This window comes from Polypterus senegalus, chromosome 2, assembly GCF_016835505.1.
Source record: "Polypterus senegalus isolate Bchr_013 chromosome 2, ASM1683550v1, whole genome shotgun sequence".
Lineage (NCBI taxonomy): Eukaryota > Metazoa > Chordata > Cladistia > Polypteriformes > Polypteridae > Polypterus > Polypterus senegalus.
Genome location: NC_053155.1, coordinates 211409706 through 211481794, shown reverse-complemented (window position 1 = coordinate 211481794; position 72089 = coordinate 211409706).

Sequence of the window (72089 nt, the reverse complement as noted above, 5' to 3'; positions counted from 1 at the left end):
GCTTATTATTATTCTTTCTGTGTTACAGAACTTGTTTTCCAATTTATTATTCATTGTTACTTTTGTTTCCATTATTGTGCTATGTACGAGATGTGACTATTAAATAACGAGACTAATGCTGTAACTTAATTTTAATGAAGAAAATGTACGTTTCATCTCCTTTCCTCTTATATCATCCCCTCCAACATCGACACACCACTACATTGGACTGGTCTTACACTAGTCAAAGCAGTGCTGTAGGTTACCTTCTGTCAGTTGTCTTAAAAGTTCTGTCATTTTCTTTTTCACCTCAGTAACTACCTTGAAATGGGTTTCTCAACTGCAGACTTGACGATGGTGTTTTCCAGTGCATTGACTGTCATTTTGCCTCAGAATCATACTGGAAGACTCAAGTCTCATCCCAAATAAAAACTTCTTTTAAAAGGTTTGGGTTCACTTCAGTCAGTCACTCAGTCTGTCATTGTCCAACCTGCTATATCACAGGGTCACGCGGGTTTGCTGGAGCCAATCCCAGCCAGCACAGGGCACAAGGCAAGAACAAACCCAGGGCAGGGCGCCAGCCCACTGCAGGGCACACACACACACACACACACCCACACACCAAGCACACACTAAGGACAATTTAGGATCGCCAATGCACCTAACCTGCAAACTCCATGCAGGGATAACCCGGGAAGCGAATCCAGGTCTCCTTACTGCGACGCATCATCACTACCACTGCGCCAGCATGCCGCCCAGTTTCGCTTCAATTTACCCCTAATGGTCAACACAAATTTGCTTATGATTTTCATTTTGGTCGAGGATCAGAAGCCTCAGGACAACTTTGGCACAAATTTTCATCATGTTCCGACTGTTGCTCAGAATTTGCTTGATAATCTCTTTTTCTATATGGACTGTTTCTGCAATCATTCTGATGCTGAGCCGTCAATGATTTGGAACAATTTCTTCAACCTTTTCTGATGTGCATGGGCCTCCAGGATGTTCATCGTTTTAGACATACCTTCAACCTCCACAAAATCTTTTATGCCACTTAAACACACATGCACATGACATGAATTCTTCCTTATAAATCCCTGTTGGCATCCAAAAGGATTCAGTAGCCACTTTCAAATTGATACATTATTCGATTTTCAAATTGATCGTCTTTCTGACGTACAGGAAAAACACGTTAATTTGAAACAATATGAGGTAGCATACTAATAACACAGCATGCTTATGCTTGTACAACGTCAGTGTCTCCAACCCAGTTCTGGCCTGTGCAATGTGGTTTGATCCGCAGAAGACCCATCTTGGTATTTATTTGCCACACCTTGTAAGTCCATGAGAAACGTTGTATATAGATAAATAGAAGGTATATAGATATTTTGAAGCTCATAGTTAGACCTTGTTTTATTATAACAAAACAATATTATTTTACAGTTCTAAAATGTGTTACCACACCTTTGTATTTGAGAACAATACCACCACTGAACTCTAGATATGTTGGATCACCACAACTGCAGACTTGCACAGTCCTAGGATTTTTGAATTGTAGTCTTCTCTGTACTCTCTGACAGCACCTGCAGAAGATAACAGCCAGAGCTGTTCCAATAGGGGTTTCCTGGCAAAGCATTTTTAAAATTTGAAAGCATTTTATTGAATGCAGAGTAATTCTTTAATATAAGATGAATATAAAATTATGTTTTGTGTCGTGATTGGTTTATTTGTTGCTGTGGTTATTTTGTTGCTATTGTAGCTTTGAGGAAACAGCTTGAACAAGTCACCAGTCCTAGTATGGCCCACTCATGCTTACACTGGACTAGTTAGAAATGCCAGTTAACCACAACTGACAGAATGATGAATTGGGTCGAATCTAGGATACACCTATTAAAAATTTTCTTTAAAAATGAAACTCGGGAACAACAGAGCAATGATCCAAAGCACATTAATAAAGCAGCACTGCAGTGGCTTAAAAAAAACCAAACCTGACAGGACCTCAAAATTTCTGCCAACCACTGCTCTCCAACTATTACAGCTACAGCCATTTGCAAAGAGGACTTGAGAAAAAATGTTCCAGAACAACATTTAAAGATAATAGAGACCGACTGGCTGTTAAAACTTCTAAAGGTGGCTCATCTAAGTGCTGACCCTGGGAGTGACACATCAGTTTGTTAATTTACATTATGGTATTGTTTACTATCGGCTTTTTTTGGAAGTGGCTCTGTAAAGAGCAATATGTAAGTCACAAATAAAACCTAATTCAAGCTGTGAGAGCCTTAAATAGCAGAAAAGTGTGATGGACTGAATATTTATTCAAAGAACTGTAAGTGCTTTGTGTGTCTCATTAGATAGTTCCTGCAGCAGAAAGAAGAAATGTGCCTGCCTTTGGGAAGACAAAGCCTGCAGAACAGCACAGAGGACACCCAGCTGGAGTTTAGATAAATCGTCTGTAGTGAGTGATGACTACTTTCAGATTTAAATGCTTCAAGTAACAGTTTTCTTGTTTTAATTAATAATATTTCTGTTTTGCATATGGTATTTACTAAGGATACAGTTCTTCATTTTCAAGATATTGTGTCACAATTTAAGCTGAGGGAGGCTTGGGGCACTGAACTCCATTGCTGAGGCAGCTGCTCTGACCTGCGGAAATAAGGTCATTGTTGCCTGTCATGGTGGTAATCCCCAAACCCAGTGGTGGACACCAGCAGTAAAGGTAAGCGTCAGACTAAAGAAGGAGTCCTTTCGAGCTTGGTTAGCTTGTAGGACTCCAGAGGCAGATGGCAGGTACTGGCGGGCCATGAGTAGTGCAGCAATGGCAGTGTCAGAGGCAAAAAAATCAGATATGTGAATAGTCTGGTGAGGCCATGCAAAATGACTTTTGATTGCCCTCATAGTGATTCTGCAAACTGTCAGGGGACTCATGAGGGAGAAGCAGTGCTTCATCCATGCTGTTTATAGCAAAGAGTGTTGCTGACCTCACATGGGGAAATAGTCAGGTGGTGGAACGGATCACATCAAAGACCTCCTAAATCCCATCGACACACCTTTCTATTAGGATATAGAGACAGGGGACTCTGAGAAAGACTCACCCATCACCTGAGCTGAGGTGATTAAAAAACCTTGTTTTATTATATTATACTAGTTAGCCGACACCCGCCGTAGCATACAGCGGTGTAAGAATAGGAACGGAAAACGGTGCATTTCCTTCGTCAACCGTTTGGGTCAAGAAATAACCCACTGATAGGAACAGGCAGTTGCCGGATCCAGGAATACAGATGACGTTGTACAAAAACCCGTCGACAGAGAAAATGCTGTCGTTCATTTTATAATAAAGGCTTAGGAAACAACCGTCGCAGCACAACGAAAATAGCAAGGAGCGAAACAATAGCAAGGAGCGAAACTGATGCCAATGGTCGAGAGAGTACCTTCCTGTAGCAGGCTACGGAAAAGACTCCCAGGCGCAGACATGGCTGAAGTGAAAGGTCACGTGGTCAGGCTAGATATCGGGCAGTGATGTGACACCAATGGGGTCATGAGAGAGGAGCGGGGAACGCGGTAGTCCGAAGGAGGAATAGCATTAAAGAAAAGCGGCGTGGGGGTTTATGGTAGGCTGCAGGCAGCGTGGGGAAGGGTTTGGAAGAAGAAGAATAGGAATCGAGAAATTGCCATGTGGGCTGCGTGTGGGCAGGACCAGGTTTGAAGAGAAAACAGGACAAACCCCAAAAGAAATATATATAAGAGATATATTTATATATATATTTTTAAGTACATTATACATATAAATATTTTATCATCCATCATCTTCCACTTATCTGCGATCGGGTCGTGGGGGCAGCAGCTTAAGCAGAGATGCCCAGACTTCCACTTCTTCTATCTCTTCCTGGGGAATCCCAAAGCGTTCCGAGGCCAGCCAGGAGACATAGTCCCTCCAGCGTGTCCTGGGTCTTCCCCGGTGCCTCCTCCCAGTTAGACGTGCCCGGAACACCTCACCAGGAAGGCGTCCAGGAGGCATCCTAATCAGATGCCCGAGCCACCTCGTCTGACTCTTCTCGATGCGGAGGAGCAGCAACTCTGCTCTGAGCCACTCCCAGATGACTGAGCTTCTCACCCTATCTTTAAGGGAAAGTCCAGACACCCCGCAGAGGAAACTCATTTCAGTCGCTTGTACTCGCAATCTCATTCTTTTGGTCACTACCCACAGCTCATGACCATAGGTGAGGGTAGGAGCGTAGATCGACTGGTAAATTGAGAGCTTTGCCTTACGGCTCAGCTCCTTTTTCACCACGACAGACAGATGCAGAGCCCGCATCACAGTGGACACTGCACCGATCCGCCTGTCAAATTCACGCTCCATTCTTCCCTCACTCGTGAACAAGACCCCAAGATACTTGAATATATTTTATTATATTACACTACATTATTAAATGTTAATTTGCTTTGTTGCAATGCCATATTTGTTTCCTGTGGGCGCCACTGCTTTGCGGCTTCTTTAGCTGCATGGTGTGTTTTGTTGCTTAGTGGCAGAGAGTGTAGTCATCATAGCCACAATATTTAAATCATCATTGCACTTCCATATATATCAAAGATTATGGATAATTTCTCAAAATAAACTTTGGTGTGTATATTTATTTTTGATTTCCCAATATCAGATCTTTTGCTTAGTAAACTTTGACTTTTGCTTTCATTTTGCTTTAGCTCCACATTTCATCCGTCTTGCTGATTTGAGTAAGTTAGTGTTATGAATTTAGTACTACTAAAATGATAAAAAAAAAAAAGGTTTGCAGGCAATTAATTTAATAAAGCCAGGCTACAACTCCAATAGGTCTGGCCCCCAAAAAACAAGCCTCACCTATGGCAGCCTGACCACAAACTCAAAAGACAGGCTTTCCAGTCTGCACAGGCACAAAATTATAATCAAGCTTTAAAGGTTTCACATATACAATGGAGACAATAGTAAAAACCTTCTGGCAAAATTCAACAAGTTTGTTGTATATGTCAAGATTTATCTAATGAAAAAGGATAATGTCAAGTCAAAGCAAAAAAAGAAACTTTAGCAAATAAATGCAAGAATCAGCAAAACAATAATAGCACATTAAGAGCAGAAACCAGAAAATCTAGTCCCAAAAACTCATAAATCAATAGCAAGAATTCAGAAACCAAGATGTAATGATCAAGCTACCCATACAACCAGCAGCTTCTGTTTTTAAACGGCTGGGGCGTCCCAAAACAATAGCAAAGAAATTCATAACATTCATAAAAACAAAACAAAATCAAAAACAGCTAAAACAAAATAGGAATACATATATTTATATAAGAGCAAAAAGTCTAAACAAATGAGAAATAACCTAGAGTCTGGGTAACAACCATTACTGTACCATAACAGTTTTTTATATTCTGATCCATTATTTTTTGCCCTCTTTTTTGACCTGCTGATTTCTATCCTGTGGCAGGACAGACAGACAGACAGACAGAACAAGCTGACTGTCATTGATGTCTATGGCTGCTCAAATGAAGACATTTGCAAATGTTGCTTGAGATGCACCAGTGTCTACAGCCACCTTCATTTGGGACATCTGTAGTCCTGTATCAAGATGGACCAGGGCAAGTGAGTAGACAGGCAAGACTTTTAGTTCTGATGTACAGCAGAAGTGTACTAAACAAAGAATTCAGGTGCCCAAAAGTATAACAGTGCATTTACTAAATCAATTAATAAGTCGTCAAGATTGTGCCTTTAAAACAAAGCAGAGTCCTCCCGTGCACTAATATATAAATAAATACTTCTAAAATCCCAGCAGTTCTTCCTTCTCTTATCAGGACATCCTCAAAAGTCAACAACGTGTAGCCTTCCGCATCCCGGTCTTTCTCCTTGACAGGTACCCACAGACCCTGCAGCTCACCAGGGCACTTTGCCCTACCAACTGACATCACAGCGCTGTGGACCCACCCAAGTTCCCATGGCCTCACTCTGTCATCATCAGCTCCATTGCCACATGAACATCACCACATTCCTCCACACAGCCATTGGTTCTGCTCCCTCTAGATAGCTCAAAAGAGCCAATGCTGCTGGTCTTGTTCTTTCACCTCAGGACACTCGACTCACTTGTTCTCTCCTTTCATTCACCTTTCCTCTTAGGTTTTGACTCTAGTACTGACCCACAATCTCTTTTATCGTGTGGCCGCCATAGCTGAGTCTTGTTAATTACACGCTGCACCTCTTCTTGTAATTGACTTGTGTGTATTTACATGTGAGACACTCGTCCATAGTTAAGCCACCTGGCTGTGCCGAAAACCTGTTAAAATCAATTTTAAATTAAATCATTAAAACATCCCCTAGACCAGGGGTGTCCAACTTTAGTCCTGGTGGGACTCAGTGGCTGCAGGTTTTCATTCTAACCCTTTGTTTTTGCTGCTGATTAACTTGTTTTACCTTAGTTTTAATTGACGTGACTCAGACCCCTTAGTTGTTTCTTTTTCCTTAAAGAGCAGCCAAACAATAATGAGACACAAAACATGACCAGCTAACCTGAAAATAAAGAAAGGTGAAGGTCTCAGTCATGTTGGTCTGCTCAGGTCACCAAAACATCTTGATGATGGTCTTAGAAAAAATAGAAAATCAACAGTCTGCTGTGGCAGAATGAGAGCAGCAACAAGTCCTGATATTCAATAACGGCTTTAATTAACAGCAAGAACTGGCTTTTCATTAACAAACTGGTTGGAGTAAAATGGGCTGGAGTTTGATGTTCCAGTTTAGCTGGTCCTCTGTTGGCTCATTTCACCTCATTTCTGTTTGGCTGCCATTTAATGAAGAAACAAATCAATTCAGAGGCCTCATCTGGAGTACTGTGTGCAGTTTTGGTCTCCAGGCTACAAAAAGGACATAGCAGTGCTAGAAAAGGTCCAGAGAAGAGCGACTAGGCTGATTCCAGGGCTACAGGGTTTGAATTATGAGGAAAGATTAAAAGAGCTGAGCCTTTACAGTTTAAGCAAAAGAAGATTAAGAGGTGACATGATTGAAGTGTTTAAAATTATGAAGGGAATTAGTACAGTGGATCGAGACTTGTATTTTAAAATGAGTTCATCAAGAACACAGGGACACAGTTGGAAACTTGTTAAGGGTAAATTTTGCATAAACATTAGGAAGTTTTTCTTTACACAGAGAACCATAGACACTTGGAATAAGCTACCTAGTAGTGTGGTAGACAGTAAGATGTTAGGGACTTTCAAAACTCGACTCGATGTTATTTTTTGGAAGAAATAAGTGGATAGGACTGGCGAGCTTTGTTGGGCTGAATGGCCTGTTCTCGTCTCATTTTATTCATATGAATTTCTCATTGGGTTTTGAGGAGAAATAGTAGGTTGCTGTTAATTTGTTACTTCGTCTGCACAAAAAGCATTTAAAGATAAGCTTAATTTTTTATGTGAATAAGAAGGGAATAGTAATGTAATATTCCACCACTACAATTACCATTTAACTGTAAAAATGGCTGACCAGGTTTTTTTTGTAATCTTCATCCATCCATTATCCAACCCGCTACATCCTAACTACAGGGTCACAGGGGTCTGCTGGAGCCAATCCCAGCCAACACAGGGCACAAGGCAGGAAACAAACCCTGGGCAGGGCGCCAGCCCACCACAGGGCACAAACACACACCCACACACCATGCAATTTAGAATTTTATATTATTAACTGAGATCAGCATTATTTCACAATTTGGAGAATTTGGGTAGCATTGCTTACAAATTGTCTGACTGGGAGCTTCCACTTCAAAGGGTGTTCACATGAAATTTCCAGCAGGGAACCTCACATTTCCCATCTGTCCGGTAGCACATGAAGGCAGTGTGATCATTCATCAGCCTTTTTGTCTAATTCTTTGTCTTCGTTTGTCTGTTTGCAATAAATGCTTATTTGCTTTGTTTAAATTGTTAACTGTATTTTATTTATGTCACTTATACCTTGAAGCTATTTCTGATGATGTGCTAATATGTAGTATAAACACTAAACGTCTATTTGATTAATGAGGAAACAGTAGTCACCTCCAAAATGACAGCAAGGCTGAAAGGCAGCAACTTTCAAGCCAACAAAGTTCAGTGAAATTTAGAAATTGACGTGTATTTTGCAAAAAATGTAGCTAGTATTTCTTAAGGTATGATGGTGTCACAGCATTTAGTGCTGCTACCTCACAGTTCATGAGATTTTTGTATTGTATCTTTCTTGGACACATTCTGTGTGGAGTTTTCACACTCTCCCTGTGTACACATGGGATTTCTCTGGGCACAGTGTTGTCCTTGCACATCCTAAAGACGTGTCTGTTACATTCATTTGCAACTCTAAATTTAGCCCAGTAAGAGTCAGTGTAGATCCACCTTGGGAGGGACCAGCGTCCTCTCCTCCTGCCGTGTTCTTGATGCTGCCTGGTTCTGCCTCCATGCAGGCCTATAGCGAAAAACGCAGACTGAGAAAAAAGGGTGTGGAGAATTAATGAGATTTCAGTAATTACAGATAAAACATTTTAGATTATAGCCAGCATTTGATAAGGTCTTAACATTTCCTTTCATGCCATGTAGTCACTTGTGAAAGCTGAGGTCACGGCAACAAAATAAAATTAGCTTGTGGTTAATTCTAAGCTGGCCTTGACTCGTTCAGTTTTCTTGTTAGCAGTACATTTTCCAGTGCATCACTCTGTCATATTTTTTCTTGCCATCAGAACTCATTTATACACTTATGACAAACAGTAAAAAATTGATTGAGACTCCTTTACTCTTTAGATAGATAGATAGATAGATAGATAGATAGATAGATAGATAGATAGATAGATAGATAGATAGATAGATAGATAGATAGAACACCTCTATTGTAACTTTCACTGTCCGTCCACCTGGACCCATCTCTTCCTGCCGGGAGGACTGAAAACCAGAAGCTCCGCCATCTTTTCCACTTCTTTCCTGAACTCAGATGTCCCGGTAGTTATTTGCTTGTTTTTGTTCGAATTTGCCTACGATCCCGTTATGCAGGGTTACAGGGTAGGTACCCCAACTCTTTATCGTTGTCCTTTGATTCTTTTGCAACAGCTAAATAGAAAATACATTTTTTTGTCCCAAGAGGGGATTTTAGCTTTCTATAGAAGCTCAAGAAATATTATAATAAACAATAACCACCTTCAAACACACTTGAAGAATTACAAAACAAAAAAAAAAAAAGAAAAACTTCTGACTTGAATAAGAATTAGAGAGCATTTAGAGTAAAGCATATTTAAAACTTAATTAACCTCTGCTGGACTTCTCCCAGTACTCTATTTCATCTTCTGTGCCCACCATCATATTACATCTTTTTTCTTATGCCAGGCATTTTGTGTTCAGACATTACTCATGTTGCTCTTCAATAACAATGGTAATCATTGTGATAGGTTTTACATAAACCTTTCCCATTTTGTTCTCTCCTCTTCATCTTGAGTTGGGGATTCGCATCATAACTCCTTTGAGCAAGCTATTCCACATGGCATTGGAATGAATTCTAATTGTGGACAGGAGGCATTAGTGTTACCACTGACCAGGGCTGTGGAGTCAGTGCGCAAAACCTCTAATTCCGACTCTTCTGTTTGGAATTAGACTAATGCAGTATATACTGTATGCTGTATTGATTAAGAGCACACAACATACAACAATAATTTATTTCTTGTGTAGCCCAAAATTTCACAAGGAGTGCCTCAATGAGCTTTAACAGGCCTTGAATTTTGACGGCTTCAATCCTTGATTCACTAAGAAGACAAGAAAAAATTCCCAAAAAAAGCTTGTAGGGAAAAACATGGAAGAAATATTGGGAAGGCAATTCAGGGAGAGAACCCCTCCCTGGTAGGTTAGGTTGTGTCAAAAATTGGGGTAAATACAGCACACAAAACAGAACACAACAAACCCTTTTCACAGAGCAAGATGGCCAATCTATCATTGCCACCTCAGAAATGCAATACAATAGGACAAACTATAAGGCACTTTATCACTGCCAGTGTGAATTATCAGGCTATTATTTTACTACTGTAACTTGTTAAAGTTTAGGTTTAAAGGCTATAGCAATGTATGTGGCTGTGGCTTACAAACACTGAGAAACACTGGAAAGGTGCTATTTAAATAACATTCATAATTATTATTACAGTATTATTATTATCCATCCATCTATTATCCAACCCACTATATCCTAACTACAGGGTCATGGGGGTCTGCTGGAGCCAATCCCAGCAAACACAGGGCACAAGGCAGGAAACAAACCCCGGGCAGGGTGCCAGCCCACCGCTGGGCACGCACACACACACACAAACACACACACCAGGGACAATTTAGAATCGCCAATGCACCTAACCTGCATGTCTTTGGACTGTGGGAGGAAACCCACGCAGACATGGGGAGAACATGCAAACTCCATACAGAGAGGACCCGGGAAGCGAACCTAGGTCTCCTTACTGTGAGGCAGCAGCACTACCCACTGCACCACCCATTATTATTATTATTAAACATAAGACTAACTTTACAAGCTTAAAAAAATAACCTTTATTTTTATGAAAAGTGTGTGTGTGTGTGCCCTGCAGTGGGCTGGTGCCTTGCCTGGGGTTTGCTTCCTGCCTTACACCCTGTATTGGCTGGGATTGGCTCCAGCAGACCCCCGTGACCCTGTAGATAGGATATAGTGGGTTGGATAATGGATAGATGGATTTATCAAAAGTCTAGGAGAAGAAATAGTCTAATTGAATCAGTATATTTAAATGTAAATTATTACTCCACAGCCCTGCCAGCTTCAGAAAATGGAGACCTACGTTATAATATAACAACCAGTGCCTCAAGTGGGGCTTGACAGCCAACTGGCCAATATCAGACAGACATCCCTGCTGGTTGCAGTGCACCATACAATGTATATGCTTCTGTTATATGCCATTTGGTATGGGATTTGTAAAAACAGTGTAAATGCTTGTGATGCACCATCTATTGGAATGACAGATGCAATACATTTTATTACTGAAACAGTTTGTAATTCACCATCTTTTGGAATGACAGAGACACAGACGGACACACAGACAGACACACAGGCACTTCTCATTTTATTAAGTTGAATATAGAAATTCACTGTACTTATGTGCTTGTCTCAATGTTACTATTACTACTACTACTACTGGGAAAACTCGGCTTCCAATATATTCCTCTCTGTTGTTTCATTCTAAACATTTTGAATTCTTTTTTGACTCATAACTGCAGTTACTAATATTCTATTATATTATTATTATTTAAACAGTCCTAATCTTTAAAGTCTATACTCATGTTTTTAATAATGTCTTTATTTGTCCAAAATGACAATTTTTACATTTTCCATGTTTTGTTTTTAAAGTATACTTATTTTGGCCCCAGATCAAATATCTCTGAAGTTACATTATGTATTATTTATAGCAGCAATGCTTGTGTTTTCCCATTCACTGTTTTCCAGATGTGTCCTAATTTCCTAAAATGTAGCTTTTTGCAGATTATGAGTCTTTGATTTGGTGACCTTTCATCTGTTTTCTCGATTGTAACTATGTTGAGATCCGTGTTGCTTAAAGGATGACTCTGTTCTTTTTTCTCTTACTTTAGTTTTATTTCTAGAAACATATGAGGGCTAAACAGGTCTAATCACATTTTGGACTTGAGACGAACCGGGTAAGGAGGCAGTTGTTTCTCCTGAGCCTCTTTTCATTTTTTTCAAGGAGACTAAAACAGCAGAATTAGGCAAGGCAGAAAACAAACCTAGACTGGTGTCAGTCCACCACACTAATTTACAGTTGGCAGTAGCCTAATCTGCACATGTTTGGGGAAGTTAAAGCAACATGGACGTCCTAAAAAATATACTAACACAGAAAGAGCATGCAATCTCCTTAGAGGAAACAGTCAAGCAAAGGTTTCAGTCGTAGGAGGCAGCTGTGCTAACCACTGCACCACCATGCTATCCATGCTCTTTGCATTACCAGAATTGTCAGGCCTTTCACTGCATTTCAGACATGTTTAGTGTTCATGCAGTATTTACAACACAACTCAAAGTCTCGACTGCACTGCTCTTTGTTGTTGTATTGAACTATTAGTTGCCTCACTGTGCCTTGTTGGACACCCTGTTCATACTAGCTGGTTGGTGCCCCCTTAAAGGATAAGCTTGGTATTTTTGAAGTTAGGGTTATTTTTTACCATCCATGATGTGCTTGCTTTGGCTGAGACTCAAGTTTTATAAAGTGCCTCAATGGCTCGAATTGTAAACTGCTCTGGCCGGCATGTGTTTCTAAAATTTTTTTGTTCATAACTAGTGGGCTTTGCTTGCCAGCCTCTTCATGTTTCTTCGCGTATATGGATTTCACATTCACCAAACAACAAATCTTTTAATTCTCGCAGATATGCCTCTTCATTTGGAAGATACACTACTTTTCCCTGATGGCAACACGAATTACACGATCTACAAGTCTCTAACTTAAAGTTTAAATCCGAACAATATATTCAATCTCTTTTCACTGTTCCATTATTTCACCGAGTAATAATTTCCGTTTGTTTGCACTAATGAGATTTTTATTAGATCATTTTTTGGAGACTTTCGATTTGACATACTTCTGTTATCTCTAACCTGCTCTGCATGTGTATCGTGCCAACGTTTTTGAATTATTTACGACGTCATCTACTCTTTGTCTCAGGGAACGTGAAAGTATCTCTCTGAGAAAGTCACATCTTATCTCTCTCTGAAAAAGTCTTGTCTCGTCCCAAGATTTTTTATATATTAGAGATATAATAATAATAATAATAATAATAATAATAATAATACATTTTATTTATAATATAGAGCCTTTCCTGCGCTCAACCTGCACCCATCATTAGGACAGCATTTTTTCACTTAAGAAACATAAGTAAAGTTAGATCTCTTATATCTTTGAAAGATGCTGAGAAATTAGTTCACGCGTTTGTTTTCAGTCGACTAGATTACTGTAATGCACTCCTTTCAGGACTTCCCAAAAAAGACATAAATCGTTTACAACAAGTGCAGAATGCAGCTGCTAGAATCCTAACTAGGAGAAGAAAATCCAAACACATTTCTCCAGTTTTAATGTCACTACACTGGTTACCTGTGTCATTCAGGATTGACTTTAAAATTCTGCTTATGGTTTATAAAGCCTTAAATAATCTCACCCCATCTTATATATCGGAATGTCTGACACCTTATATTCCAAATCGTAACCTCAGATCCTCAAATGAGTGTCTGCTTATAATTCCAAGAACAAAACTTAAAAGAAGTGGTGAGGCGGCCTTCTGCTGCTATGCACCTAAAATCTAGAATAGCCTGCCAATAGGAATTCGCCAGGCTGATACAGTAGAGCACTTTAAAACACTGCTGAAAACACATTACTTTAACATGGCCTTTCTATAACTTCAATTTAACTTAATCCTGATACTCTGTATGTTCAATTCATCATAATAACTATTCATGGTGGCTCTAAAATCCGTACTGACCCCTACTCTCTTTTCTGTTTCTTTTGTAGAAGGAAAAATTTTTATTAGCATAAGAGAATAGCAAATTAGCATATAGAGCCATAGAAAGTAATTAAAAGCTTCTAAAACATTAGATTAAGCATAAATTAGAATATAAAAGCAAATTATATTAGGTCTAGCAAATGGTTAACTAGAAAATCAGTTATATTGCATTGTTTTACAGGCTTACAGCAAATTTTCCAAAGTAATGAAAAGAATAGCTAAAAGATGCAGTGAAATCAGTTTTGGACAGGATAAGAGTGGAAGACATCTGTGAGTCAAGGCTAGGAAGAGATAACATGGAAAGAAGGCCTCTAAGAGCAGCTGGATTGATGAATCAACAAAAGGCCTTTTTACTACAAACAAGGTCACACTATAATGCATCTTAGCAAATGCAGGCATTAGTAAAAATATTATAAGAATATATTAGCAATTAACTTTAGTGTAGAAATTAAGACAAATTAAGCATGGCAAGCAATGATCAAATGAAAGCACATACTATACTTCTTTTTAATTAAAGCTTAAGCTTCAGGTTACTACAGTAAAAAGTTTGTAAAGTCTAAGAGAGGAAAACCCATATATGGATTTGAAGCCTTGGCCAGTTAGAGAAAATGGGAACAGAATAGAAAGATAACACATTCCATAAGAGGTTCCCATAGAAACTTGAGATTTGGTCGGATGGGAGTAAAAAGGGAGTCAGTGAAGGTAAGCAAACCAGCTCATTAGAGCAAGGTCAGAAAAGATAGGAAATTACATCAGGAAAGTCCAAAGATGGAAAGAGGAAGCCATCCACCCAGTCTAAGACCAATCAGAATAAGCCAACCAGACACCAAGAGGAACAATAGACAGTAAGACCAGGTGTAGAATTAATTAAATAAATGAGCTAAAATGATAAGAAATTGTTATAAAAACCCCGATGGCTGTAATGTTCTTTGCTCAATCTAATTTGGCCGTATTGGGTTGAGTCCTTGTTATTTTTTGTGGTTGATTTATTGCAATAAATCCTTAAAATTCTGTCTGTCTATCTTGAGTTCTAATAGCCTTTATTTTTAGGTAAAAAGCCTTCTGATGATGAATTTTTCGCCACGACACTTTCTCAAAGCTTTATGATGCTCCAACAATGATGGATGGATTAAAAGGCAGAAGTCTACGTGACCATCATCATCAAGCCCTTCCGTGAGAACCCTAAATCCAAAGAGGACTGTTTCATTTATGTTAGGTAGAATGCCTAGAGGGGACTGGGCGGTCTCATGGTCTGGAATGCCTACAGATTTTATTTTTTCTCCAACCGTCTGGAGTTTTTCTTGTTTTTTCTGTCCCCCCTGGCCATTGGACCTTACTTATTCTATGTTAATTAATGTTGACTTATTTTGTTTTCTTATTGTGTCTTTTATTTTTCTATTCTTTATTATGTAAAGCCCTTTGAGCTACTGTTTGTATGAAAATGTGCTATATAAATAAATGTTGTTGTTGTTGTTGTTATCACCTTAATGGACAATGAAAGTATCCATAAACCATAAAAAGACAATTATGGAGCAAAGCAATCTGGCCTTGTAGGCCATGATAGTAAAGTGTCTAATACAAATTCCCTTATTGTGGTTGTTTGTTAATGACAAAATGCTCTGAGATTTTTAGATAAAGGAGACAGAAGTTTCATTGTACGGCTATTATGCTCATTAACCAGAGGGGTGACACATTGCACGATGATTAGCACATGCAAGTAAGAATTTTACCGTACCCAGCATGTCCTGTTGACACACAAAAAGAATTGAAGGTGGGGAAGTGTGGCCACATATTTCTGTGCTGAAGACAGTGATCAGTGTTCAGAAAGAGCGTCAGACAGCAGGAAAGCTGAGGTTATCAAGCGTCACTCTTTAGTTGTTATTTCTCATTTGTTCTTACCATTCTCAGGCTCCTTTTTATTTTATTTCATTTTTTTTGACAGCCTTGTCCCAATCTCTCCTAACCCATTGACAGCTGTGTTTGGTGTTCTTCCAGATGGGCTTAAAGCGGAGAAGGACAAACAAACTGTGACTGCATTGACTACATTATTGGCACGCAGACTTATTTTGCTAAACTGGAAGAATCCTAACTCTCCTTAACTCTTTTTAAGTCAGTGGGTAACTGATGTTTTATACTATTTGAAATTGGAAAAAATCAAATTCTCAGTTAGAGGATCGGTACAGAATTTTTTCAAAACCTGGCAGGATCTAATCAATAATATTTTAGAATAAGCTCTTAAAGCACTGAGGAAGCAATTCTTTCCACATTTCTTTTTCTTCTCCATTCATCTCTATTACCCTTTTAAACTAATCAATTTAGGTATGTTTACAAGCTTTAATTTTTACTCCGTTGGCCATGCTCTCTTTCTTAGGAGTGGGGGTTAAGTTGTTTTCATCCTATTTTTTTTTTTTGTAAAAATTGATTTATTTGTATGGAATGATTACAATCAAATTAATAAAATTAAAAAACAAAAAGGCTTCCTTTTAAAATACAGTGCACCACTGTACATGGCACTCCAGTGACTGATTTGAAAAAGCAATCCCCCGACTCATCATTATTAAAAAAACCAGCCTGCCTGTATTTTTGACAGTAATTTATACATTGGATACACTCTTCTAACTGACTGCACAAGCATAAAGGCATTTTTCCATCCTCCATACGAAGATGACAGAGAATTTGCTGCTCGCAGGGTTAAAGGATCACAAGCTACTGAGTGACTTGAAGAAAGCCAGAAGAATGTCTGTTCCATCTTGCTCGCTTCCTTTCAGCAAAAAGTCTTAAGAGAGGCAAACATTTCCGCATGCTGCTTACTTGGCTCCAAGTTTTCTGCTCTGCCTTCGAGGATCCTGAGAGCCTGCAGTCACAAACCGCAGCCAGCTCAGAGCAAACAAAAAGGCAGGGGCTTTCTGTTGCAGGATTTTCAAAGTAGGTCTGAACTCTCTCTTTTTTTATTTCCTTAGTTTCACACCTCAGGTAATATTTTAATCTTTTCCTTTTTAGACTTCTAACTACTTTGATGCTTTTGAAAAAGTCTTTGAGGAATATCCCCATCAGCTAAAGTGTACAAAATAAAAAGAAAATTAGAAAAGCCCAATGTCTGGCGAATGTACAGTTTGCAATAGTGAAGTCCCTGGAGGTCCGCGGTCACAGCATTAACCTTTACACTACCAGGTCTATGAATAAACTAATGAGTTCAGCCACATTGTAATTGACAGGAATTGATTAAAGGCCTGGGAGTCACAATGGAGAGACACAGTAGATGAGCCCCAGTTCAGGCTGGTTGCTGTTTACGTGGAGTTTGCACTTTCTCCATGCGTCAGTTAGAGTTTTTCTCTTGGCACATGCAGGCTACGTGAACTGGTGACTAGAAATCATGCCGGTATGTGTGGAAGAGTGCCCTGTGATGAACAGACGCCCCATCGAGGCTTTCTTACTGGCATAGGCTCCAACTCCACACAACATTACAGAAAAGGAACAACTAGAGAGAAGAACAAGTCAATAGGGCAGCTTTACCACACTTGGACCCCCCAGTTTAATCACCACAGCAGTCACTCTCCTCATCCCCAAATCTCTGCGTCTGTTCTGGGTTTCCCCTCCGATCTCAAGATGTTGATTGATGACTCTAAACTGGCTTAGTTTGAATGAGTTCGTGTGAAAGTGTGCCCTATGATGAACTGGCATAGTTGCTGGCATGAGTTCTGGCTGCCTTTGACATTGTAATGGTATAGAGGTATTCAAAAAAATGGAAGAACTGATCTTTATAAATTGTTGTGGTGTGAAATTTTGTGTACAAGCTGATAAATATTTTGTATGTCTTTATTTGTAACTTAGACAATGCAATGTAATATTAGTGTTATATCATTGATAAGAACAGCAATGGTTTGATGCTTAACTAAAAGGCCCCTCCCGACCCCCAATTCAGGACAGGTTAGTGTGGAATTTTATGACAGGGTCGGGGGAAGTGCCTAAAACCAGTTTGGCAAGTGCTTCTCTGCAGGACTACAGGAAAGCCAAACTTGGTCTGAAGTATGGCTGTTTGGGATTGGTTTGAATCAGAGGCCATTCTGTAGCGCGACGCCCTATTGGTGAAAAGATTTGGACAAAGAATGTATAAATGTGGTTGCTTTACCCCTCTGTCTCTCTCTCTCTCTTACACACACCATCATAATGAAAGAGCATCTCACACACCATGGACTGGAAAGAAGACCACACTGAGAATCACAGCTTAGCAGTCATATTGAGACAGGCATGCAGCCTGTTCTGAAGAAAGCTGACCAAAAATGATGCCTTAACTAGACATTTTAAGTAACAAGTCTGTGTGCCGCGTGAAACTACACATCACCAATTATTGGGTTGTATGGTTGCCAATATTCAAAAGTTCTTTGCTTATTGTAAATATTTTATGAATATTACCAATAATACATTATTTAAGTTGTAACTTAACTCCTGCTTGTTTTTTACTCTGTGTAATTGCCTGAGGTTATACATGTAGAAGGGAAAGTGGGGAGAAGTTATAAAGTACAGTACCTTATAAACAGTGGAAAGTCTGTGGGATTTGAGGCATTCTGTTAAAGATTTCACAATAAAGAATACATAAAAAGGGGAAAGTAGAGTAATATAGAGCTCTCCAAGACAAAACATATGTTATAGGTGTGAATTTAACAAGTCTCTTCAATATTCAGCACTAGGTTGAGATCTTGGGCACATTAGTGTTTTGTTTAACATAAATCTGGTTTTATATGTTTATTTTGTGGCTTTTACATTAGTATTTGTAGAAAAGAACAAACTTCTGACTTTGTAGACCTCTAGCCAAGTGCGTGTTTAGACAAAGATAACATACAGGTGCTAATGAGTAATGGCATCTTGAGATGATTGAACAAAAATTATTCAATGAAACAGAAATGGGTGAAGTAGGAAGCAAACTGGGCAAAAGAGAATTCAAATACAAGGTAAGTCTGTGACAAATGTGACAGTTTAACTTTGAGATCATCAGGTCTTACACCATGGCAAGATTGAGCTGAGCAACAAGGCACCAAGTTGTCATCTAGTATTAGCAAGGTCTCCCACCAGCAGACATCTCACAGCAGACCAGGCTTTTAAGATGTGCTGTCCAAACTCTTCCAAAGAAGCTCATAAATGGACAAAGCAGAGGACCAGAAATGCAGCCGTTGGCCACTGAAACTAAGTACAGCATATGAGAGATTCATTCCCTCATGACTGAAAGAACTCTGCTTCGATCTCACAGAAACCACTGGAACCCAAATACAACCTTTTACGATCTAGAGAAGTCTTATCAGAAGTGGTCTTCATGGAAGAGGTGCTGCCAAAAAGCCATTGCACAAAAGTGGAAATAAAGCCAGGAGCCTCGCCCACATATTAAAACACAAGTACTGGAGTGCTGAACAATGACAGCAAGTGCTCTAGACTGACAAGTCAAAATTTGACATTTTTGAGGTAAACATGAAGCAGGTTGTCTGAAGAGCACTCTTACTACACTCCTGCTACGCTTGCTGAATAAACAGGCCCTAGCCTAATGTTACTTAATTATGTTTACCTCTTTTGTAAGTCGCTTTGGATAAAACTGTCTTCCAAGCAAATAAATGTAAATGTAGAACAGGTGGAGAGCACTACATGGATGAGTGCCTGCAGCCAATAGTGAAGCACATGGAGTAGATGATGTGGTTATAATGAATGGAATCCTGAAGACTGTGAAGTACAAGCTGATTTTCATTTATCAAGCAGTACCATTGAGGTGACTAATCAGTCACAACTTCATTCTACAGCAGGACAATGACCCAAAACGAATAGACAAGGTCATAAAGATCTATATTCAACACAAAGAGGAACACACAGTTTTACAAAAGATGACATGGCCTCCACAGCCCTGATCTCAGCATCATTGAAGCTGTTTGGGATTACCTGGAGAAGCAGAAACAAGACAGACAGCCAGAGTTGGCAGAGGAACTGGGGTAAGTTCTCAAAGTTCTCTAAGATGCTGGAAACAAACTACCAGACTATTTTCTTAAAAAACTGCACAACAGTGGACCTAAGAGATTTGAATCCATTTTAAAGACAATAGTGGCCATACCAAAAATTATTTAGATTAATTTCTTTTACTGTTTACTATCTTCATAATGTATTTTTTGATATTTAGGGTCATTTTGTTTTGTTATTTTAGAAAACATCTCCAAACTTCACTTTACATAATCCTGTTACTAAGGCTTTTGCACAATGTATAAACAGTTGTGCCTCTTGATACCAAATTTCGTTTTTTCTCCAGGGATTTTTTTCAGATAATTAGTATAATTGTAGGTGACTGTAGTCCAGTCAGGCTACATATTTACAATGGATATCAAATGTCTATTTGAGGATTACTTGCATTTTGTTCTGTGTATTGTATTGTATTGTATTGACCCCCTTCTTTTTGACACCCACTGCATGCCCAGCCTACCTGGAAAGGGGTCTCTCTTTGAACTGCCTTTCCCAAGGTTTCTTTCATTTTGTTTCACTACTAGGGTTTTTTTTGGGGAGTTTTTCCTTGTCTTGTTAGAGAGTCAAGGCTAGGGGGCTATCAAGAGGCAGGGCCTGTTAAAGCCCATTGCGGTACTTCTTATGTGATGTTGGGCTATACAAAAATAAATTGTATTGTATTATATTGTATCTCCATATCGAAACTTCCACTTTTGTTGATGTCAGCTCTGAAACTAAGGTAAGTCGTGTCAGACGTTTTTCTTCTTTCACAAGATCTTGTAATCATCAGTTCTTAACTGAGAAACAAATGTGCTACTCAACAGATGTTCACAAATGTTTTCCAGGTATGGCAAGTACAGTTGCAGCTTTGTATACTCTTTTTCTTTTTTCCATTCTATTGCGGTACAACAAACATGACAAGTTAGATAGCTGAGGTTCTGTTTTCTCATTTCACACAGACAAGAACCCATTCCATCCATCCATCCATTTTCTAACCCGCTGAATCCGAATACAGGGTCAGGGGGGTCTGCTGGAGCCAATCCCAGCCAACACAGGGCACAAGGCAGGAACCAATCCTGGACAGGGTGCCAACCCACCGCAGAACCCATTCCTACAACTTAAAACAAAATCAAAGCTGTGTGCCAGTGGGAGTTGAAGACCATTATGACCGTGTCACCAGAGAAGTCACACCACCTGAATGGCAGTCACAGTTCTGTACCTCTCAACAACTCATTACAATTATGTAAATGAAGACTACAAGTGAAAGTCAGGTCCCTTGTGACAATAACACACTACACACATTCAAGCAGGACAGCATGTCCTTTTTAACGCCTGTGGTTGCAAGATCTCATCACTCTGAGGATATCAAAGCATAAGATTTCAAACCTTGCTACATTATGTGGCTTTTCCAGTGATTTTCGGTTGTAGACTTCATTTACCAAATTATAGCAAGCCAGAGGCAGTTAGCAGAATGCTCCCATGACTGTCAGCCATATAGTGTGACATATCCAGTGACTTGTTTTAACTGGTCCATCACTCGTCCTGACAAATTCAAACAGGTGGGCTGTGTCTGTATGAGACAACCAATGAGCTAGAACCAATGCAGCGATGAGGAAAAAGGAGTAGAGGTGTTTTGGGCCTGACAAGCAGAAGAGAGACTCATATCATGATATAACAGAATTAAAAGAAGAAAAAATGGCTTAGATCGAAGCTGAACTCATTGCACCTGTAAAGCTTTTCTACAGCACCAGCACTTATTGGCTGTCAGGAAAAAGGACAAAATTACATGCTTTGAAATAGTGAGACAGTGTTGAAAGATAATTATGGCATCATATAATCTGACATCCCAAACTAGTCGTGTAAATTGAATCCTCAGGCGACAAGATCAACAACTGCAATTGTCATGTTTGACTTCATCTCCGAATAGAAGTTGTGTTGAAAAGTGAAATGAAAAAGTGGAATGAAAAAAGTAGGTATTCAGAAAAATGGTAGATACAAGAAACATGCTGGCCTAGTTTTTACCGCAAATAAATGCTTTAACTAATACTTTGCAACAGAAGCCTACATTGACAAAGACAGTTCCATAAAAAACACACACATTCAAAATACAACATCTGTCCATTCCGCTAGTCTATGTGAGTCGTTGTTACTTTATCTGCCAGACTTGAATTTAATTGAATGTGGAAAGTTCACATTATTCTTTATTTTAGTTGTCATTGGTCTGTTTGGTCATTTATATGTGCTGCGTCAGTCCGTCCTTCACTGTTTTCTCACTGCATCTTTCTATTGCATTGAATGAATTGCACTGAACTAAATTAAACTGAACTGAACTGAGTCAAATTCATTTAAGGTGATCTATCAGCCTACTCAATCAGACATTTTCTAAGCCTGCTTTGTCCATACCAGGCTTGCTAACATTTGGCAACATTTGGAATCTGCTACACTTTATCGATAATTATGTACAAGGGGACAACTGCAGTGATCTTACTGGGACATAATGAAGGTGTAACAGAGAATTTTCATATATGAGATGGAGAGGTAACAACCACCTCTGGCAGCTTTATGTAAATGAAAGCATAAGTATAATAAATATTCATATTCATCCATGAAGCTGCATACTCCAGAACTAAGGCTATTCTGGAGGCATAGTTTGTAAGGAGGACACCAGAGCACACTTTCATCTTCACTCTTATTGGACCAACTTCGAGTCAAACCATGTGCACTTCAGAACAGGTCATCCACCTGAAGACAAGCATGTTCGGGCACAGCCAGTACTTGGATGGGAGATCATCTTGGAAAAGCTTAGGTTGCTGCTGGATGAGGTGTTGGTGGGCCCCAATGCCTTAGTGCAGTGATGGGAACACCATGCTGTAAAAATGGTGCCATCCTTTAGATGAGATTTAAAACCAAGGTCCTGATTCTCAGTGGTCATAAAAAATCCCTGGGCATGCTTTTTAATGAGTAGGGTATATCCCAAAGTCCTGGCTAAATTACTCACCATGGCTTAGTAATTCTGGCCAACTAATCATCCCGTGTGTTTAATTGGCTATCTCTTTCACTGCTTCACCACCAAATAGCTAATATGTGGTGAGCATACTGGAGCAAAAATGGCTGCCATCGCATAATCAAGGTGGATGCTACATATTAGTGGTGGTCAGGGCCGGACTGGCCATTAGGGCATTTGGGCAATGCCCGGTGGGCCACGGACTCTGGTCTGCTCATGGGCTGGCCGTTTCATGAAATAAATTTTATGTACTGGTTACTGTCTGGAATTCTAAACTACTAAACATCATCTGTCCGGTACTGTGACTTATATAATCCTATATAATATACTGTACCATATTACATCATCAAGTTGTTTTAGTTGTTAGAAAAAAATTTGGTCAAAACTGCCTTTTCCCGATTTTTGTTTTGATACAGCTACATTTCGGTTAGCATTATTGCAATTTATTTGATCTCATATCTAGTATTTAAATTCTTCGGCACTAATAATTAGTTTAGATTATGTATTATGCATTTTATTGTTCTCTGGTCATTGGCATGAGCAATAATTAGTGGTTTTCAGCTGCGATTATTAGTATGATGAAATAAAGTTATAAAGCACAGGATAGAATTTTTCATATTAGGACGGAACATTTATAGTTTATTGTTAAGTTAATGGAACATTTCAATCATGTGAGGTTTTCATTATAACCTCAATTATAATTTATTTCATGAACTCTAATAACGTGTAAGCCATGTTACTAAATTTTTATTTTTCATTTAATTTTATTTCTAAGCATGTCGTCAAATTTAAAGTTGTGTCTAAACAACACTGTACAGATTAAGTTTGGCAACAGTTTAAATAGAGTTCATATCATAGGCTCATAGCAAGTAGCGTACTCATCACAAATTTTAAGAAAATTACACTGAATAATGGGCCAAGTGGGTCGAACTCATCATCTCACTCGTTGAAGGATGCCCAGGCCGGTTTTGATACCCAGTCCGCTCCTGGTGGTGGCTGAAGTGGCTCACCACTCACTGACATGCTTTGAGTAGCGAGAAAAGCGCTACATAAATATAAAGAATTATTATTATTCATCCATTACTAGAACCCACAAGAACATGGGAAGCAAGTTCTCCAAGGCCCTGGGAATAAGAAAGCAACTAAAATCACTTAATGTTAATTATTCCTTATTTTGTTTAATTATCATAAGATGCCTTACAAACCAAATAATCTTTCAAAATAACGAGAAAGGCATTATCAATTATCATGACACAGTCTTCGAAATGAATAAACATTAACAGATAATACACAAATCATTGGAATGTGACCGAAAATGCACTGGTGGGGCCTCATCTGGAGTACCGTGTGCAGTTTTGGTCTCCTGTGACGATGAGGGTTCGGCTCCACGCTCCCATCGCTGTTCGGGAGCCCTTGAACCCAACACTGTCGGTAATGTCTCCGATGAGCTAGACAGTGGAGGTAATAACAATCGAGCAAGGGGATGGTAAAAAAGTGCAAAAGTGGTTTTATTAAAAAAACAAAAACAGTGTTCAAATAAAGTGCAGCGCTTCAAAAATAGTTCCATAAATAAATAATCTGATAAAACGTGGAGGTTAAAATAATAGAAAAAACAATCCTTTAAAACCAGAGGTTAAAATGCTCAACAGGAAGCAGTCTTTTCAAACACTAAAAACCCGGCGTCTTCAGCTACCATGGCAGCTCCCCTGCTACACCCATCTGGACTGCTCAACAGGAGAGTTGCCTACCAGCTGGAACAGCTGCCCTTCACTCAGGTCCGGTAGGCCTCCGCTCCTTGGCTAGGTCGGGCTCCCAACCAGACCAAGACTTGGACAATTTTCCCAGTGGCCAAGGCACTCACGCCGGGACTACACCAGCCCAAAGCCTCATCGACTCCTGCTCCTATCGACAGCCAAGTCGACTCCTCTACCGGTCACTCCAGCTACTTAATCACTCAGTTGGAGCGACTGCTACCTTCAGCCCCACTGAATGTTGGCCAAACACTCCCCTCGTGGGCTCTCTTCCCAGCTGCCTGCTTTCTCCCATTTGAGCCTTCTCTCTCTCTCTCTCTCTCTCTCTCTCTCTCACTTCCTGCTTTCTTCAGCTACCTCCGTCTCTCTATTTCCGTTTTTTTTTCTCTCACCCCTTCCCAACCGCCTTGTGCTTCTTTTATACAGCGAGGGGCCATAGCAGCTGCAGCACATTAGCCATGGGAACAATCACGGATGTGGGCAGTTCCTCACCTGTGCACTCGGTGAGAAACACCCACACCGCGGATCACCCCGCGGCTTGCTACGATTACTACACCCCCTCATGGAGCCGCCTCGAGTGATTATTCATTTAAAAATAAACGCCCTTTGCTCTGCGAGCTGTGGACCCGTAACACCACATCTCCACATTACAAAAAGGACATAGCAGCACTAGAAAAGGTCCAGAGAAGAGTGACTAGGCTGATTCCAGGGTTACAGGGTTTGAATTATGAGGAAAGATTAAAAGAGCTGAGCCTTTACAGTTTATGAAAAAGAAGATTAATTGGTGACATGATTAAATGTTTAAAATTACAAAGCGAATTAGTCCAGTGGATCGTGACTGTTATTTTAAAATGAGTTCATCAGGAACATGGGGACATAGTTAGAAACTTGTTAAGGGTAAATTTCACACAAACATTAGGAAGTTTTTCTTTACACAGACAACTACACACATATGGAATAAGCTACCAAGCAGTGTGGTAGACAGTAAGACTTAAGGGACTTTCAAAACTTGACTTGATGTTATTTTAGTAGAATTAAGAGTATAGACCGTTCTTGTTTAGACTGTTCTAATGTTCTAAAAAATACAAGTCGTAGGGAGGAGAAGTGTTGGATGGACACCAGTCCTTCACAGGCCATATTAATGTATAAACACAAACATACACACCAACACTCATTTACACTGTTATAATTTAGAGACACCAGTCAATGTTTCATGTGATACAAGAGCGAATTGGAGTGCCAGGGAGAGCAGAGACCATACAACAAATTGAGCTTCACATCCTCAATTTCTGAGGCTGAATCACTAACTATTGTGTGAGCCTGTGCTACAGGTTTAAACAGAAACCTCCGATATCTTCACATTTTTAAGTCCTGATCCAGTGGTAACCTGTTGGTGTGCTGGATTCCACTTCAGTTAAGGCCAAAATACGAGGTGATCTCCAGCTTCGGCTGAAATACAGTGGTTGACAGTTTGTTGGCCACCAGATTTGCTGTATGATAGACAGATAGATAGATAGATAGATAGATAGATAGATAGATAGATAGATAGATAGATAGATAGATAGATAGATAGATAGATAGATAGATAGATACTTTATTAATCCCAAGGGGAAATTCACACACTCCAACAGCAGCATACTGATAAAAAGTGTCCAGGGAACGAGTCCACATAAAAAAGTGATAGGAGTGATCAGTGAAATAGAGACAAATAGAGAAAAGGGTAGAAAGATAAAGTCGTACACGGAGCTGATGGAGAGGCTACCACTCCCAGCGGCATATGCTATACAAAGAAGTAATAAGACAAAGATAAAAGACAAAAAAATACATTTGTTACATGGCCCAAACATGTATTGTTTTCTTAAAACTGTTTTTTTTAATTATTTGAGAAGAAACGCATCCATTCATTTTCTTATCCCACCATTGAAGGTTTAAATAAAACCCCAGCTTTTAGTACAAGAATATGTTTATCCGCTGAATCCAAACACAGGGTCACGGGGGTCTGCTGGAGCCAATCCCAGCCAACACAGGGCACAAGGCAGGAACCAATCCTGGGCAGGGTGCCAACCCACCGCAGGACACACACAAACACACCCAGCACACACTAGGGCCAATGTAGAATCGCCAATCCACCTAACCTTCATGTCTTTGGATTGCGGGAGGAAACCCACGCAGACACGGGGAGAACAGGCAAACTCCACGCAGGGAGGACCCAGGAAGCGAACCCGGGTCTCCTAACTGCGAGGCAGCAGCGCTACCACTGCGCCACCGTGCCGCCCATATGGTATCTCAGAAAAGAAACTTTGTAGACTGCAGACTCAGTTTTACACTTTCACACTCAATGTAGAGGAAAGACACTTCAACCAAATCAGACCTACAATTTGGATACTGAATGACATTACAGGTACCAAATGGCACAGTTCATGATGCAGAAAAGGCCACCCACTACAGAAGTGTCCTTTGGAGCAATCAGTCACCATCCGGCAGAACATAGTTCTGTTTCCCTAGCAGCGGTAACCATTTTTCCATAACAAAAAGGAATTTATCGCAGCATGAAACCTCTTCTTTACCTTCACAAATGGTTTGATTGAAGTAAACAGTTCCATTTAAACCACCCTTTGACTCTATGAATCATAAATGTCCTGTCTGAACTGGATGCATTTAATATTACACACAGTTCCAATAAAAATGAATTAATGTTTATGTCGTATAGCTTGTTTCACAGTGAGGAGCATCATGAGGTGCTTTGCAAAGCAAATAAGAATGAAAGACAAGACTACATACAATAACTGAGAAAATTACAAACTAATTTGAACCCCCAATAAATCATAATGAGCCTGAGTACAGAGTACTGACATCATGTCAGAATACAAAGAACAGGGACTGAATGTACTTGAATAATGGCTGACTGGCAGCATGGCAGAGCCTTGTATATGAAAAGCTCACTTCAAATAGCACTTAAATAGACGGGGAACTACTGGGTAGCAGATTTGGAACACCACTGCATGATCTAAGGCTCCCCCTGGGCATACCTAGGCCCAGAATGCCACTAGGTATGGATGTCAAGAGAGAGTTAGGATTGGGCAAGATTTCTGACTAGCAGAAGATCTCTGGTATGTAAACTTCTCATACAGGAGACACAGTGAAAGATAAGGATTTTCTTTTGTTAAGTAAGTGAAAATTATATATATGACAGTATTCCATTCACATCTTGTAATTTTATAATTATTGAAGTGTGTATTTTTCAGATTGTGAATTTTTACAATTAGGATGATTATTGCCACCACCACTTTTGTGTGTTCATTTACTTTAACTTTTTCATTTACTCCACTTTTCAAAGATTTTTAACTTCACATATATAGAATTATCATTTGAGGCATATGCTTTGAAAGTTTTTATTTTTATTAACATTGTTTTCACTTTCTCTCCTTTTCTATAGTACCACCTATTTGTAGAACCCATTGCTGTGATGCGACGAATGGTTGCTATGGGGGGACTTGTGACAAAAGTTGCATCGATTTAAAAACCGGCACCAGGTGCTTCTCTGTGTCCAAGATTGTGAATGAAGTATACAAAAATTACTGGTGTTTGCCACTCATTATTTTATTGCCCTGTAATGTAATGAACCTCTGACATTGACCTAGACTTTGACTTTTGTTAATGTTTTGGTTTTCATAAAATATTTGTTAGGATTCTACTGTATTTTAATCTCAACCTACCATTTGACTATTCTTCTCCATTTCCTAGTTGTTTTGATATTGCAATATCAAAAGGACAAAATGAGTGAACAGACCTTAAAATAAGTAAAAGCCAGACCGGGGCCTCATGTATAAATAATGTGTACACACAAAAATGTTGCATACTGCTGTTTCCACACTCAAATTGCGATTTATAAAACTTAAACTTGGCGTAAAGCCACATACATTTTCACGCTAGCTCAATCCTTGGCGTATGCAAGTTCTCCACTCAGCTTTGCAAACTGGCTCCATCCAGCGTCAAAGCAGTGTTTTTGTTCCAGTGTGGTTTCCTTTTCTTTTTTAGATCCACATCCCTGACGTGGCTTTATCAAATACACTGAAATTAACCGCATATTGCTTATTAGTTTAAGGCATCTGATTGTAATTAACCTGTAAAAATATAATGGTCCACGGAATGGTCAAACTATTCTAAATACCATAGCTGCTTCAGCATTGTTACTCTCACTGCACATTCTTCTTCTTCTTTCAGCTGCTCCCATTAGGGGTTGCCACAGCGAATCATCTTTTTCCATATTACTCTCACTGCACCACTCAGAGTATTTATATCACTGTATCTGAGTGGGGAATCACAGCTCTACAGCAGCTGACCACAAAGAGAATTATATACAGCACCTAGCACACGATGTTTCAGCCATGCGCACAGTCTATTGAACTGCTCTCATACGGCAAACGCTTCACAGCCTTTCCTGTACGGACCTCGCGGTTCAGAAACAGTTTCATCCCAAGATCTATAAACACACTCAATCAGTCCATCAAGTGCTCCATGTAGAACTGTTTGTACTTATAAGTACAATCACCTCACTGTAAACTTGCGATACAGTTATAATATTGCACAACCTGCGCCACTTTATAAAGCGCGTATTTACATATGATGACGATATCATTTTTAAGATGAAATGCAGCAAAATATGTTTATTACATTATACAGATAAAATGTTAACATCGTTTAAATAATCTATATTGTTAATAATTAAACATGTGAGGACACGGTGTCGCAGCACTAGCAAGGAGCTGGCGCCCCGTTGTTACTGCCTTGTGCTGTATTCTTGCTGGGTCTGGTGCGACAGGAAGGATAGATGGATAGAATAATTAAACACGTACTACGAAAATATTTCTATGTTCCTTAAAAGTTTTGAAGAATCTGCGTTCTCAGCTAACAGATGGCCTTACATCTATTACAGAGCTGATTATGTGGCAATTGGGTATTTGGAGAAAGGAAAGGAAGGACAGGAATTGGTCAGAAACAATCTCTGGATGGGGCTATCACTGCACCACCATGTTCCCATGTTTAATACATCCTTTAATTGATATGATATGAATACTGAAATGATATCAGGTATACATCTCAGTATTTAAATTATTCAGAGAGCTGTAATATCATGAATGTAATGGATTCTGTGTCCTGTAGGAGGAAGAGAAAGCCCGTTTAAGAAGCATGTAGTGATTCACACACATAGAAGAACACATAGTAAACAAAGCATTTAACGTGCTACTTTAGTTACGATGGGATTTGAGAAACTAGTAAGTTAAAAGATTTTAAGATGAAGTTTATGGTGTTTTTTCTCTGTACCCTAATAAGCTTTCATATGACACTTAGACGGTGGGCTACGACTCACCTTTTCATGGAGGCTTTGATATCTGACAACATCTTTTTTATTTTTGGCACTGTGCGACTTTGTGAACTTGAGCTTTCAAGTTTCTCTGACACTCTATGTTACTCGATCAACTTCCTTTTGTTGTTTGTACCACTGTTTAAACCAACAAATAGTATGTTTTTCCTTGTCTCCACTTGGTATACGCTGAAATTCTTCTATTTTCCCCCGTGCTTTTGCCATTGTCTTTTCACAGAATGCTGAGCTTAACGGCTATTTATATTCTTTTGCATATTCAAAGAGGTGTAATTCTGTGAGTAGTTAGGGAGTGGCAGCCGGTTGTGTGCACACGTGTTACTTTTCACGCTGACCGGGATTTACAGAGTGGAAAAACATGGAAGTTGGCGAACACACAGATTTATGCATCTGGATGTTTTTGTGCATACTAACATTTCTGCTTTTGTCTGTACGCCATGCTTTAGTGTGAATTCTATGCACGGCGTTATGCATGAGGCCTCAGAACTTTACTGACCGGCCTCAGAAACATGCCTCATTTCAGACAGCCTGGCCCCAAAATCAAAATGCAGGCTTCAAGGCCTGCAAAGCCCAAACTGGTGCTCTGGATTTTTGAGTTCAAAAACACTTCAAGTACACAAACATGCTTTTCAAGAGAAAGTATAACCATAAACCTTATGGCCAGAAGCACACACCAAAAGAGGACAGGAAGCTGCCTTATGGTGAGTATCTTCTGGGCAGGCTAGGAATTTATATGGACTTTTCAGGGTTATTTTGGAGGTCACAACTCCTTTTTGGTAAGTTTGTGACTCATCACTAGCGTTGATTGGCTAAATTTGCCCAAGCATTTATTGTAGCGAATATACTGTGTTTGCCTGTACCCTTGTTTGCCAAATATTTTCCTGGAAATTAACTCTGTGGTTGGCTTAGATGATTTTTTTTTAATCCTAGCTCCCTATAATGTTTTGCAAGGCCAGCATCCAATCACAAAGCTACTGTATAGTAGCCAATGGGAAAGCCACACAAGTATAACACACTAGCATAAAAATTGCAAATACATTTAAACACAAAATATGCATGCAGAACTAAGTGGGAAATGCGTCAGTGTATCCATGCCTTAAAGGTAATGTCTTTCTGCATGGACTTGTATGTGGTACTGAGCCTGCCCCTTAAATGGTATTACTCAGAGTGCCGTACAGTTGATGCAGACAGCAAGGAGTGAAGAGTTCACATGCTTTAGTGTTGCACTTATTTGGTAGCAGTGGCAGTAAGCGAGTTAAAGAGTCGGTGAAAACCAAAAAAAAAAATGGGCTTATTGGCTTGAGGAAGTTAAGTAGCTGTTATCGAATCTGTGGAGAGAAAGACTGTCAATGTTGTGGATTTGAGATGGCACTGTAAGTGGAACAGTCTTTCCAAAGATCATTTCCCAGGCCTGAACTACTGTAAATCCATCTCCGGAGCTAACATACCTGCTGAGCACAGTCCCAGACCCCCATATTCTGCACAATGATAAGAGCCCTTTTTGCTGTTATAATTCACACTACATTACTTCTTCGCCACAACTCCATATGAGCCTGCTTAGCATTAAGAAGGCTTGGAAAATGGTATGATAGTATATAACATATTATCATACATGTGCTTCCTAGCTCTGTTGAGGTAAGCAGTACCACCCCATAACAAGAGGGGGCGTCATCACTAATGCTACCTTCTCACCTTTTTGCAGATGCCTAATGCAGTCTTTAGCCCCTGAGATGGCTACACCCCTTTCAGTCTGGATACCATAAAACAGTGTCACCCCAAAGGATGGAAGCTCATTCTTGACATTGCAGAAAAAGAGACAGAACTTCCTTTTAACACATCATGTTTTCTCTTTTCTGTTGATTTGGCCATGGTTTGACTAGTGCTTTGTGAGTGCAAAAGTGCTTAGCGTGTTTTTTGGTTAATTTTTTTCTGTGGCTCAAACACCAATGATTAAATAGGATAGCCTGGTTGGTGCCCCAGTTATTGTTTCTGGCTTTCTTACACAGCGTTATTGTATTGATTGGTTTAATTGTCATGTCAGAGGAAAACCAGACCACCATGAGAAAAACCCAAAGAGACACATCAGAATCACCACACAGCCTGTGACTGGACCAGGATTCCAATCCGGAACCCTGGAGCCGTGAGGTAGCAGCGTAAAACACTGCACCACTGTGTTTAACATTGAGTAGATGTGGACAAAGAAACTTGTTTTTCAGTTTTTCATACAAATGCTTTGACTCATATTTCATAACAGACATCATTTGTGCAAAACAATTAGTGCAATGGACCAAACTACTCAGCGCGGGAGGAGAGCTTTATGATCAGCACAAAAAGGATGTCTGGACTGTCATTCATCCTGTAAATGGCAGTCATTTTATAAAAATAATACATCTGGTGCATTTCCAATTTTAATAATTCACACATAATAGGAAAGCATGTTCAGGTTTAAATTATCTTGTATACAAAATGAAATAAAATGCGGCACATACTGTGTGAGTCATGCTCGTGCACACAATTCTCTGAAAAGAAGACTCTCCATTTAACAGCCAATTATAGTAAACCCACAAAATTAAAGCAAAATGTTACAGTGGCATTATCTCTTCAACATGCAAACAGTCTGAGTCAGTGCGTTGAATGATTCTGAGCTGATTCATTTGGTGCTCCTGTTCATTTCATGACATTTCTGTGATTCAGAATTTGCTGTAGCAGAAACAGCATTTTTAATTTTAGTTAAGAAACTATGATAAATGATATACAATTTAGTGTAAGGAATATCTAAAACATGTAATGGATTGACACCCTGCCTAGAGATTGTTCCAGACCTGAACTTGAGGCTTGCTAGGATAGACCCTGCTCAGGAAAAAGCGTGTTTAGAAAATGGATGGATGGGTGAAAAACATAAAGAAAAGGGTTTGGGGATTTAACTGAAGAGATGATGACAAATAAGAGGGGAAACATAAAATGTTGTATTTCATATATCCCTACCTTATAAATAGATGCAATCAGTTTGTTGTGAAATATTTGTCTTATAAAGTAAGGGTCCTACTATTACAAGTGTAGAAGGACAAAACAACAGCCATCATCCATTCTGTCATTATGAGGCCCGAGGGCTTTAGACACCGTATTGCTGGTTTGTTCTATGATTTTGACTAGAAAGCTGCCCAGAGATTCACTCGTATGTTTTGGCCCCTTCGGCTACTATCCAGCTATACCTTTTAATACATACTAAAATGGATTTTGTTTACTTTTACTTTTACTAAAATTATCTTTTTATTGCTCAGAACCAAATTCTGACATCTCCTGGCAGCCAAATGTAAATCCAGTCTTAGTCACTGATGTGGAGTTTATATGTTCTTCTCATGTCTGAGTTCTCCGCTGTCCTCCTAAACACATGGAGATTAGGATAACAGTTGGCTTCTTCTGAGAGAATGTGGCCAGTGAGGAGACATCCAGCCACTTCAGGGATGATGCCGACCTTGTGTCTAGTATTGCTGAGATACTGTAGGTAACAGCTTCCCATGACCTTGAAATGTACACATTAGGTCAGAAAAGGAATAGATGTGGGGATAATTTCCACAGTTAGGTGCAATCAATAAATATTGTAGAATTTGTTTAGAGGTTTGCAGCTATAGGTGTGCATGAATATTCAGTGTTTTGAAATATTCTGTTACAGTTTTACATTGGTTAACTTGCTCTAAGATCTACAGGACAAGCAGTGTCCAACCATCTATTTCCTAAATCCACTTATCCTTAGCAGAATCAGGGATCAGCTTGAGCCTATCCCAGGAATCATCAGGCGCAAGTTGAGAAAAACACCTGTGGCCTCATGTATAACGCCGCACAAAGAATTCACTCTAAAACATGGTGTACGGACAAAAGTGGAAATGTGCACACGCAATGGGTTGTGCTGCCATGCGTGGCTTTACACCAAGATTAGTTTTTATACATCGCAATGTGAGCATGGAAACTGGCGTATGCAACATTTTTGTACGTACACACTGTTTATACATGAGCCCCCTGGACAGGTGTATTTAACAACATCAATTCACCTAACCTATAAATTGAAAATACATTAAATAAGAAAGAGTTTAAAGTATGGGGAGCAAAATGTGAACAGTGCTTGAACCGGTTAGGCAGCAGTGAACTGAGTTGTGAAACTTACCTAAAGAGTTTAAAGGTCAGAAAGAAAGCATCTAGTTTCATTCTGAAGGGTTACCACTTGAATGTGTAGGCTGCTGGATGAATCCAAAGAAAGGCAGGGCGGAGTGTTGCGGAGTGTGCCTGAACAAAAATGAAGTTCAACAGGTTATCCTATGTTGTTGAGATGGACACCAGCTAGCAGTGACCCTGCACTGGAAAAGCTGATTAGAAAAGGTCTGCATGAATACCATCTCTCCTAAATGCATTCATTTAAAACTTTCAGGATGGGTGTCAACAAAAGTCAACATTAATGAGTAGAAGTCTTAATATCGACAAAACTCGCCTAGCATACATTGTTTGGTGGCAGCAAAAGCTGTAAAAGAAATAGAGCCTTACATGCTTCAAACATTAATTTTCCTAACAGCACAGTATCAAATACTGTACAATAAATCCCCTGTATCTGCGGGTTTCGTTTCCACAGTTTCAGTTATCTGCAATTTTCTGTAGCCCAAAATTATTAAATAAATAATTCCAGAAATAAATGATCGATGCCTTCTGTGTGCAGCATTCATCAAAAACCCAGTGTGTATCAACAGTATGCTGGGGTCTGCCTACATGTCTGACATTGTTTTCGCTGTATTTAGGTGTCTAGTACAGTATAAACCAGCTATTAGCTTCTAGCGTTCTCTCTGTCCACATTCATTGCCACCTTACCGCAGTGTTGTTGTGAAAATAACCCTTCATTTTCCTTAATAATGGCACCACATAGTGACACTGGCAGATCTTTAAAGCCTTAGAGATGCCATGAAGTGCTTTCCATCAGGGAAAACAATGAAGAATGGAGAAGTTGGTGAGTACCCAAAACAGGCTAAGATATTTTTAAGAAATAAATGTAAAAATGTAATGTAGGAAATCTGTTTAAACTGTTTGTATGTACAAGATATTTTTTATTGATCCACCGTCCCTTGAGGTTTGCACTAAAACATCAGAATCCCATTGATTCCAGAGGACAAGTATAATAATGGACAACGTGTTTCATTATTATTTAATGTTGCTAATGTCTTACTGTCAGCAAGACTGAAAGGGAAGGTCTACAAAATATAATTGAGACCAGCTATGTTATATGGGTTGGAGACACTGGTACTGACCAGAAAGCAGGAGACAGAGCTGGAGGTAGCAGAGTTAAAGATGCTAAGATTTGAATTGGGTGTGACAAGGATGGAAAGGATTAGGAATGAGTACATTAGAAGGTCAGCTCAAGTTGGATGGTTGGGAGACAAAGTCAGAGAGGTGAGATTGTGTTGGTTTGGACATGTGCAGAGGAGAGATGCTGGGTATATTGGGAGAAGATAGAGCTGCCAGGCAAGAGGAAAAGAGGAAAGCCTTAGAGAAGGTTTATGGATGTGGTGAGAGAAGACATGCAGGTGATGGGTGTAACAGAGCAAGATGCAGAGGATAGGAAGATATGGAACAAGGTGGTCTGATATTGTGAGGCAACCCCTAACGGGAACAGCCAAAAGAAGAAGAAGAAGTTACTAATGTCTTATTGTGCATACTTTAACATAGATATGTATGCTAACAAAACTGACAGATATGTAGGGTTTGTTATATCCGCAGTAGGTCTTGGAACGTGTCATGTGCAGATACAGGGGTTCTGCTGTACTGCTCTAGTAATGTGTTGTATGTTTTGCATAATGTTTCTGACTCAATTCTGCATTGTCAAATGAGAATTTTGAACTGTGACAATGACAGTACAGCTGTAAAGATTCCTACAGCTGTTGTTTGGGAAGACCATCCAGATTCTGTGGAAAACAGTGGGACGAACATCCAGTACAAGGGATACTCTTACTCACACTGGTCAGTTTAGATTTGTCCATCAACCTAAAAATGCATGTCTTAGCAATGTGAAAGGAACACCAGAATACCACTCAAACATGGAGGAATGGGCAGTCTCAACACAGCTTGCGACCATTCCAGGACTCTTGAGTTGTTAGCAGCTATACGTAGCACATTTCTTGACCACAAATAAACCCTGTGACTCACTGTTGACAAATGGTGGGGTCCACCTTTCTGCAGCTTGAGATGTCTTCTGGTGGCACTTTAAATGCCAGATCAGTAGTTTGTGATCCCCAGATTTGTACCTCTTAGATCTTGAGTGGCTAGTCTAAATGGATTTATAAATCTCTAGGTTTAATTTATAATCATTTAATTTATAATACTCTGCTTAATTGTAATTTATTGACAGATTGCTTATAAATATATTTTTACAAGTTTTTTTTTATTTGGACAAGTGGTTGTCAGCTTATTTAATAATAACAACAAATAAAACCATCCAACTAGCTGTCTGGGAAGCACACAGAAACAAACTAAAGAGTTGCTGCTTCAGCAGTAATGTTACTTGTTGTGTCTTTTTGTTATCTGCACATTCCTTTTTGATGAATGCATCAGCCGTTAGCATTCAAGACAGGGAACTTTGCCTCCTTCAGTTTTTATCAGAAGAAAAAACTTCTCTCCAAGATGAAGTCTGGAAAATCCTCAAGGTAACTGAGTTTTATACTGCTGCATTGTCCCAGGGCTCTTCCTCTTCAATTTTTTTTCAGTTTTATCTCTCAGTATTCTTACTGTTTTCTGCAAGTAAAATAGCATTTGACAAGAAAATGCCGCAGGTTCTATCTGGCCTCCCTTTTCATAGACTATATATGTCCTTCCTTCGCTCCCCAAATTGTCACAGGCACTAAAACAGAGAGGGATGTATGGGGGTCAACAATGTCACAAGCTCCACGACAAGTTCTGAAAGTGTGTGACGTGTGTCTGCCTGTGAATGACTCGACATCACACTCATCAGACTTTTGCCACCAGTGCACCATTACGCTTTGGACTATCACAATGAATGTGCAAATAAAGTTATCAGGAGAGCCTGCTGCATCGCAGGGCAAACCCTGGACACACTAGAAGCTGTTGTGGAAAAGTGGATGGTGGCAAAATTGGATGCTATCATGAAAAATTCCCTCCATCCCTTTCATTCGATACTATCTGTGAGCACTTATAGCCAAAGGCTCATTCTTCTACGGTGTGCTGAGAAGCCTGCTCTGGGGGTCTGTTCAGCCCACCTCTATAAGGCAATTCAGTGCTTCCATCCAATGAACTTGATAAGTTAATTAATAAATGTATTTATTTATTTATCGATCTATCCATTGATTTATTGATTAATTGATTGGCTGTATTATCTGTCTTGTGAGTCTGTATCCTTGCTTTTAATGTTTCTGCTGCTGTATGCATTTGAATTTCCCCATGGGATTAATTTAGTTTATTATTACAGTCTAATCAAAGATTTACCCACCAAGTGCAATGCAGTGCATGATGAGTAGCAACGTACAAACTGAGTCACCCATCTGAGCATATGAAAAGGAAGCCTATATATAAATATATAAAATATATATAAATAGAGTGACAGCGTGGCGCAAATGAGCACAAGGCCTCCCTGGTGGGGTGGGTTCTAAAAAACAACACATGACTGTGGATGTATTATATTAAATCAAATACTGTTTATTCTTCTACAATTTTGAAATTGTGATCTACCCATCACAAATTAACTCATCTAATGATAAATAACAGAGAACAGTAAGTAAATCTAGAACCCTCTCTACCATTGTGCAATGAGGAATATGTTCTTGTCAGCACTGGCTTGGGTCCATTTTCATTTTACCTGCTCTTGGGTCCACTACTGATGAAATAAGACAATGTGTCGCCACCTAGTGGCTGCTGCTTGCATTTAAAAAAAGTTTACTATGGGCACCCTGAATGTCCTCCTACAAGTGCCATTTTGTTATAGAGACCTGACTGACTTTAGCTATATGGATTCATGGAAAAGAATCCCTCTGTGCCTTTAGATGAGTTTTATAAATTAAGTGATCATAAAAAAAATGCTAAAGTAATCTATATAAAAATCTTCTTATAACATCCACTGGTATGCTCCACAAAGAGAGCAACAGGACACTGGATATAAACCCAAGACAATGAGCCCTATCAGTAGCAACTGTGCCACCACACCACTTACTGTATATTATATACATATAATTTATACATTATACATTATATATGTAAAAAGCCAAATTTTTCAGTAGGGACAAAAAAAAGTTCTATCTATCTATCTATCTATCTATCTATCTATCTATCTATCTATCTATCTATCTATCTATCTATCTAATGGTAGTCTTTACTTTATATAATGCCTTATCAATATGTCGCAACTTCCCTTTCCAAGTGTTACTTGACTGAGCAACCACGATGAAACTGACTGATCAGACCAAAGACATACTGACCAATTAGAATGTTCGGCAGGACCAGACACACACGCAGATATTAACATTACATTATATTACTAGCCACAGAACCTCTCAAACGGAGATAATAATAATAATAATAATAATAGATAGTGTGGTAGATAGGGGGCGCTCTCGCTCCCTTGAACCCCTGTCCACAACTCCAGACACCAGGTAAAAGTCCAAATGCTGACTTTATTTAATCGCCACAGTGCACAAAACACCCTCTCCTCCACAATACTCATACAAATCACAATAACTATTACAACAAACAATCCTCCGACTCCTAGACGCGTTGCCACCCTTCCACCCAGCTCAGCTCGCCGTCTGGGAGCTCCCACAGTCTTTTTATATACCCTGACCCGGAAGTGTTCCAATCCCTAGTCCATGTGACTCTCAATCCCTTCCGGGTCCGGTACAAGTCCTTTCTTTTCACCCCGGAAGCCTATCATTCTTCTTTTGACGAACTTCCGGGTTAAAGGGCACAAAATAGTCTTCGGTCCTCCCTGCAGCTCTCTCTTGCGGCCCCTGTGGTATCCTGCAGGGTCTTGTATAAAAACTACATGTCCCATTACTCCCTGCTGGTCTTCGGGGCACCTCCATACTGCAGGGAGGGCTCCATCTGGCGGCCTGGGGGTATTGGCCGGGATGACAAGCCGGCCACATCTCACAAAAGATAGATAGATAGATAGATAGATAGATAGATAGATAGATAGATAGATAGATAGATAGATAGATAGATAGATAACAGAATAATTCAAAAATATTTGCTGTCTCTTTCCCTACATGTACCTTCAGCACCTTTCCTTTTCGCAGACTCTGTCATTATTCTCAAGACGTTTCTCTCACTTCCTTTCCACTTTTATGCTTGCTTTACTTCTCCTCCTCATACATCTTATATTTGCATTTCCTCTTTTATTGTATCACCAAGACTAAACTGACCAGTCGCCAATCACACCAAAGCCAAACTGATCAATCAGATTGCTCGGAGGGGATAATAGCATTATAAGGTTTTCTCTGGCTTGTATGTATTTGTTGTCTCATTGTCATTTGTAAGTTTGTGTCATCTTTTGTATGATGTTTCTCTTAGATTTTTGTTTTATGCTGTTCCTTTAAATGTGCTCCTTGCGTTCTGTGGGTGGTAGCCTAAAACATCACCACATCTGGGAACCCCCTCTGGCTATTTACGAAGACCTCAGGAGTTCTGTGTTGAAGTGACAGTTTCTTGTGTTTTTTCTTTTTTTAGATTTACTGGTTTTTGGTCTCCCTTAACTCTGTTTGTTGGATATTGGCCTTAGGTTGTATTAGCATATTGGGATTTGTTGACCTAGAATTGCCTATTAGGCAACTCCTTTTTGCTTTTTTTTTGTTTTATTTCCTATTTTGACATTAGTATTCTCATTTATAGAGATTTGTTTAGTGAAATCTGTCTCTTCAAGCCAGAATTTATCATGGATTCTCTTCCTTGCAAGGAACCTAAGGTATTTTGGAGCTTTAAAGTCATTTTTGAACTTTTTGAAGCTGAAAATCCTGTTTAGAGCAGAATGGCTTGAAGCCGGTTAGTAGATTTTGGAGTTAAGCTGCCAGAAGTGAGGTCTGTTCTGGGCAGGTCGGGAAAAGCTCAGCCTGTTTTCGAGGCCTCACACATTTTTCATTATGTCAGGAACAATATGAGATTACGTTACATCCATCCATCATCCAACCTGCTATATCCTAACAACAGGGTCACGGGGGGTCTGTTGAAGCCAATCCCAGCGAACACAGGGCGCAAGGCAGGAAACAAACCCTAGGCAGGGTGCCAGCCCTCCACAGGGCACACACACACCAGAGACAATTTAGGATCACCAATGCACCTAACCTGCGTGTCTTAGGACTGTGGGAGGAAAGTGGAGCACCCAGAGGAAACCCATGCAGACACAAAGAGAACATGTAAACTCCACACAGGGAGGACCCGGGTCTCCTAACTGTGAGGCAGCAGCACTACCATTGCGCCACCGTGCTGCCCAATTACGTTACATTATATTATATTTCCATTCAGGTTGCTGTAGTATGGCCTCTACAATATCTCAGGATAAGAACAAGCTCTGGACAGGATTCAGTCCTTCACAGGGCCCACTTATTCACACCCCCTACACACACACACATCCATCTACACATCACTCACAACAGGACAACTTCTCTACTGTGTTAATGTTGTTTGGGCATACAGGCCAGGGTTTTGCTATACTCTACTCTGCACCCATGGCAATACTACTACTATAACGCAAGAAACTGAACACACCCCAGGAAGTGCAAATCTTTTAGACCTCTAATAACAGTTCTGGCCTGTATGGTGACATAATAAGACATTATTGAACAGTGGCCTCCATTTTCTTGCTGCAGCATTAAGCTACAAAGTTTATTTGGGGTCTGAGACTTAGCAGGAGGGATGGGACAAGCTACTCACAGGGGCACAGCGTTTAGTGCTGCTGTCTCACATCACTAGAATGCAGAGTTTATATCCAGGCCCATCCACATTCTGTGCTGTTTGTATGTCCTTTCAGTGTTTGTGTGTGTTTTTCTTTGGTATTCCAGTTTTCCTGTCACATTTTTAAGCATTGCAGGTAACAAAAGAGAATACTGAATCACATCCAGGAATGGCACCTGCTCAGCTCAAAATCATAAAGAATTGCAGGGGGTGGTGAAGGCAGCAGAGAATATGTCTGACGCCCAGCTGTCTTCCCTTCTGGACGCATACAATATGTGCTGCCTTAAATAGGCAAGCAGCATAATTAAAGCCCTCAGACACCCTCCTAGAGCTGCTTTTCTCACTCCTCCCTTCTGGCAAACAGTACCAGGCCATTGGCACTCGCACCAGTAGATTCAAGGACAGTTTCTACCCACAAGCTGTAAGGTTGCTGAACAACCAGTCATAACAAATTCTGTGGCATAACAAACTGTGTCCAGTGTCTCTGGAAAGTATTCATCCCCTTGGAAGTGTTCATATTCTATCATTTTATAACACTGAAGCATAGTGGATTTAATTTAGCTTTTTTTGTACATTTTCTAGCAGTAAAAGACTCTTTAGTGTCTAAAGTGAAAATATATTTCTATGAAGTGATTGAAAATAATTATGAAAACAAAACACAAAATAATTAATCGCATTAAGTGTTCATCTCCTCAGGTTAGTATTTAGTAGATGCACTTTGGCAGCCATGACAGCCTCGAGTTTGTGTGCACAGGACTCCATTAGCTTTGCACATCTGGACACTGCAGGGTTTCCCCATTCTTCTTGGCAACGTTGCTCAGGCTCTGTCTGGTCGCATGGGGATTGTGAGTGTCAGCCTTTGTCGAGTCCAACCACAAGTTCTGAGTTGATTTGAAATCTGGACTGTGCCTTGGCCACTCCAGGACATTACATTGTTGTTTTTAAACCATTCCTGTGTGGCTTTATGCTTATGGTCATTGTCTTGCTGGAAAGCAAATCTTCTCACAGGACAGCAGAAGGTTATTCTTCCAGGATATTCTTATATTTTGCTGCATTCAGTTTATTATTATTATTACTATTACCATGCTTATTTTAACTTCACCTGTTTGTTGTCTAGTACAAATCTTGTAATCGATATTTAACTCACTTCCTATTGTCCAAATGACTTGAAATTTTGCACTCTTACGATGACAATACATGAATCAATAATCAGTTTCACTAATTGATCAATTAATCCATGTTAATTAAGAAATGACATTTTCATATGAAGAATAAGATTTCACCAATAGATGGCGCTAGTAATGGCTAGACATATTAAAGGAAGTGTTAAAATATCGATTACAAAATTATACTAAAACAAACCCAAGACTAAAAAGTTGAAAATAATATATATATATATATATATATATATAAATACTTTTTAAAAAACCATCCTTATATTAAGTTAAAAAGTGTATTAAAAAGTAAAAAAGTGTGGCGCTTTTTATCAATCAACATTAAAAACAACTCTTAAAATCTTATCAAAAGCGGCCACCTTTTATTTTACAAGAGATGTATGAGAGGGTGGCATGGTGGCGCAGTGGTAGCACTGCTGTCTCACAGTTAGAAGACCCGGGTTCACTTCTTGGGTCCTCCCACAGTCCAAAGACATGCAGGTTAGGTGGATTGGTGATTCTAAATTGGCCCTAGTGTTTGTGGGTTGGCACCCTGCCCAGGATTGATTCCTGCCTTGGGCCCTGGGATTGGCTCCAGCAGACCCCCGTGACCCTGTGCTCGGATTCAGCGGGTTGGAAAATGGATGGATGTATGAGAGACTTATTTTTTACTTTATAACTTAATATAAGCGTGTTTTTTAAAAAGTATTTTTATATTTATATATTACCAATAACAGCGTGCTGCACGATAATGTGCAGTGAATACACTTAACTTGAGCATTCCTATTTTTCCTACTCTTTCTCTGTCTCTGTTTAGCATTTGTTTGCTCAGAGGTTGATGCGCTTGCTGCTTCCTGAGCAGCTCTTCTTTTCTCCATCCTAGCAGCCCACTGCTTTTCTTCTTCCATTGGCATCTTTTCACATTAAAACTGATTAAGTTATTGTGTTGCAATTACTTAGTATGATTTATTTAATTTTTCACTTAAGTCTTCAATCTACCTCAAGAAAGATTAGCAAAGGTGGTAGGGAATTGAGAACGCATGCACCGCACGGCCACCCTGCTGTGCGCTGTCGTGAGTTGATTCTACAATAAAATAAAATAAAAATAAAAAGAATAATAAAAATCATCACCCCGAAAGTGGATAGCAGACGTCACGTTGTATATGTGTAGCAAACTTCAAGTCAATAGGTGAAACAGTTTGCGAGCTACAGGTGATTTAAAATCCTGGACAGACAAACGAACAGCCATGGTAGCGTATTATATAAGAAGATTAACCTTACAAGCCTTCCTGGTCCTGCTGAAGAGATTCATCCCCACCCCACCATGCTTCATGATGAGGAGGATGTTTTTTTTTATTTTGATGGTGGGGGCTGTCAAAAGCATGGCCTGTTAAAGCCCATTGAGGAATTCCTTGAGTGATTTTGGACTTTACCAAAATAGATTGTTGTTGTTGTGGTTGATAATGTGCATTGTTCAAACATGATTTTTAGTCTGATGGCCAAATCCTCTGTTGTGGTCTCTTTAGACCATAGATGCTTCTTCCAGCTGACTTCAGAGTTATCCAAACTCTAGTCAGGATGCCTTGAGTGCTTTTTCTCTGCTATAAAGCTGCAACTGGTGAAGCACCCGGACAAGTTGCTGTCTACATGATTACTTCTGTTCATCCATTGTAGTTTGTAACTCCATTAGAGTTCCCATAGTTCTCTTAATGGCCTCCCTCACTAGTCGTCTTCTTGCACAATCACTCAGATTTTGTGGACAGCTTGCTCTAGGCAGATGCATTGCTGGCCCATAGTTTTTTCATTTTTAATGACTAATTTGACTAGACTCCATTGGATATTCAGTGACTTGGATATCTTCTTGCTTCAGAGCTTTTTAATCACCTTTTCATGGAGCTGCTTGGAGTGTCCCTTTGATTTCATTACCTACAAGACCCTAGAGGAACCTGGATAATGAGGGTCAGTGACTCAGTGGCCAGGACCAAAACCTAGCATGAAGCTTAGATGACAAGGGTCAGTGACTCTCTGGCCTGGACCAAACCCCAGTGAGAAGCCTGGATGACGAGGGTCAGTGACTCTCTGGCCAGAACCAAACCCCAGTGAGAAGCTTGGATGATGAGGGCTATATGACTCCATGGCCAGGACCAAACTCCAGTGAGAAGCTTGGATGACGAGGGCCATTCGACTCCATGGCCAGGATCAAACTCCATTAGGGAACCTGGATGACGAGGGACCTTCCAGATAAGGAGCATTTATATTACAATCAACTGAAACCCCAACCAGATGTCCTCCATTGAACTAATTAGGGAATTTGTAAAACCAACTGGATGCGCCAATGAGGATTTAGGTGTGTCATATAATTGGTGGTGAATAATTATGTGCTCGATTATTTTGTGTTTTATATTTAAAATTAATTTAGACTGCTTTGTAGAGTTCTGTTTTCACTTTGACATTAAGTTAAATTAAATCTGTTAAATTAAATCCATTGTGATTCAGTGTTATATAATAATAAAATCTAAAAACATCCAAAGAGTTGAATACTTTTTATAGGCAGCGGCACTGTACATGTAATATTTACTTCCTAGTATATAAAAACTAGCAAATAAATGTTAAAATATCGTGTATATTTGCCTACGTATATTTTGCACACTATATATACTTTGTATGGGTGACTTTTCTTTGCCGCTGTTGCATTATTAACATCTCAAGTAAAAATGTTATTGTATTTCGATGATAAACTTGAACTTGAACTTGTTGTCTACTGGTTTCCAGTCTCTCCTGAAACACTTGGATTTGGAGTTTCTGTGTTTTGTTTTTTTTATTTTTCAGGGCTCATACACAGCCTGGTCTCTCCTCTGTCACCAACTTAATACTTTATAGTTCGAATTTGAATGGTAAAGTGCTGGGTTTACTTTCCAGGCAGTCTCTGTAGAGTTTGTGTAGCAGGGAAATAAAAAAAATGTCTACCTCCCCCAATCTTGATACACATCGGAGGTCTCCTGCTCTGTTCTCATTACACTTGTCCTGATGTGCCCTGGTTATGTGACGTCATCCTTAGCAGCTCAGTCACCATAACTGGCGAGTGTTTTGCTCTCCCTACAGACTGTAAGCAGTTCAGATATTTTATTTGTTTGTGTTGATGTTTTATGTTGCTATAATTGTTAAAAAATGAAGTCCTAAAGAACTTGCTGCTGGTATTTTGGAATATTCAACCATTTCTATTATATTTTTTCAATCTGAATGCTCAAGGGCCCTCCTTGTGTGCTTCTTTTCTGTTGACAGAATAATAAAGAAGCTCATTTTTGTTTTGTGTCTGAGACCAAGGTGTGAAATGCAAGGGGTCTTAGTAGCCCTTTGGACTCCTTGAAACCCTGAAAATCAAAATTAAAAGGGGGTCCTAAAAAGTTTTTTAAGTGTTATAGTGTTATAAATCACTCAGTGTCCGGTACTGGTTTTCATCAGATGCTGACATGGTGAGAGGGTGGCAGTCACAAAACCAGTAACGGACTCTGAGTGATTTATAACAGAGGATATGTGGGGATACATGCTGGAGTGGCAGCAGAGTGTCCAGTAAGTATTTGAGAAAGAGTGAAGAAACTTTCAGCATTAATCAGAGCCTCACGCGCCTGTTGGTTGCCTTGGTCTCAGTGATGATGAAGACTGTGACAGACACTGCTGTGGCAGGAGAAAAGTGCTTTGCTCTCCAGATGCCTTCTGTTCTCTTAACTGGCTAGAGCTACAGTGCTGGTCTCTGGAAGGGAGGCGAGTTGCTTCACAGCACACACTTACCTTGATCTGCATGATTAAAGTAGCCATTTTAGCAAAGCACACACAATAGTGCCCATGTCTCATGGAAAGTGGCACTGCTGTGTGATGCTTGTCAAAAGTACAAGGTGGCGTGTCATTCATTTCAAGTTTGAATATCCATGTAGGCATAGCCATAGAGAAAGAAAGGCAGAGGGGGAAATAAAATGACAGATAGAAGAGTTAGCAGTTCAACTGGGTTACATTATAGACAAAGCCCACCTGTTTTTTAAACCCAAATTCCACTGCTCCAAAAAGACACTGGAATAAAAAGAGGATCAGGACATGATAATGACCCTAAACACAGCAAAAGACAAAACCAGGCACCAAAACAAAATGCTAGGCAAACCTGATTGACATTAATTCTTAAAGCCAAAAATCACTAGAAGAGATAAATTCACTGGAAAGTACTAACAACAGGCAGGCCGAGTGTGGTGGCTCTGTGGCAAAAGGTCGGCGTTGATATCTTGAGGGTTGCTGGTTCTAATCCCGTTATTTACAGACGGGAACCTACTCTGTTGGGCCTTTGACCAAAACACTTACCCTGAAAATCGATTCGGGGCGCTGTACATGGCTGCACTCTGACCTCCAAAGGTCATGCGAAAAAGACAATTTCCTCTTGGGGATTTATAAAGTATATCAAATCAAAAAAAAAAAATTAGAATTAACAATCTCATATGCCGGTGAGCATGCAGAGCTGGTTTTAAAGTGCATCTGTGATCTAACGATATGACTTCTGGGGTATGCCCTCAGTAACCACATATACAGTAGTTACGTGGCAGTGGTTCTGTCTCTGCCCACCCAGGGACACCAAATTGTATAGATGTAAGAAAAAAGAATTGACTGACTGATGTTAATTAAAAAATCTGGTAAATCTCCCCCTTTATATTCTAAACCGTTCACCTGAAGGTGGGGTTTCCGGCCATTAGGCCTACATCAAGGTATCTGAGGCACACTGGTTTTAAGGAACATAATAATACATGTTATTGATGAAAAGGATTATAAAAATAAGATAACCTGCATATACTGTATATCAACATACAGACAAACATATAACACACAAGCGGCTGTCTGTTTAAGGACTATTTGGAGCTCTAATTTATCATGGCACAGATGTACAGTTTTACAATACCAAGGTTTTAGGGTTGGGTCTGGGAACAAGTGAAGGACTTTTCTTGCCTTGGATTGCACTTTTGGTGTTTGTTATATAGCCCTTTGGCCATAGTGAGGTGCTACCTTCATCAGCTCGTGGTTAGACTCTTTGCTATGCCCTCTGTAACTTCATAGGGAAAAGCATTAGTCTTTGTGGAACAAGAGTATAGGTGCTGAAATTCAATTAAGTAATGGCTGCTTTTCAGTCTTCTCGGACAGGGCTAAGTCACTGGCACAGAGCTTAGTTTGGCAGTGTAGATCTTAAGGCAAGTTCAGGGCATTCAGACCCAAAGCTCTATGGAAAGTAGCTTTGAGGTCAAAGTAAGTTTGTAAGTTCTTTGCTGTGTAGACAGTGGGTGGCTTCTCATCCCAAAGAGAGGAGTTTGTCAGCTTTTAGCTCACAAACATATAATCAGTTTTCATCTCCCCAAAGTGAATGAAGAGATGAAATGCAGCCACTTTTGAATGATGGTGTAACCTCTGGTGTTTGGATCAAGGTCCCTTATAGTTTTAGAACCAGTGTATGCATATAGGTGCGTTATTTTGTCCATTACATCCAGCCCATGATCATTTGATGGTTATAAATGAAGATGAATGCTTATTTGGGCTCGTTTGAGGATTCCTCTCAACTCTGATTTACTCCTTTGTTATCAGATGAAGTATACACCTGACTAAAGTGTTGGTGGAGCTGCGGTTTAGCTATTCAGGAGTACAGGTTTAGCTAAAACTTCAGCAACCCTGCTAAATGTGATGTCTTAACAGACCTTGTGTGCCACTAAATGCCTAGCAAACTGGACAATACCCATTTTGTTCTACAATGGCATTTCATTAAAAAAATAAAACAATATGATAACAGGATTAAGCATTTGTGTACAACAGTAACTTACAATAAGAACCATACAGGGAGATTCCCTAATGCCCAAACTCTTAGAAATTGTCAAATAACCATGAAAAATAATTTTATACAGAGCAGCAGAATTGTATTTCTATCCATACCATACCATTTCATGATATCATTTGTCTGTTTAAGCAATGCATGCCTTAACTGAGGGTGGCATGGGGGCGCAGTGGGTAGTGCTGCTGCCTCTCAGTTAGGAGACCGGGGTTCACTTCCCGGGTCCTCCCTGCATGTAGTTTGCATGTTCTCCCTGTGTCTGCGTGGATTTGCTCCGGTTTCCTCCCACAGTCCAAAGACAATCAGGTTGGGTACATTGGCATTTCTAAATTGTCCCTGGTGTGTGTGTCCTTTGGTGGGCTGGCACCCTGCCCGGGGTTTGTTGGCTGGGTTTGGCTCCAGTGGACCCCTGTGGTTAGGTTATACTGGGTTGGACAATGGATGGATATCTTAACTGATGGCATTCTCCATAGATAATTTCTTGTATATTCCAAATTACTAGTGTAAACTTTTAGATTTCAGCCAATACTGGAGCACAAGTAAAACCCTCTGCTTGCCATGGAAGACTTCACTCACAGCTTATGACCAGTCAGTACAGCTGAGCTCCAGAGTCAGTCCTCTTCACCTACCTAGAGGTTGGTTTGGTTGCAATACATCACCAAAGAGCAACTTTAGCCAGATTCCGATGTATTGTGGATGCAATGAACACCGGTTACATTGGCATGTTCTCCATATGGCACTGCATGTTTTCTTCGGGTACTACATTTTCTTTTCACTTTCAATGAAGTAGCTTATTTGCCTTGTGCGCCTGGTGATGGACTGGCATGCTGTCCTGTGTCCAGTGCCGCCGGAGGATCATCATTTCTTCCCCTGAGCCTGTTTTCTAATATGAGTTCAGAAGTTTTAAGCCTTTGATGTGGCATATGGCACACCTTAGCTAGCATCACTACTTTCCCCTCACTGCATATCAGTGAAGAAGAGAACACTTTGGGATGTGAAGGCTTTGCTCTTCATTACTTAAGAAACAGCAGGGCAGGCAGCATCCCAGTGCCAAGGCCTCATGGACAAACGTAGCAGCAAAACAATAGGAGGAAACGATGCATTGTACTGATCTAATCACAGTGTCAGGCCTCCAGGAAATGAGGAAGCCTTAATGGGCTGATGTCTAAACTCATACTGGTTTTCTCAGTCATCCAGTCAGTGTCTGTAAAATATTAATTTGACGGTTTTGATTTGTGAAGTTTATGCCATGACTAAGCAGAAGGAGGAATTAAGAGGAGCAAAATGATGGAAGATCATCACATACTACAGACTTCACTTTTCACAAATGACAATTAAATAATATGACAAAGCTTGAGATTCTGACACACACCTATTCCAATTCAGGGTCAAGATGCTGGAGCCTATATGGCTAGCAATGGCAGAAAACAGTCTAGCGGGCCTATTCAAATAGGACCAGTTTGGAATCACCAAACCTGCATATGCTTGGGGATGTGCATAGAAAACCCCAAGAGATATTGGGGAGAACATGTAGACTCCACATGGCCAATGACCTGGATGTGGGATTTGAACCTAGGATGACAGATTCTTGAGCCAATACTGCTAATCATCGCAGCACTGTGCTGCCTTTGCCAGGTAAATATTAAACAGAATTATGTCAAATAAGGAATAATGAGTTGAAACATGGCATAAAATCTTCACAAATGGGGATCTCACAGATTCAGGGACCAGTCCAGTCACTGATCAAGTAATGAGAAATTAGTACATTAGAGGGTCAGCTCAAGTTGGACAGTTGGGAGACAAAGTCAGAGAGGCAAGATTGCGTTGGTTTGGACATGTGCAGAGGAGAGATGCTGGGTATATTGGAAGAAGGATGTTAATGATAGAGCTGCCAGGCAAGAGGAAAAGAGGAAGGCTTATGAGAAGATTTATGGATGTGGTGAGAGAGAACATGCAGGTTTGCTAGGGCGGTTTCAGACTCCCTGCAACCTTAAAGTGGTCAACTAGATTCAATAAATTGGATGGAGAGACAAGCTACAAAAAAGATGAATACAGAAGTCCATCCATCCATCCATCCATCCACTTCCGCTTATCCGAGGTCAGACCTTCTATGATGAATAAAATATTTGGACGGCGTTTTCCCTCGCCTGGACGTGGGTCACTGGGGACCCCTCTGGAGCCAGGCCTGGAGGTGGGACTCGATGGCAAGGTCCTGGTGGTCGGGCCTGCACCCATGGGGCTCGGCCGGGCACGGCCCGAAGAGGCAACGTGGGTCCCCCTTCCCATGGGCTCACCACCAATGGGAGGGGCCAAGGAGGTCGGGTGCAGTGTGAGTTGGGTGGTCGCCGAAGGCTGGGACCTTGTCGGTTCAATCCTCAGCTACAGAAGCTGGCTTTTGGGACGTAGAATGTCACCTCTCTGAATGCAGAAGTACATTTTTTAAAAAGTGACAATTATCAAAATGTATGTTTGATAATTTAGCTCTACTAAACTCCAATTGATTTCTATTTGGAACAAAGATGGAGAGAAGCCTTTAACTAAAAAATAGCTTACATTTTCACTATGACCAGTATGCTGCTTTTTAAGGTAGTGCAAAACCTTTTGCCATGAAGAAAAGCGATTTTCCACTACTGAATTAGTGGCACATATTTTCCCTTTAACTCCGAGCTTTTTGGTCTCCTTTTCCATATATCTTTCTGTAAACTGCAACACTTGATTAAAAAATCCACTAATACTATGGATCTCAAGTGGTAAATTATAAAATGAGGTAACACAAAAGGCACAATATCAAGGCTGAGTGAAGGCCCGCCTGTGTATTAACACAACTGGAGATGCACTGAGGCATTCAGAGAATTTTCTTACAGCCGGCGGCTTGGAAACACCCAATTAATCTCCTCCTCAGCCACTGAGAAGCACAGCCATAGTCTGAAGTTTGAGCTCATGTCTCCCACCGGCATTGTCAGTACTGAGGAATTTTAAAGACAGCTGTAGCTACAAAAAAATGTTGCCTTTGTCTTTTGGGGGTTGTGGCCTCATGCACAAGTGTTAGCTTGGAACTTGAAACCCCCTTATTAAAATTTGAGGTTGCACACAGAGGTTTGAACCGCAATTCAGAAACACTGCTTGTGGCTTTCCGAAACCATTTCAAACTGAGCCTTCTAATTCATTTGTCCTGGAGCATCAGAGGTTATAATAGTGCTGTTACGGTGAAGAGTGAGGGGCTGCTTTTCTTTTCATGTGTTGCAGATGTGACTATGTGATGTGGTGAAGGCATAAAAGAGACGGTGATAACAAAGGCGTAAAAACAACCAAACAGCATGATAGGAAACAAAGAGACAAATAAAGATAATGAGGCCATAGCCATTTTGGCCTCCGTTATTTACAGGCGCCACGCTCTTCACAGAGCCTAGAACTTCTCACTTTTGTTTTTTAATCATGAATCAAACTTCTTTTCTGCTTATTTACTTAGTTTATTGTTCTTCATGTGTTTTGTGGTGTAAAAATGTCCATGAAAGGCACTTTAACCTATCAGGTTCTATTAATATTGATTAACAAGTGTTGCATGCGGCTGGGGGTGGAGCCCAGCCGGGACGCCCAGGAGGATTGGAGGAGGGCTTGTATCTCCTCCAGACCGCGAGGGGGCGACCACCCTGGTTTTGTTGGGGGCCACGGGTAGAGGGCTTGGAAGCCCAACCCTGTAGGGACCCGTGGCCACCGCCAGGCGGCGCCCCGGGGCCTGAACAACCCTGGACCTTAGCACTTCCGCCACACCGGGAAGTGCTGGGGGGAAGAGGAGCAGGGACACCTGAAGGGCTTTTGGGTGCGCAGCCGGCACTTCCGCCACACAGGGGTGTGTCCGCAGTAGATTGCAGGGAAGCAGCTGAAGCCCATCCAGGTTCCTATATAAGGGGCCGCCTCCCTTCATTCGGTGGTGGAAGTCGGGTGGAAGAAGGACGGAGCTGGAGAGAGGACTGGAGGCGGCTGGAAAGGCATTTGGACTGTGAGGCCTGGACTTTGGGGAAATCAGTGCTGGAGGCACTGGGACGTGCACTGAACTTGTAAATATTATAAATATTTGGGTGAACAACGATGTTCCGTCTCTCTGTGTCCGGGCCCCCTTTCACACAAGTTATTGCTGAAAGTGCCTAAATTATTAACCTTGATTAAAATGTACACCCTTCATTACTTACCTATGTTATATTCATTCACCCTTCACATCAGTTCAGGTCAGGTCAGGTTGGGGACCATGCATTGGTACAGCGCACCCACCACACAACAGAATAGCTCGGGATACTGGTTGGCAGCCCGCCTGGCAGACACGCAGTCCAGTCACTGGAGTCCTCAACAATGAGGATTCTGTGAGCCAGATCAGCCTTGGGGATTTGCGTCACATGGCCATAATGCCATAACTGACACCCCCCCACAATGCAGGTAATGTGCCTCATTCGGGACTCTATTAGCAACCACTCATTCGACACAAAGGCAAACCAGCAGTATACAAGGATTCTCCAAAGAGACACAGTACCGAAGGAGTCCAGTCACAGTCACATCTCAGGTCACTGGATAGCGTCTATGTCTCGCAACCATATAGCAAACCAGGAAAAACCAGAACTCTAAAGACTTGGATCTTCGTCCTTTTGCCTAGATATCGGGAGTGCCACACACCCCTTTAAAGCGACCTCATGACCCCCAATGATGCCGAGGTAAGTAAACCTCTCGACAAGGTCAACATACTCTCTGCCAAAAGACACCTAGCTGATGGCTGTGCTCAACAGGTCATTAAAAGACTGGACACTCACAAGCTCAGACATTCAGACTCCTTACTCAGTCTCTCGAGAGACTCACATCTCAAAAACACAAATCAAATCGAGAAATATGGCCAAGGCTGACAACCCTAGCTTTAAAGGGATTAAGCAAGAATGCATTTACATAGGCCTCCCCTGAAAATGCAACACCTCAGAATACCTTGGGAAAGGCCAGGAGCCACTTCAAGAGACTGCACTCCTATTGATGACATTTGAAAGGGCTGCACAAATCAATCAGAGCAATAGTGGCTCAGCTTCAAGATACCTCAGCAGGGTTCAGAGAGACGCCTATATCCTTCAGCTCTCTCAGCATTACCCCTGAAAGGGTTGTATAATTCTAACAAGAAGAGCATGGCTCACACCTGAACAAACATAAAAGACACACTCCAACAAGGTCAGATCACTACCTTTGAAAGAGCTAAACAAATTACAGATCACTTGAACAAGCATTCTGAGGGCAGACAACATCAAAAAATAAGGCGCATATTGCTTGGGAAATATTCAAACTTTAATTTAATCATTACTTCAATTTATTTGCTGAAAAGTCAGTCATTAAATACTAGAATTTAAAAAACAGAAGAAAAGATACAACCTGAACAATTCAAATCATTGTCTGAAAACAGCAAGCTTTGCCTAAGGACAACCAGCAGAGAGATTTCCATGTAATTTAAAGAGTTCATTCTTTTAAATCCAACTAACGCATTCCTTAAAAAGTTGCACCTTTGTTTGTTTGCTTTTAGGTTTGTGTTTGAGACATTGCAGTCTCACCTGCCTCTTATCCTCTCTGCCTCCTGTTGGACACTTACAGATATTAATACACTCTCTGCTTCAGAACAGGTAAACCATGTTTGGACCTTGCCTGTACTTGGATGGGAGGCCATCTAGGAAAAGCTAGGGTTGCTTCTGTAAGGGGTGTTGGCGAGGCCAACAGGGGTGCTTACCCTGTGGGCTGTGTGGAGACCCCAAAGGCCATCTGCAGTGGTAAGGACACAGCTTTAAATTTGACACTGTCTTTCAAATGAGATGTAAAATGAGATCCTAACTCTCTGTAGTCATGAAAGATCCTTTGGCATCTTTTGTTTAGAGTAGGATTTATCCCGATGTCCAAGCAAAATTGTCCAAAATGGCCTCATCCATTCTGAATCTCTAATCAACGTGTCCCATATTGGCTATTTCTTTTACCCCTTCACTTAATAGTTAATGTGTGGTAAGCCTTCTTTCTTTCTCAACCATGGCTGTTGTCACATCATCACAAGCACAATATATAAATGTAATTGATTATTGTTATTATTATTAACAATAATAATAATAACTATTTTTAACTTCTACTGGCTCATGTTCATTGGTTTGTACTTAGACTAACACAATAGGGTTGGGGGGCTGTGTGCCTAACATGGTACTGAATTTTTAGATTATTCTTTTCCAGACATTGGACAAAAATCCAAAAATATCTCAAAAATGCCCACTAGATGGGGAAACCCTCAAACTCGACTAACACAGATATCTTCAAAAATAAAAGATTTATTCTTCAAAAAATGCTCTGAACAAAACGTAAGCTGAGTAGAGCACAAAACTATAAAAAGAGTTACCAGCAAAGGCAATCCAACGTGAAAAAAGCTCAATAAGAAATCCAAAGAGTGTTCAAGAACTAGCAAAAAGGTGAAAAAAAATCCAACAAATCATAAAGGAACGCTTTCCAACTCCCAAGCACATTCAAATGAACTACAAGGGACTGTGGGTTGTCCCTACCTTTATAGGGCTGAGGGCAGCCTCTTGTGGTGATGGGCAGATGGCTCCGCCTCTTGGGGTACCACCCACAAAAACAAAGGAATGTCACCCAGGCAGACATACATGGACAAAATCTAATACAGAGAATAATAAATAGAATCAAAAATAAACAAAGAAGACATAAAAAAAGGATCTGAACTCCAGCTAGGGGAGAAACCCTGGCAGAAAAACAGCAAAACAGAAGACAAGTAGCAGGCCTTTTTGTAGAGTAATTTCAATCTATCTGTTTAATGGCAGTCTTTACTTTATACAGTGCCTTACATTATCTATCTCTCTCTCTAAACTGGAAAGCTTTAGGGAAAACTGCAAATTGACATGAGTAGATTCTGCAAACTCTGCATGGGCTGTGAGTTGAACCCAGCCACTTCAAGTAGTGAGACAGCAGCCATGCTGACCGGAGTTTTTGTTTTCCTCTCGTCTATTGCTAACTAGTCTAAGTTTACTGTTTAATTAATTTGACAGATAATTGTTAGTTTCCATTGATATTAATTAGTTTTGTTTTCTGTCTGTTTCAAGAAATATGTGTCTATATGTGTACTAATTCTTTATTTAGTAATTTAGAAAATGTATATTTCCATTTCACCTGAGAAGCTGTCACAGCTCTCTGTGCTTGCACTCAGTAAAGAGCGCTCTCTGACTAATTGGCCTGTTATATGAGAGAAATGGTTCCTGCCTTGTAACTACTGCTGCAGAGATACTCTCCATCAGCCCTACCACCATAACATGGATAAACTGGTTAAGAAAATCAATGGAATGATCATCCTAGCAATCATTACAATCTTTCATTTTAAATAGCTGACGCAAAGCAGATATTGCCTCCACAAAAGTTCTGGCCTTGGATTTATTATTCAGTGAAAACGTGGTAAGCTCTAAGAAAGAAAGAACAGCAACTGAGGGCAAAATTTTGAATTGGCACAGTTTTGTGATGCTGTGTAGCCTGTGACTGTGTGAGCCAATGTTATCTGCGCTATCACATTTACAGAAAGGAGAGGGCTTATGTTGTCATAGAAACAGAATGATAAAATGCTCTGTTTGAGAACAAAGATTCAGTTGTCTGGAGTAAAGCACATGCGATTTAAAAAAGCAAAAGCCTTGACTTAACCTTTGTGTGCCTTCTCACCAATTTCAAGTCTCAAAGGCACGTCTGCTGCAAATATGTTTGCAGATGCGACCTTCAGAAACATAACGTGATATTTTTATGATACACAGTGAATTGGCTTTGTGGTGGTCATGTGACTCCTCAGTGAACAAGGCCATCTCCATCTTGAATGCAATTCTGCCTGCATATAAGTCTTTACTTGCTTTTGCTCAAATCCCTCTTTTTTGTTTGTGCTTTTTAGTCACTGCGAGGGCACACAGCTACACTTCTAGACACCATCAGGCTCCCTAAAGGAGTGCTCATGCATGACTGCCACTGATGCCAACATTAATTTGGATGTAGAAGATACCCTGAGATGATTAATAGCACTATTGTCTTTCACCTTAAATAACTCTGCTATCAAAATGTGAGTCATGTGCACTTACAAGTGGTGGTGGGGGGGTCAGGATTTCTCTCCAGCTGCATCAGACCCCGGCTGCTCTTTTGTTTTCCACATATAACTGCATACCCTCTAGGCTGACGGACTGACAGTTATTTTGTGGTATTGGAGTTGACATCTTGAAGATACCCGAGGGAAAAGTGACATCAGTTCTGCAACGGCTCGGTGTACTGGTTACATTTTTAAATAGTGGGCAAGTCTTCCTTTGCCTTGGGGAACTTTCTGGGCGTCTAATCCAGATAGTTTACAAATTGTCAGAGGTATCAAAAAATCAATTTAGCACACATTGTCAAAGCTGCACTCTAAAACATGCATGGGAATGGAGACAAAGTGCACTGGAGACTGAAGGCTGGAAGCACTTTTTCATGCAGAAAGACACTGGAGTTTGGCACCACTATACAGTTGAAGCACAGACTCTACTCTCCTTCATGAAGTGATTGGATCAGAATGTGTAAACCAACCAGAAAGTCTCCATCCATCTAACAATATTCTATTTTTATAGCTTAAAATGGCAAACTTGTCACTGTCTTCTGAGTGATGTGACCAGAAACCCAATTAAAGGGCCCTGCTGGGACTAAATTTTAGAAAGTTACCAAGAAACAAGTTAACAGTTAGCTGCCCTGAGGTTAGGGGGGTCATCAGCATGCATTTCAATATGACACGGTGAAGGGTCCCCCCCAATAACTTATATATCTGAGCTATGACCAGAGGGAAACAGGCCCTGTTACTGTGCCTCCAAGAGCATTACAGTGTTTAGTGATCTTAATGGAAGCTTCTGGGAACCCATCAGGACATTAAAGAAGAAGTGGGCTATAGAGTAGGCAATCTGTAAATACTAAGGTTGCCTCTCTGAGAGAGTGTAAAACTGTATGGTTGGCTGCCAGGGGTCCTGCAGAATGTTCTTTGTTGGGTTAGGTGGGACTTCACAGCAACCAGCTTGGAGGAAACCTAAAAATAACTGTCCCTCTAGTAGGGACGGGTGTCAAACTCCAGGCCTGGAGGGCCGCAGTGGCTGCAGGTTTTCATTCAGACCTTTCTCCTAATCAGTGACATGTTTTTTTACTGCTAATTCACATTTTAATAGCCCTGTCAGAAGGATTCAATCCTCTGAATTGATTTGTTTCCTCATTAAAATGCAGCCAATCAGAAATGAGACGTGAAACGAGCCAACAGATGACCAGCTAAACTGGGGCATCAAACTCCAACCAGTTTCTTAATGAGAAGCCAATTCTTGCTGTTAATTAAACTCGTTATTTAATTACATGGCTTGTTGTTGCTCTCGTTCTGCCACAGCTGACATTTCCAAAACTGTTGACTTTCTGTTTTTCATAAGAACATCGTCAAAATATTTTGGTGACCTAAGAGATCAACCTTACCGAGACCTTCACCTTTTTTATTTTCAGATATTATGTGATGTGGCAGCTCGTTTTGTGTCTCGTTATTGTTTGGCTGCTAATTAAAGATAAAGAAAGCACTAAAGGGCCTGAGTCAAGTTAATTAAAAGAAGTAATTAGCAGCAAAAACCGGTCACTAATTAAGAAGATGGTTAGAATTAAAATCGGCAGCCACTTTGGCACTCGAGGACTGGAGTTTGACACCCCTGCTCTAGGGTGACTGTAGGCTAAGAAATGCACAAAGACCACGGACTGCTAAAGAAAATGCTACTCTGTTCCTGACCAGACTTCCTAGCCTAAGAAAACTGAAGCTTGGTTAGAAGGATCCTGGGATTACAGCATTTGAACATTAGAAAACAACTCCACGAGAACAGGCCACTCTGCCAAATAGAGCTCACCAATCCTATCCACCTTATTGTTCCAAAATAACATCTAGTCGAGATTTGAAGGTCCCTGAAGTCTTGAATTTAAAAGTGAGAGAAAGAAGGGAGAAGAAAGAAAGGAAGATGAATGGGAGCTGGGGAGGATTTATGTTGGACTGGGTGTGTCATGAATCCATCGTTATATGATACGTTTTTATTTGCATCCATTTCATTTGTCAAGTCAGAGAACAAGAGTGTAAACGTGGCTCTGCAATAGTGTTTTTTTGAATTTAGTAAATTTACCAGGTTCATTTTTATTGTTCCGTGATGCCATTTGGGTTTTTGTGTTCATCGCTATTTTAAGGTCCAGTGGCTAACATGCTACCGGGAGTTGCGAAAGATGGGCCTCCAGAAGTCATGCTCAGCTATGTCATTGATGCAACGGTTTAAAAGTCCATGTTTTGGAGGTGTTCACTGTCCGAACTTTTGTATACTAAAGACTATTGCTGTTTCAGTAAAGACTAGGTCTTTGTTTTTGGTTACGACTTGATTTTGGTTTTTTGATTATGAGCTTGCTTTGCTCTTGGTTCTGACGCTAGTTCATGTACTGTCAGTTTTGATTTCTTCTTCTACTTGGCTTATTTTCCTGTCCTTCTAAATCAGTCGGCTCACTTGCACTGGCAGGATAGGACAAATGGACAAGCTACCTCACTGGATTGAGAATGCATCCTGGAATGTCTGAGATGATCAGATAGGTATGTAGTTTTGTTTGGTATATTTCTCTATGAACTTTTCCTTATTTTGGTTAATAAAGGTCCAGCATTTTTCACCTATCTATTAACTAGCATTTCTTGCCCTGGGACAAAAGAAGACCCAGCTGTGGTCTTATTTATAGACCTATACATTTTAAATTGCAAGGTCCTCAAATGCCTTTCCTGACTCAATCTAGACCTTCACATTGGTCAGTTTTGATTAGTTTTTTTGTTTTTTTTTTACTTTTAACATTATGTTGTCAAAGCCATTTTGGGAATTGGCCAGTTTTGATTTGTTATTTTTTTTTATTACTTTTAGTGTTATTCTGGCAATGCCATTTTGTGCTTGGTGGCAGTCTTTACATGGATGCCAGCAGTAAGGGATCACTCAGGGTCTTGTCCTTCTCCATTTTACATCCTCCTACAAACAGGTTCTTCTTCACTCCAGGGTCACCCCGTCTGGAAGCGAATGTTCATCCAGCTTTGCTAAAGGAAGATTTCTTGTTGATATGAGCAAGCAGACCTTTTGACATCTACTTAAATAGGAACGGTATCACGTTACACAGCATAGGCTTTTCCAGCTTTGCTGCTCTCTCCCTATTTTGGCCTCAGCCATGTTGTTTATTGTTGCTACAACTGTTACCAGTCATGTAACAGGGGTCTTCTCAGACTGTCTTAAGACTGCTGTAGTTAAACCCCTACTTAAGAAACATAATCTCGACCCCTCAGCTCTTGAAAATTTTAGACCCATCTCTAACCTGCCTTTCTTAAGTAAAGTTCTGGAAAAGACAGTCATTATGCAGTTAAATGACCACCTCAATAAACATGCTATTCTTGATAAATTTTAGTCAGGTTTTAGAACAAATCACAGCAAAGAAACTGCACTCGTTAAAGTAGTAAATGACTTGCGGGTGAATGCAGACAGAGGCCATTTATCTGTTCTCATCCTCTTAGATCTGAGTGCCGCATTTGACACCATTGATCACAACATTCTTAGAAATCGCCTTAGTCAATGGGTGGGCCTCTCTGGCAGTGTCTTAAATTGGTTTGAATCCTACCTGACAGGGAGAAAATTTTTTGTTAGTTGTGGGAATTACAACTCAAAGACACATGATATCCGATATGGTGTTTCACAAGGCTCTATCCTGGGTCCGCTGTTATTCTCAATCTACATGCTTCCGTTAGGTCAGATTATCTCAGGGCACAACGTGAGCTACCACAGCTATGCTGATGACACACAGCTATACTTATCAATAGCACCTGATGACCCTGATTCTATTGATTCACTAACACAATGTCTGACTTGTATCTCAGAATGGATGAATAGTAATTTTCTCAAGTTAAATAAAGAGAAAACTGAAATTTTAGTGATCAGCAATAATGGATACAATGAGGCTATTAGAAATAAACTGGATACATTAGGATTAAAAGTCAAGACGGAGGTAAAAAGCTTAGGGGTGATTGTTGACTGTAATCTGAATTTTAAATCAAATATTAATCAGATCATTAGGACAGCATTTTTTCACTTAAGAAACATAAGTAAAGTTAGACCGCTTATATCACTGAAAGATGCTGAGAAATTAGTTCACGCGTTTGTTTTCAGTCGACTAGATTACTGTAATGCACTCCTCTCAGGACTACCCAAAAAAGGCATAAATCGTTTGCAACTAGTGCAGAATGCAGCTGCTAGAATCCTAACTAGGAAAAGAAAATCAGAACACATCACACCAGTCTTAGCGTCACTACACTGGTTACCTGTGTCATTCAGAATTGACTTTAAAATTCTGCTTATGGTTTATAAAGCCTTAAACAATCTCGCTCCATCTTATCTATCGGAATGTCTGACACCTTATATTCCAAATCGTAACCTCAGATCCTCAAATGAGTGTCTCCTTAGAATTCCAAGAACAAAACTTAAAAGAAGTGGTGAGGCGGCCTTCTGCTGCTATGCACCTAAAATCTGGAATAGCCTGCCAATAGGAATTTGCCAGGCTGATACAGTAGAGCACTTTAAAACACTGCTGAAAACATATTACTTTAACATGGCCTTTTTATAACTTGAATTTGACTTAATCCTGATACTCTATATGTTCAATTCTCCATAATAACTATTCATGGTGGCTCTAAAATCCGTACTGACCCCTACTCTCTTTTCTGTTTCTTTTTCCGGTTTCTTTGTGGTGGTGGCCTGCGCCACCTCCACCTACTCAAAGCTTCATGATGCTCCAACAATGATGGACGGATTAAAAGGAAGAAGTCTACGTGACCATCATCATCATCAAGCCCTTCCGTGAGAATTCTAAATCCAAAGAGGACTGTTTCATTTCTGTTAGGTAGAATGCCCAGAGGGGACTGGGCGGTCTCATGGTCTGGAATCCCTACAGATTTTATTTTTTCTCCAGCCGTCTGGAGTTTATTTTTTGTTTTTTCTGTCCCCCTGGCCATTGAACCTTACTCTTATTCGATTTTAATGTTGATTTATTTTGTTTTATAATTGTGTCTTTCATTTTTCTATTCTTTAATATGTAAAGCACTTTGAGCTACTGTTTGTATGAAAATGTGCTATATAAATAAATGTTGTTGTTGTTGTTGTTGTTGTTGATGTGACATTTTGTGGCATCTGTAATACACAATTCTGTGCACATATTTTTGAATTACGTTTGGGTCTTGTGTGTGTAGAATCTAATTCTGACTATTCTGACTGATTTGAAATTAAAATTATTTAAAGTTATTTAACATTATCTTGATTTTCCTTATGGAAAAGTCTGTAGAAGCAACACTGTCGATAGATATGCCCGAGCTGAGCTGACAAATGAGGACAACACTCACATGGAGCAAGGGGATGGTGGAAAAAGTGCTCAGGTGCTTAAATTAAGAAACAGTCAAAAACAAAACCAAAAATGTCCACAGTGCAGTGTTCTAAAAAACAGTAAATAAATAAATCCGTTAAAATCAGAGGTTAAAATGCAGTCCAACTCCTCACGATCTCAGCACACCTCCTTCCTTGTCTCCCCAGCTCACCCATTACTTACATAGCTGGTGAAGACTCAGCAGCCACGAACTCCTTCTGACGACCCCCATCTTGGCTCCCTCCAAACTGCGCAGCCAGACCATCCGAGTTCAGCTCTCCTCCCGTCTTCCTTCGCACTCACTCAGTCACACCTCAGATGACTAGAGAGGGCACCTGCCTTGCTCTCCTCACTCCACCCAAATATTCCATGGGGCAAACTAGCCCCTAGAGCACGACAGCCTATGCTCCTTTGAGGGGCACCAACTCGTACTGCCTTCTCCTCCAGGTGCAACTCGCCCCAATTACTTCATTAACTCCATGCGGTTGTGCACTTGCGCCCACGGAGACTGACACTGCTATCTGGATTTAAAACCGGCCCACAAATACCACAAAATGAAGTCAGAAAACTAGTTTATGCTTTAAGGGATACCACATTTAATGTCCAAGGGCTAAATTGTTTTTTTAAGAGAGGTCAAATATGATTGCTGGCACCAGCTGTCAGTAGTTTCCTCTTGTGAGAGGTAAAGTAAGCTTCTCTGTGGCAGACCTCCATCCTCTTTAATGGCTACCTCCCAAATGAACAATGATTTTCAGATTGCATCTCCCAGCCCTTCTCACACACAATAATCCTTGGGCATTCTGCAATTTCATAACAGCATCATGCCCTGCCCACATAAGATGGCAGCATGCTACTGAAAAACATCCTAGCTTTCAGTCTCTTGGCTAGTGTAGAGGAAACCAAAGAGGAATCCAAGCATAACACTGTCTGCTCTTCTCCACACAGTGATTCTGTTCAGTCGTTTGTTTTTTTTCATCTCTCTTAGTTTTTGACTGCTGCCTATTCCTTCTCTGTACTTCATCTCCTGGTCTTTTCCCTTTCAAATCACACTCAAGGTACTTACCCTTTCGCCAATCTGCCCTTAACATAAACATGCCAAGTGAAGAGCAACAACCATTGTCATTAAGCCATTGTATCACTTCAGAGAAGGTACCATAGTAATGACCCTAGGAAATATTTATTACTTACTGTGGTCCTTTTATCAGCTCTACGTGATTTACAACTGAATTCTCCTGAACCCAGTATCAAGTTTATTTATTGAAAGACAATGCTTTTAAAATTCTCCACTGTATTGCTGACCAACGTTTTCCTGCAGAGCCATCAATCAAACCTTAAGATACTCTAAGTTATATTAAAGATTATTCCATTATGTTTGCTTTACCTGCTGTGATATATGGCTGGCCGTTCATCCCGGCCAATACCCCCAGGCTGCCAGATGGAGCCTTCCCTGCAGCATGGAGGTGCCCCGAACGCCAGCAGGGAATTATGGATACTGAAGTTTTCCTTTACAGCCCTGCTGGATACCATGGGGGCAGCTAGAAGGAGCTGCAGGGAGGAGCAGCGACTATTTGCCCTACGCCCCGGAAGTACATCCGAGTCACATGGACAAGATAAATGACGTGCTTCCGGGTTGAAGAAAAAGGAGTTTTATCTGACCCGGAAGGGATAAGGAGTCACATGGGCTGCAGGATGGGAAGCACTTCCGGGTCAGGGACTATAAAAGACTGGGAAAAACACCAGAGCGTTGAGCTGAGCTGGGTGGAAGGGTGGCAACGCGTCTGGAAATGGTGGATTGTGTATTATTGATTTATTATTGATTGTATTGGATGGGTATTGTGGAGTGGTGGGTGCTTTGTGCATATTATTATTACAATAAAGTCAACTATTGGGCTCTTACCTGGTGTTTGACGTATTGTCCGAGGGTTCAAGAAGACGATAGTGCCCTCTATCTGTTACACTGCTTTTAATGTGGTCTCTTAGCAAATCAAGAGTACCCATATACCTGCCATTAGTAAATGTCCCAGACCTATTGCTCAGTTTCGTAATTGTATTTATACCATCTCCAAGCCATCTAAGCAATGACACTGTCCCACTTGCAGGTGTGAGTGTGCAAATCATTTAGGTTGCTGGACATTAAGATGGAAGCCAAAAGGGGAGTATATCATTAATTGTATTTTCTTTTCTTCACTTTTCAGCATTAGTAGAATTGTGGAGTCTGCAAGCTTATTTTAGCGATTCAAATGAGCAACAGTTCTTTGTGATCAGAACCGGTTTGTCCAGTGGGAAGTGGATGACTTTGAGTTTCATCTTCTTCATATGCTCATAAATGCAGATACTTAGTGCTGTAGTGTAATTATGTAAATAAGGCCTTCAGGCCTATGTTACTTTGTTTGTATACGTGCGTCTTGTCATGGGTATTTGGGTCAGAGGACCGCTCCTTTCAAGTCGGCTGTACTGATCTGAAAAAGTACATTTTATAATAAACTAGCAGGAGTACCCAGCGTTGCCCAGGAATCTATAACCAGTGAATTTCCCAAATGAAAGAAACAGAACATAGAAATAGAACAAACAGTTTTCTGATTGACATTTTATTGTGCGTTCCTCCACTCCGGATTGTGTCTGCTGTGGCATTTCAGACGCCCTTGAAATAGACTTTGTTGTGGCATCTGAAGTGGACCTTCCAATTCTACGTCTTTTTTTCGGTGGTATGGGTATATTAGCGAAAAGCAGGACAATTATAATGTGTTACATGGTATTACGTATGGAATAAGCACCACAGTGAGATGAATTTACGTTATTTACAATACGTCGGAAAGCGAACAAATAGCACCAGTCAGTCAGAAAGAGCAACACTGAAATCGTAATGTGAGATGGAAAGGGAGCAAATAGCATCACAAATGCGGAAAGCCAGTGAGAAAGAGTAGCACTGAAACTGTACTGGGAAAAATGGCAGGGAGGGGTGCTCTGTTTGTAAGGAGTGTCTGTGTTGAACCGTGATGCCATCTAACGGACACTGGCGATGGTAACTACAGAAAGAAGTGACATACAACCGCTGCTGTGTTTGGGGAAAATGGTTGGGGAAGGATGCTGTCTTTTTAAGGCGAGTCAGTTCAAACGTGCTTGCATATAATGGACGTTGGTGAATGAAATACAGCACTATCAGTGTGTGTGGGAGTGTGACGTGCGGAAACACGGGTGTGTCAGTCAGACACGCCTACTGGATCATTCACGTTTTACATCCATACCGCAGTTCCCATTCACCCGATCAAAGCAGTCGACCTTCTCCTACTTGAACACTTCTGCCATCTCTTGGCAATTTAAAGAAACATGGGTAAAGAGCGATGCACAGAGACCAAAGCTGCCTCTAGATGGTGCTGCAGTGAACGTCTGTTGCAACGTGCGGCCATCTTGTCAGTGATAAGTACGGGGAAGTGTGCTGAACGTTGTGTCGGTGAAAAGGTGCCCTGCGGTTCACCACGAACATTTTTCCCAACCAAACATACCCCATGACCTTCTCCTGGTCACAAAGGAGCCCCATCCCCAGTTTGGTGCCAATCGGACACCCAGTGCAGATTTGTATGGCGGACAAACATACATACACACATCGACTCTGCTTTATATATTAGATATACAGTACCTGTGTCGCCCACCTTCTAACACTAAATAGAACTAATAGAAGCAATTACTTCGTAGTGGCTAAGACATCAGATTTTAAACTATAAGGTCGATTAGTTCGATTACTGCCTACGTCTCACTGTTTTATCAATGAACCTGTGTATATTGTAAAATGAAAGGGACAAAGTAAAAAAAGAGTTGGTGTTCCAGGGGATACCCCACTTAATGTCCAAAGGTTGAATTGTTCTTTTAAGAGACATGGAATAAGATTTCTGGCATCTATGAGCAGTACTTTGATCTTGCAAATGTTCCAAGTTAGCTTGTCTGTGGTGGAGCTCCATCCTCATTAGAGGCTGGCACCCAAATGAATGATGACGTCTGGGCTGCATGGTGTTTATATACTGCGTGTTAATAATTAACATGTCATCACTGTGCGGTGCCATAGTTAGTGAACAGTACGACCTAACCTCGACACTTTAGTCTTCCTTATACAGAATAACTTAGAATAAGAATAGAATATGAAGTTAATAGTAACATTTTAGAATGGTGCTTTAAGTTTGGAACAATGCAGTTTAAGAGGTGAAACTTTAAATATCTCATCTTTGTTATTGTTTTTGTTTGAATGCAAGTCAGAGTAATTGTACAAATCACTGTTTTTTGTTTTTATTAGCATTCTCCAAACTGTCCCAGATATTTTCGATTTGGGGTTGTAATATGCTGTTTCGCATAATCAGCTGAATTGCTTTTTGAACATCACCTATTCTGAAATTGTTTAGGACAGGAGTAGTTTAGGACTAATAATGATGTAACAAGTTGAAATACCAAGGTCATGTCAAACAGGTCCTATTAAACAAATGAGGCAGTCATTTTATCTTATATATAAATGTCTACATGTGGAAGTGTGTGTGTGTCTGGAAGTGAGAGGTGGAGTTGGGGTAAGGGGTCCTCCTCTGAGGAAACAGACAACTCGCTTAGCCACTAATAACATAAGCAGGGCCAGCACATCAGCAAAACGAAACCTCACAATAATTTACGAAAAACACAATAATTTAAAAAGCTTTAGCATACAAAAGAATCAAAACAGAAAATAAAAAGATAAAGAAAACAAAAACCAGGCACAGAGCCTTAGTTTAACCATAACAACTGGGTCTAACTTATACACACTGTGGACACCAGGGGATGCTTCTGTGCCCCAAACCCAACACAGACTGACACAGGGCACAAGTTAAAAGCACAAAGAGCCTTATTGTGAGAATGTCTTCTTATAACAAGCGTTTCCCACTACTGTCACAAGTACAACAATAAATACCAGTACAATTCTTTCTTTTCTTCTCTTTCTGTCTCTTGGTCACTGCCTCCTCTGCTCTTCCCAGCAAGCTTCATCCACTTTCCCCCCGATTCTGGCTCCACTGAAATGAGGCAGGCAACTCTTTTTATTTTAGTTGCCCCAAACATCCGCTCATGTGGTCTGTCAGCACTTCTGGATGAGGCGGAAACCCCATGATGCAGGGTTCTTCAGTCCTTGCAGCACCCCCTGACGGCACCCATGGCACCCAACAGGGCTGAGTTAAAGAACTCCAAGTCCCATGGTAACTTGTACTTAGAAGGGGGTCGCCATCTAGTGTTCTTGGGAAGGCAGCGTCCTAAAGGTAGCTGCCCGCTTCCATCCTTCCATCTCCTGGGCATCCCACCCAATTAAGAACACCTACCATCTGTCACAACAGTCATGTGAAAAAGTGAGTGCCCCCTCTTTAAATTCTCTGGTTTTACATTGCTGATTTTTTTAAAGGAATAAATAATAATAAAATTATCCTGAAGGATTTTGTGATGACTAGTCACTTGTATGTTATATCTTGATATGTAAAATTTAAAAAGATCTACTAAATGTTTCACATGGCTGTAAATACACCAGTGGGGTTTTCTCGATGGGCCATGTTTTCTCCTATCTACTTAATGAATTAGTCAAAGCCTTTCTGAGTGGACGTGCTACTAAAAGAGTCTGGACAGATGCCTTCCAAGTATTTCTTTAGGGTGCAGGTTCAAAACAATTCAAGTAGTTCTGAGCAACACCTCGCATTATAACCAAAGTGAAATTGGAAGACAACAGTACAGTGCCTTGGGCTTTGTCCTTAGCTGCTCAAGTTTGTTTGTCACGTGTTCCTAAAAATTATTATTAACCTATTTGGGGGATGAAAAACTTGGATTGCCTTGAACATCTGACATAACTGAAGCTTCTCCATGGCTGCACATGTTAGGCAGAGAGAAGCACTTTAATATGGCAAGAGACTTTCCATGTGTTCCCGGAGATATCCACTAGTCATAAATGGAGAATATGGAATTTTTAATTCTTTATTATTGTATGTTCTGGTAATGTTAATTATTTGCCCAAAGCTCAGTGTTTAATTGTTTTATTACTACAATGAATCTGTAATGGGATGCTTGCAGGCAAATGTGACAGGAATGGGGATTTATAATAATTTGACTAGTCAATCATTTTCAAAAATTATTCCACATTGGATTTACACAATATGAATAATTAATATACACAAAACAAATGTGATGTATATAAAATTTTCCACGTTTTAGAAGCGTGCATTGCTTATTTTATAAGCACAAGGACAATGATGTTTAAAATAAATGTATTGGTATGTATCATTTAGTTCCAGTAATTTTTTAAATATTCCTGAAACTCTTCTTAATTTACTAAAAAATAATAATTAGGTTTATTAGTAATACTAATTAGTAGGTGCAGGTGACTAAGTTCCGACACCAGTCGAAGGATCCTCATGTTTTGCTACTCCCATATACAGAATGAGATTTTTCTTTGTAGCCGATACAGAAGTGTCATCTTAGTAATAAGCCACATTTCTTGTTCGCTGTGACCATCAATCAGTTATCTGTGCTCTGCATATGTAATTGCTGCATAATAATGTTAGTACATTTTTCACATTTTACCAATTGCTATTTTTTTGATATCACCAAATGTTAATTTACAGAATTAGATTTGACTGCAAGCTACAATTTAAGCTGCCTACATGATAACAAATGATCACCGAGATGATTTATATGTGAGTTATAATAACAATTACCAAGCATTTTTCCTTAATAAAAACATCTCTCAGTAAAAATTTAAGCAAAACCAATTCCGGTAGCAATTTAGTGCAGTTGTTGATCAATTTCTGTTTTAAAAGACATGTCTTGATATGATTATTATGTCATGTTTTAAGACTAATTTGTTAAATAAAGAAAGAAATATTCTGGAAACAAACAGAAGCAAAAAGTTGACTTTGGATTTGAGATTTCATTTAAACAGCCAATTCTGTTTACTGTGCCCACTTTGAAGTGATTTTAAAAGTTTTTACTAGCACCATATATCCATCCATCCATCCATCCATCCATCCATTGTCTAACCCACTGAATCCGAATACAGGGTCACGGGGGTCTGCTGGAGTCAATCCCAGCCAACACAGGGCACAAGGCAGGAACCAATCCTGGGCAGGGTAGCACCATATATTTAAGGTAAAATAATGAATTCTAAAATAATAATAAAAATAAAAATATTGTTTTCTTAGCTATGCTATAATACATTCAATTAATATGTTATACAGCTAAAATGTGTTTAATAATAGTGAAAAAGCAAAAATATTATTATTATTTCCATTTCCTAATGGCCTTGTCCATGCTTGGTGTTGTCAGATTAGCCTTTTGGCTTTCTGATGCCCTGAAATTTAAAAAAACGTTAAGTTCAGAGAGTGGATAATCAGCATATTTTACTCATGAGTACTGAATCTTAGTCATAATGAATTAACCATATTATCATAAACTACATGGCTGTCGGGCAGCTCTCAGATAGGAGACCTGGGTTCGCTTCCCGGGTCCTCCCTGCATGGAGTTTGCATGTTCTCCCTGTGTCTGTGTGGGTTTCCTTTGGGTGTTCCAGTTTCTTCCCACGGCCCAGAGACATGCCGGTTAGGTGCATTGGCGATCCTAAATTGTCCCTAGTGTGTGCTTGGTGTGTGTGCCCTGCAGTGGGCTGGCACCCTGCCCGGGATTTATTCATGCCAAGCACCCTGTGTTGGCTAGGATTGGCTCCAGCAGACCCCGTGCCCCTGTGTTAGGATATAGCAGGTTGGATGATGGATGGATGGATAAAATACTTTCTAGCAGGAAAGGCACCAAGCACACCATAATTCAACTAAAAGTTGTTTATTGTTCACATATACTGTATCTCATCTAAAATTGTGTAAAATGTATTAAGGGCACAAGCAATGCTATTAAATTCCTTCATCTCTACGTCACGTGTTTAGAATGTTCTACACTCAAATTGTTCAGGGCAAAAATATTTTTAAGTCTCTTAATAGTCTTGGATCTAAAATCACTCCTAATGCTTTAACATCAATATTAGGAGTAATACCAGATGGAATATTATTGTGCAATGAAAAGTTTATTGTGATAGCCTAGAATGGATGAAGACTTGTTTTCCTCAACTGGAAGAATTCTCCAGTTTCCTCCCACAGTCCAAAGACATGCAGGTTAGGTACATTGGCAATCCTAAATTGTCCCTAGTGTGTGCTTGGTGTGTGTGTGTGCCCTACAGTGGGCTGGCACCATGCCCAGTGTTTTTTCCTGCCTTGCACCCTGTATTGGCTGGGATTGGCTCCAGCAGACCCCCGTGACCCTGTGTTAGGATATAGCAGGTTGGATAATGGATGGATGGTTGGATACATGGCTGTCATAAAGGTTGCATGCAACTTGCATTTTCAATTGTCTCCTGTTTATTTAATTTGTTTGAAGTATGCTGTGACTTGATGTGTTGTATTTCTTTAAACACATGGTGCAGGCCCACCACCAGAAATATTTGGGCCCCAGACAACTCGGTACGTGTGGGCCCCTCTGCCTTTCCCCGGGTCCCCACATGCCAAAACCTTCAAATACGTATACAAAATGATCGAAATGTAGTTTATCCGACAGCGACAATGCTGCATTTATGAATACCATACTTGATGAGTTAAGCCTTCTCTCACATCAAAGTTTGACTGCGAGAAGGAAAGCCAGTGCTAACGGAACCTCGTAGCGGAATTGAAATACATTAATGAGATAGGCCTATGTATTATCTAACGTGTAACGGTACAATTATACCAATGCAATGAATAGGAGTAACATCTGAACATTTTAATATATACTAACGGCTAGGGTTATCTACATGGTGTACAATCAGTATGGTAACTTGCTGTATCAAACTTCAAAGTTTTCAAAAAATCCGGGAGATGCAGAATCTTTAGTAATACACACAAAACTAACGCACTTTGACAAGTGTGTTTCACACGACACAAGCACAATATCTACTTGTGTGGAGCGTTGTAGCTATTAAAACACTCACTTGTATTGTTGTAAGCTAAATGATTTAACTTTTCTATTACATGTAACTTGAATAATTGTCCGAATATATATCTACGTGCACAACATCAGCATAAAAAAATCAAACGTGAAGGGGCCCAATTCCGTTAGGGCCCTGGACCAGAGTCCCGTTTGTCCCCCCCTGGCGGCGGGCCTGCATGGTGGGTGAGCTGCAGTGTACTGTACAAGCTGCAGATGAAGACCATACTACACAGTTGGAGTGGAGATAATCCTCAGGTCTAAGGTCTGCAGTGAACAGCAGAACAACATCAATAGCATTTGTAATTGCAATTGTTATTCTACGTTAGATCGAAAAAAGTGTTGCTGTTGTTATTATAAATTTTAATCACATTGAGTGTAGGAAAGGGCCTTAAAAGCCCTATATGGAAATTAATAATGATAAATGAATAATCTATATATATATATATATAATTCACTAAGGCAAGACACCCATGGAAAGCACGCCGGAAGGGGCGTGGATTCACTAAGCAGCCGACAAGTAAGACGCCTATGGCGCACGCAGGAAGGAGCCACAGCCACCAACTCCAAGACCATTGGATACGACGACAACTCGCAGAACCACGCCCACCAACTTGGACGCGACGACACAGGAAAAACGGCATAATTTATGTTCGTCTGTCGTAGAGTCCACATGCAGCTCTGAGCCACGTTGACTGTTCATAGAGGCATGTTTTTCGCGGAAGTGAATCGCTATATGCAGCGTGTAAAACAGTTTGAGAGGGGTATCCCATGGAATCCTCAAAACAATCCTTTAAAACTGAGGTTAAAACACAATGAAGGAATCAGTCTTTAAAAACCAATAAGCCCTGTGCCTCTGTTTCATTACCGTCTCACCTGCTTCACCAATGCAGGCCCTGCAACAGTCAAGACGCTCTCTCAGCAGCTGACCTTCTCTGTGCCTGACCAGTTCACACAGAGGCACCACACGATGCGGCAGGACTATCTAAGAAGAGGCATGTTTGCCACGGATGTAAATCGTTGTATGCAGCGTGTAAAACAGTTTCCGAGGGGTTTCCCATGGTCTTAGACTTGGTGGTTGGGTCTCTGTCAGTTGCGCTTGCGACCAGGCACATGATCAGGCAGTGTGTATGCGAGAGTGAACGCGACAGGACCATCTAAGAAAAATCATGTCGCGGATGTGAATCGCTGTATGCAGTGTGTAAAACAGTTTGTTTGTTGCAGATGTGAATCGCTGTATGCAGCGTGTAGAGCAGTTTGCGAGGGGTATCCCATGGTCTTACAGTTGTTCGGCGGGTCTCTGTTAGTTGCTCTTGCGAGCGGGCACATGACCAGGCAGTGTGTGTGCTTCGAGAGCGTGGGTGGTCCCGACAGCACCATCTAAGAAGATTCATATTTGTCGCGGATGTGAATCGCTGTATGCAGCGTGTAAAACGCTGTATTGTATGTTGCCCTCTCCAGAGTTACATCTTTTCATTCACCTACAGTCGTATACACAATGAAGTGAGCAGTCTTTAAAAACCGGGTTTTCAGTTACGACGCACGACCGCATGCACCATAGCAAACTGTTTTACACGCCACATACAGAAATTCGCATCCGTGACAAACATGCATCTTCTTAGATGCTCCTGCACTTTGTACACACCCTCCTCCCACCTCGTTACCACCGTGGTCGGGTGTCTTTGTGGATTATATATAGAAAGGCAGCCAAAACCGCACAGAGCAATGAAAAGTCTATGTGAGTCACAGCTGCATCTGAACTGTGCACAGACGACAGCGACTCGAGTGACGAGTTGGAGGTGGGCACATGAGCGGGCAGTGTATACTGAACGAGAAATCAGCAGACTAGCATGACGGAGGGAGCCAGTGGACTTCCTTCTCCTCTCCTCCCGTTCCACCCTCCGCACCAGAGCGCCGCACAGATGATTGTGTGTTGGTTCGTTCCGTGCATTGTTACAATGTTGCTTTTCTTGCTGATTTATTACATTACTGATTTTTCAAATGTTAATTTTCTCCCTGTGCTTAAAAATCATTAAAAAACGGGCCTGATTATGCAGTGTATAGTACGCCG